This window comes from Haliotis rufescens, unplaced genomic scaffold (genome assembly GCF_023055435.1).
Source record: "Haliotis rufescens isolate VD_foot unplaced genomic scaffold, xgHalRufe1.0.p SCAF_86, whole genome shotgun sequence".
In the NCBI taxonomy this organism is placed as follows: Eukaryota; Metazoa; Mollusca; class Gastropoda; order Lepetellida; family Haliotidae; genus Haliotis; species Haliotis rufescens.
In genome coordinates, this window is record NW_025964379.1 from 931,224 (window position 1) to 1,003,312 (window position 72,089).

General features: G+C 39.1%; 1 pseudogene; it reads left to right on the forward strand.

The window, feature by feature from the left end:
• The first annotated feature begins 13,575 nt into the window (after positions 1–13,575).
• LOC125377280 lies at positions 13,576–40,291 on the forward strand (annotated as a pseudogene).
• Positions 40,292–72,089: the final 31,798 nt, after the last annotated feature.

Consider the following 72,089-nt stretch of genomic DNA (forward strand, 5'->3'; position numbering starts at 1 on the left):
AACCTGTAGCAGTGTGTTTTAACTTAATATCTTCTGAAGGAAATGTATGCTTTTTTTTTCATTTCGATTTTACAAGAAGGACCTAAATGATAAATGTCTTTGAGGTTTACCACTTCGTTGAATCCCACGAATGCAGGTATGGTGCTGATAAACCTAGAAATAGAATCATAAGGAATCTGGTATTCGAACCAACGGTCACAGGTTTCTAGCATACTAAACAGAAACAGTTAAGCACAACAAGGTGAGGTGAAATGGGCTTTAACGTCGCGTCCAAGATTATTGCACTTATATAGCGACTTAAGCACAACAAATTACAGTAGCTTTTGCGACTTGGCCAATTTGGTTTGGTTCTTGGGATCAAGGGCCCAAATCATGCCACTGAGTGAATAGGAGTCTGTCCAAACTGACAAGTCACACACACGCACACACGCACGCACGCACGCACGCACGCACGCACGCACGCACGCACGCACGCACGCACGCACGCACGCGTTTTTCTTGAGAAACATATAGCTTTAATAATTGGGTCCCCTCTGCAGGGCGTTCGTTATGTCAAAAACAGAAAACCAGCAGTACAATATTGGTCCGGATCGCACAAAGGATGATATGTCATTCTGTATTCTGCTTTTCCTGGGATACACTAAACTGACCGTACGATTCCTACTATATCATAAGCATGCGTTTGTGAATCAAATAGTGATAATAACAGGCGTTCGCAATAAGGTGAGTCTATCCTGCCCAACCGGTGACACTCGTCACAAACACATGCAAAGACAAGTCGATTGTTCACCTGAAAAAACCCACGGCAACATATGGTACAGTCAAATTAGGGAATTGCATTGGACATCATTTTTGTCACTCATGCGTCAAATTTTTAAATGTCTTCCACATTTCAACCCAAAAAACTGTTTGAAAGCTTACTGAGGCCTTGAATCTTGCAACCTTTATTGTAAACTTTCATATATTATCGAGGCATTGAAAAAGTGGAATTCACAAAATTAAAATGTTAAAAGTAGTACTTCTATAGCTCAACCTAAAACAAAAATATTTCAAAATGTTATTATATCTCAACATTATTTCACTTATGGAAAGCGTGAAATTAATATTCTACCATTAATTTGGAATTTAATCGATTCTGATTAGTCAGTTTTGAAGACAACAGAGAGCTTGGAATTTTGGCGCTGTTCTATATACGACTGTGACGTCATATATTTTGCGTCACAATGAGCGATATGACGTCATAATGGTGACGCGCGATGTACAGCGAAAGCCTTGCAAAGCTTGCTTTGTTTTCTTAAGGGATGCCCAACTCATGTTAGCTTACCAAGTTGCCGTGCTTATATGCTTTCAATGCCTGTCATATGTTCGAGTGAAGTATTACGGTGTAAACAAACTGCTTGAGTATATACAGCGCCATATTTTGTTCGGTGATTCCGTAATTCAGATCGATAACCCACTCAAAACACTGGACTCAACCCATGCCGCTTCACTCAGTATTTTTGTTAACACCAAAGAGTTCGCGTTTTATTTAGTCATGGTTCGGTTGCGCGTTCGGTTCCAAATTCAATTTAGGGGGGTTAAATCTACAGGTGACCTAGCTTTACATTGAAAACACAGTATGTTTATCTCCTAATTATTCACAGTAGACGAAGATATAGATGTAGCAATCAGAATAATGATTTATTCAGGTTAATTTGTCGACAATATTTCTTGCTCTTGCGGTTCCCCATGCGAAAATACTTTTCACTATTTCCTCGAATGTAATAATTATGCTTTAATAAGACTTAATCTTTGTTCATCGGTATTATGAACAAAGGGGCTCAGCCCAAATTAGAAACCATTCTAAGTGGTAACAATAATATTTTCGAGGAATAAAATAATTCAATTTTCAAATATGTGTGCTTGTGTACATGTGTGTAATACTTTATATATGTACGTCCCTTGTACCTAATCCATTTGAATTATTCGCAATAAAATTTGTTTAAATCAAATCAAACTATAACTGGCAGCAAGTGCCGAACCTATAACGTTCACTTAATATCAGCGTGAGAATGACCGTATGTATATTCTTCAATTAATGAATCTGTTTATACTCAATACGGACCAGATTTTAAATTAAGCATTACAGACAATCCTTGCACCTCCCCGTGAATCGGTTTCTCTGAAAACCACCAACGGCGGTACAAGAGTTTGTATATACAACGTATAATATTCAGTTTAGATCAAGATGGTAACATGCCTTAATAAGTGATGTAGACACTTTAACGTAATAATGTGTTCAAATGTACAATGATTCTGGACAGCTGTTTCAAAAAGGATATAGTTTAGGTGATAACGTCTTACGCAGTTTACATTTAGTTGGCCAGGTATAACAATTCATTGGAATATAAAGAAGTCGTTGTTGGAGAAGAGCTTTACACCCAAAAAGATTGTGAAACTCGTCTCCAACAGCCGATGAATTTCACAGTGTACAGACACGGTCTTCTCTCAGTTACCCCCGCCATCGGCCGTTTTCAATGGGTAATTGATGATTCGATGTAAGTAATTGTGAAATTGGCAAGTAGATAGTGTTGGGAAGCAATAGAAAAGTTTAGAATTTTGGTAATTCTTCAGACCAGTTGCTATTTTAAAAAATATATTGCATGCTCCCTCTCATTTTCAAAACTCCATATATCGGAAGAGTAAACAAGGATTGGCACTACCATCACGGCAAACCCCTTTAATAAACAATCTTAAGGTAGGTTAACATTTTGTGCTCCTTTATTAGGCAGTACATTCCTTTTGTCGCGTTTGCTGTCAGTGATTTCATAAAAAACACAAATTTTCTATTCCTGTGAAGATTTATACATAAATATGTATAATTATCGACAATTTCCAGTGTCTTTCCTTCAAACTAAAATATTGATTTGGTTGATTTTGCTGGGCCCCCCCCCCCCCCCCCCCCCTCCAAAGATTATTATTTTTGTTTTTCAGATATTTACATTTAGCTTCCATTTTAAGCAATATCGATTCAAGGAATCTCATGATTTGTGCAATCCAATCCAGATGGGGCATCGCTCAAAAGGGACTGTGTCGACTGCTTAGAGTAATACTTAAACTTGAAGCCACACTATGGTGTCATTCCCTGATATACAATCAAATAAAATCCATTCGCATCCTTGTTTTGTTAAATACGGTTCAAGATCATTTAAAAATATTGAAAACAGGAGTGGCAATAGATTTTCGAACTGTCTGACACCCGATTGACAAGAGAAATACTCCTATTCTACATAATTTGATTGTACCATTGATTTAAAATTACAGTACACATTTTCAACTTAAGTCTGAAATTGGTCCTCAATACCAATGTTTTGCATTTTAGACCACAGTCCTACTCTCCAGACAGTATCTAATGCTTTTGTAAAATCTTTGTACGCACAAGTTTTTTGGGGGGTACTTTCCCGCTTGTGCTGGAGTTAGGATATTATCAGCATCTAGAAATATGTTAATCGTTCATTTAGGATACAGGTAAAGAGTTTTCCGAAACAGCTTTATATCGTAATAGGTCGATACGATGGGTCAAATTGATCGCCCTAACGGGATCGGGTGGTCAGGCTCGCTGACCTGGATGATGCATGTCATCGATCCCAATTGTGTGAATTGATGCTCGTGTTGTCAATCACTGGATTGTTCGGTCCAGACTCCATCATTTACAGACCGCCGTCATATAGCTGGAATATTGCTGAGTGCGGCGTTAAACAACAAACAAACAAACAAAACATTTCAGAGGATAAGATTGAAAATTCGGAAGATAGTGGGGCAAGTACCCCAATGACATCTATGATATGATCATTCTCGATAAAATCTTGCCCGGAACCCTTATTTCTTATAAGTTTCTTTGCAGCTTTTATAATTGCTTCAGTTGTTACGTCATCGTTTAAGATTTTACAATCATATAGTAATGTTGCAGTTGCACATTCTTCTAATTCTGAATCATCGAATTTGTTTTCATTTATTTTTTTATACAAAAATAAAGAAGGAATTAATATCAGGAGCTTTCGAATTTGTTTCTTTCTTACATTTAGTTAGGATCTTCCAAAATTCTTTTGGTGAGTGGTAAAGGTTTTGACGAAAAGTCCAGTTTAAACTGTAATATACGTAATTTCTTTTCCATACATGTCTTGTAAGCCTTTGCTTCTTGGTGATATGCCAATTCATTAAATTCTGTTCTTGAATTTTTCAGACGCCGTTTTGCTTTTTTAAATATGTTACGGGATCGTCTGCATTCTATTCCGACCCGAGTCACGTATTACTTGTCATAACGGGGCTTTTGCCATCAAGGGCGGTGATACCTGCCCCGATTGGCAGAAATACTAATCTACTGCTCAAGTATCTTGTAATCCGACACACATACACTGCTCATTAGTTCCGTTGAATGTATGTAGGGACATTGGGGTTAATGGGTAAATGTATAAATATATAATTTTGTCTACAAGGGTCTGTGACAATTCATTTTTGTTAAATGTGTTATACCCGTTATGCTGTTAGTTGTTCAGTATTTTTAAGGAAAGCCCTAAATTTAAAAAAAAGTGTCTACTGCGCTTTACATGAGACATTTTACATTTACATGTTACCAAAGTGAGTGAGTGAGTTAGTTGGGTTTAACGTCGCTTTTAACAGCATTCCAGTTATATCACGGCGTGTCAGCTTAATGTGGGAGGAAAGCCGGAAGTGATGATGGTCTCAGACGAGCCAACGAGCACGGGTATGGTGCTGACAAATCTAGAAACATAATCGGGGCGAACCGGGATTCGTGCCCAATGGACGCAACTGTGCACAGCAAATCGCGTTGCCTTAGACAACTGGGCCACCCGCGCCCCCCTTTATACAAGACTCAATAAGAAGAGGGATGACTTTTACTTCCCAATAGTCAATTTTCACTTAAGGTCGAGCAATATTCCAGCAACTCCAGCCTTTGGCGTTTAATTTCACTATTTTTGAGGAACAAACAAACATGCTCTGTCCACGAAGGCAAACAGTCATACAACTCTCACTCAAAATTTGTAATGTTTTAATGTCTTTGCCCGAAAGTTGACTCTGCATATTTGATAAATGCTGCTGAGCTCATGAATTCGGGGACTTTGTCTAAGTAAATATAAAATGTCCATGCCAGGGACCCCTCTCATTTATCTGCTGAAACAGAAACCAATGGGTGTAAACGGCCAAATAGTTGTACAAATTATGTGAATGGATAAATGAAAGTCAATGAGGACACAAGGAGTTTGCGAAGAGAGAAGGTTTGTTTTTTTTTATCTTCGAAATAGACACAGTCGATCTAATCAATCTGATTCTAGATTTAACACTGTTGATACAGTCGGCAATATAGGCACGATGTTAGCTAACTTTCATTTCATGATACTCCAGACGACGGTTTTTTCATGTGCCTGGTTAAAAGGCATAGAAGCATAAACGTCAGGACGTCAGCTAGACTTCTTTAAAAGTAAAATAATACAAGACATATATTTCAAACATGATAGAAGCAAGTCGTTGGTGTGACTTAGCTAAATACATCTAGATTTGCTTCACTATGTCATAGTGTTGAATACAGGTTTTCTTTCATCGTTTTGTTTCAGGATCTGAATGACAGAGTGTTCAGGTCTGGTCAGCTGATACTGCTTAATGCCAACACAGTTTTATTAACATAAGGGGTATTCTTGATGTGTGTTACCAATAACCGGGTATAAGTGATATTTCTTTACTGAAGAGGTCGTGAATATTTGGAATATATTCATGTGCTTTACTTCAGTGTGTACATTCAAACAAGTGGCATTTGTGACTGCCACATTGTCTACTTTCTCACAGTGTTTAAGCGTAACTTTATCAGTACATCTGCAATACACCGTGCGGAATACAATGCAGTATACTGTTACACTACCATATGACTATACAGTATGCATGTGCAGTTAGCTTTAACCTCTTTTGACACACAAAAGCAAAATGTCAATGAATTAAAGAAGAAGTTTGATAACATCTTTTTTGCGCAATAATTCTTACTATAAAATGTCGACGTTAAATCGGAGTTCAACCGTCGCTTAGAAAGCATCCAATACTCATATACGTTCGAAAGCAACGGCGCCGTGTTTGCAGTCTGAGTCAGGTTAATAAGAAATCAGCTTAGAACTGTATTTCGTTTAGTCCATGATGTGTCAGCTCAAGCTTGGAGGGAACTTCAAAGCGATACAGGTCCAGGTATTTACCACTTTGGTAAAACCCAAGAAAACAGGTGTGGTGCTGACAAACCTAGAAAACCTAGAAATCTGATCAGGGCGAATCTGGGATGTTAACAAACAGCCATAGGTTTCTGGCATACGCCAGGGACGCAACTATGCATAGCGAAATGCGAATTGGCAACATCCCGTGCAGATATTCCCTACCCTTAGGCTAACCCTACCCCACCCAAACCCTCATATGCCCGTCTGTTCCAAGCACGTTACATTATGTAATATTTTATATTACAGATTTTAAAGACAACTGGACCACAACTAAGAATCTAGGATCCGACAAAATAATAGCGTTGACTTATAGCCCTTCATTTGCTAATGAGCTGTACTGTTTGAGTGAGAAGGGGTCTCACTTCCTCATTGCGCTTTTCATGCTCAAAGGAAATTCCCTGGAGAAAAAGGTCAGATGGGATAATGTCCATCTTCCCTTTAAAAACATAGCTGATTTATGGACATCAATAGACACAGGACCTTGTCTGACAAGTGATAATAGGTCCTGCATATATGCATTCAGAAAAAGGCAGTGGTTAAATGAACTTGTGATGCATTTGCGTTCTTACCGGGAAGTCAAGAGTCCACGTAACCTGGAGTTGGAAAAGGAAGGGGACATAACACAGTATGTACAACTATGTTCTTGTTTATTGTAGCTGTTGTCGACTCAAGTACACAAGTATACACCCATGTCTGTTAATGTTCCATTATCAGGTGATGGGGTCGGTGTTGAAGCCTGTGGTTAAAGCGTTCGCTCATCACGCTGAAGACCTAGGTTCGAATCCCCACATGGGAATAATGTGTGAAGCCCAATTCCGTGACTCCCGCCATGATATAGCTGGAATATTGCTGAAAGCGGTGTAAAACCATACTCACTCACTCATCAGATGATGCCGCTTATTTCCCCGTTGTCAAGTGATGTTTTCCAATGTTTCGGCAGATAATCTAAACTTGCTTTTCTCTTACATTGACAATTTTTATTCACTTATTGCTTCTTCATCGTGTGATATTACTTACTGCCCCTTTCATGACTCGTGCTTGCAAACTGTACGGTAATCTGTATAGAAACGTCGCATCATAAGAGAAAAGAGAAGATATAATCTATAAAATATCTCGTCTTTACAGTCGTAAGACAACCCTGGTACAGACCGCACCCTCCCTTTTCATTGGAGCGTAAATGTCGTATATGTCCTCTAGTGTAGGATCATGGTCATGTGAAATATAAGATTACCAATAAGTACAAATAACGATGTTGAGACCCGTGAAGATCCGGGTTAGAATCGTTCTTCAGCAACTCAAGCTTGCCGTAAAAGGCGACCATGCTTGTCGTTAGAGGCGACTAACGGGATCGGATGGTCAGTATCGCTTGGTTGACTTGGTTGATGCATATCATCGATCCAAATTGCGTGGATCGATGCTCATGATATTAATCACTGGATTGTCTCGTCCAGACTCGATTATTTACAGACCGCCGTCATATTGCTGGCATATCCTTTGGTAAAGTACTGACAGCACAAGGCACACAATCCCTTGAGTGGATGAACTAAGAATAACTAGTCACCAATAATAAAGCATGAATGACCATCAATACCAATAAAATGGTCGAGAAGGTAGCTGATACAAAAGAACATTACATGTATTGGACAGTAGGCACTACATATAAGATCAAGGGAACATTTCCATGGACACTACAATTGTAGCGCTAAAACGTGTACAGTATATCTGGGGTGTTTAAAAAGCAGATATTGACAGTGAAGATCACATCCTGAGTACGTCAAGAAAGCAGCAACTGCCAGTGGAATTACTATCCCGATTGCATAAGAAATGCAGTTAGTTACCGCAAGTGGACATCAGCTTAGGAAAGCAACAACTTAAAGTGTTCATGACATTCCCATCAGTGTTCCCAAACATTTAGTAACACATTTATCACTATAAAAAAAATACACTGTGAGATGAACTCATACTGGTTGCAACATCAACTACGATTATCTTTATTGATGACATATTTACAGACTGTGTTTCTACCTAGAAACTTTACACTGAATTATCATTTATTGTGCGTTCTCTTGACTCTGGAAGACAAAGATACAAACAAAATCAACAACTGGCAGTTAAGTTGGAAGGTGTAAAAGGCTGTGCTTGAGAGAAAGTTATTGTTCTCATGTACTCCAAAACATTCTTACCATTATAGAAATCACTTATCTACATAAGGCATGTATGTCTAATTTGAATACTACACACAGACCACTCACCCAGTCGCTCACTCACTCACTCACATGCTTATATATGTGTATATATATGTATATACACTTTTTCTTTACAGAAGTCTTCCCACCGCTTTGGTTGTATATATGTTTGCCAGCCGTGGGAAGTTCGGAATGGTGATATACGGCCATAATATTATGGGTTCAAGAGTAGAACAGTACCTCATTCAGACCGGAGAAGGGGCATTTACGTTGAAGGAATCTGGAACTGTAAGCCAACTGTGGATGGCTCGGCACATTAAATGGAATAATGATGCTTCATTTGCCATTGCCACGGATAGTGGTGGTACAATACATTTTATCAGGCGTTTTGATGATAAGGAGCAAGTAGAATTCTCAGTCCAGGTGAAATGGTATGGGAATCTATTACCTGTATGGACCAAGACATCAATTTTGGTTCTTGAAACAGATAGGTTCAATCTGTTGCACATTCGTAAATTTTAATGAATTTGGTAGAACGACTGTAGCTGACATCTTTTGCAGTTCTTTCTTTGAAATAAAGTAAGTGTGTGAGTGAAAACGTAACGTCTCATCGGCAATATTTCGTCAATATCGTGACGAGAACAATTTATACATGAATAATAAATACATTCAAACAATATAGAAACCTGTAAGGAAAGGACATGAAACAACTATAGTATCACAGGTTATTATCTAGCATATAACCATAAAAAAATATACATGACAATACATAACCAAGACATACAACACTATGGACCATGGGGACTTACACTACCTCTGCTTCCTGCATGGTACCCAAGCAGGATTTACACCATCCCTTGAGTCACTGGTGATTATTAATAAGTTTCAGCCAGAGATGAAAAGAAACAAATATTCGCAGATCAAAACACTGGAAGACATAAAATTACTTTGAATGATGTGGCTTTCATATCCTCCTTGAAAGGACAATAATTGACGCTACTTCAACCCCAATCAAGGGCATAGCCACTACCAATCTCAGTTAATAATCATGTACTACCCATTTGATAAAATCCACATGTATCAATTTAATTCAATTTCTTTATAAAATAAAAATCTGAAGTAGCACCTACTTGATTTAAATCCTTAATGGATGAAACTTTGAAAATGTATCCCTTGTGATGGAAAATCAATACGTTCAAGCAGTACATGCTTGACCATGATTCTTTCTTCAATAGGGATACAAAATGGAGGATCCTCACCTTTAAAACAACACCCATGAGTATATATGTTATGGCCAATACAACATAGTCAGAAAATGACCTCTTCTAAGAAGATATAGCAGGTATTTCGTTTAATTGTTTTATCCTATATTGTGTAACATGTCGAATGTAGCATTAATTCATAGGTTTGTAATCACTGTATGGGGTAACAAGTGGTGTCACAGTGGAGAGCTGCAGCACAAGCTATTGTGTTACCTTTTCTGCCCACAGGACTAGGCAACCTACAAAACACAATGTTGGACCAGTTAAAATATCATGTAAAGTTCTAAACTATCTGAAATAATTAGATGAGACGAAGATAAAATTTTCAGTGCCTGGGGACAAGATAGAGTATCAGAAATGATGAGAAAATGTTTAGACGCAGACTGTCGTTGAAGGTATACAAAGGTTGTGAGGACAGTGTTAGCTATAATATTTCATTTGCGTCAGCTTTTTTTTAACTCAATGAGAGAAAGGTTTACTTCAGGCCTGACTAATTGCCAAGGAGTAGACAGAGGCCAGAATGGAGACATTACATCAAAGTCAATATCAGCATCGGCAACATGAGGCTTGATCCAAATCCCACGTTGGATGATACAAGCTTTGGATTGTTTTGAATCAGGCTGATCAGCCTCATACAAACTATCAACAGAAGATGTTCTAAAAGTTCCAAGACAGAGCCTCAGTCCTTGATGGTCTATGCTATCTAATGAAGTCTTTGAAAGGCATTTAAGAGTAGTGCACATAAGGAAGAGAATTTATGGATGTCAACAATTTATTATGAGGAACATTACGTTTCGGAGAAAATGCTTACACCTTCATCAGGTGAATAAATGTTATGAGCCAGAGAACATGTATATGTACCTGAAAGAACAACAAAAGTAATAAGATAACAAAGGTTGAAACTTAACATGGGAAGCAAACAGATAATAGGCAGCTGATAAGTGATTAGCAAGAGACAAATGGAAGCCACCACTTAACAGTAAATTGTGCTGAAAGTTGATTCAAATGGAAAATTGGAAGGCAGGCCTAATTGGTAATAGACAATGGGCAAACGGGAGGCCGGGGGTAATTAGCTATGATTGGTAATAGAGTGGAGACAGCGATGGACAAATCGAAGCCAACTAGATAATTGGCACTGATCATGAACAAAGCAATAAATCCCAAATTGACATTTTAAAGTTCTCTTCTTTACTATAGAAGCTCCGCCATATACAATTGAACCATAGTCTAGTTAAATTTGTCTGAATAACTCCCCACTGAGAATTAGCAATACCTTTTTAGTAGATCAAGAGCGGTCAAACAGTCCGTTTTAATGTATTTAATCAGAGGTAAAAAGGACCGTGCAATCCAAAATCATAAAGATCTCTTAAAATGTCATGCTTCCAAGCTGATCATAAGCTTTTCCGAAATACGATGATACAATTAAATACACTTTATTGCCTGTTTGCAATTATCGCTAAATCATTGTATTTGGGCTTTGAATGTTAAACTTTGTATGAACACGTTTGCCTAGAGTCCTATGCCAGAAGCAGTTATTTGGGAGACATATATAACTACACATGCCGTATTTACTGGAGTATATAAACCCTTTATCCTTTGTGTTTGCATACTAGAGAACCTGAGTGAGTTGCTGAACTTCAAGATCAACATGTTTCTTCTGTAAAGCAATTTACTGTCAAGAAACAGGATGGTACGATTAAACCCAACAATACCTACCCGTTTACTTTTGCATTATCATCTGTGCCAACATAATTAAAAGCTAGTTATTTTAATACCGAAGTGGAGGTGTACATCCCCTCTCCACTTCAATGATATACATGTCAATATTTTGCACATGGATCCGAATCCTGCCGTTACTCTTCTCGCTGCCATCGCAGTTGTTCAACCAGCTGTTGATGTTGATGTACATGTTGACTTGCCAAAGCAACAGCAAAAAATTAATTCGCAAACAAACATCCAAGATCTCCTCACCTGTAGAAGTACCCTTAACTGCTGAGGTTCATAACTCCTTTAAACCTCTTGAGATGGAGATGACTCAATCATCAGAACTCAAGAATAGGAGTCAGTCCTCCTCTCATACACGTGAAAGGTCCAACACAGAGCCTCCATGAGGCAGTCTCCAAATTTAATTCAGTGGAATTACAGAGGACTTAGGAACAATTTTAATTAAGTACAGTTATTAGCACAAGTTTATAAAAAATCAGAATTTAGTTTGCAAGAAACGTACTGATAAATTTGAAATGCGTCAGAACAATTCTTATCATTCCTTTTCACCACCAGGTGATAAAACCACTGGCGGTGCTTCAATTATGGTGAGGCAGGGCATTATTTAAAGCCCAGTTCCTCTTAACTGCCATCTTCAGTCTGTTGCTCTCCGTCTTACTCTACAAATAACCTTCAAAATGTTTTCCTTATACATTTCTCCATCTTCAAATCGTCAGCAGTCCGATCTTCAGGATTTATTTGACCAGCTCTCTAAGCCCTGTATCATCATGGGCGATCTTTATTGACATAACCCTCTTTGGGGAAGTTCCGATACTAATAATATAGGGAAATTTCTTGAAGATTTTATTTCAAATAATAATTTATGCATGTAACTCCCAATGATACTCTACGGTCAACACGATGGCATTACTCCAATGCCGATTGGCCTTTATTTCAGACAATGTACTGACAAATTGAAACCAAACCTTTTTATGGATGTTCCGGACCCAATTCAAATTTTCTCTGACAAACTGAAGCACATAGCTGATAAAACTATTCCTAAGTCCTCTGTGAAAGCACTTATTTCGGAAACCGTGGTTTAATAACGAATGCAAACAGGCTAGGAAGCGCAGAAGGCAGCTAATTTTTCTAATTAATTAATTCTGCAAAGCCTCGACGAACTTTTAAACACAATAAACGTCAGTCTTGGAAGAATTATGTTTCCAAAATAAATTCACGCACGCCTATGTCAAACATATGGAACATGATTTAAAAAATCAAAGGTAAAGGTTCCAGAACTAGTATTCATCATCTCAAAGATGACAATAATTTATTGACAGAAAAATCTGATATTGTAAATATTTTGGGCAAAAGTTTAGTTAAACATACTTCTTCGTCAGCTCTTCTTCCGTTATAAAGATAATTAATCCGCCGCACTGAATTGGACTCTGGTTCCATTGTGTATGCTGGTGCTTGAAGGAGTAATTTAAAAAGGCTAGATTCAATCCACCATCAATGACTAAGACTGTGCATTGGTGTTTTTAGAACTTCTCCTGTTGACAGCCTCTATGTTCATGCTGGTGAACCTTCTTTGAAACAACGCCGTATTAAATTGTCTCTTTAGTATATCACTCAATTATGCTCCGATCCTTCTCATCCTGCCTATGACTCCGTTTTTCATCTCATATATGAAGAACTGTTTCAGAGGAAACAAAAGCAAGTTCCCCCACTTGGAATTCGGGTCAAATCAAATATTATTGCTTCTAATATAAATCTGACACAAATCAACTAGTATTTCAACAGGAATATGTAAAATTAAGAAATAAATACGACACTCACCGTTCAATCTATACAGATGAATCCAAGGACAGTGGCAAAATAGCTTGTGCCATTGGATCAAAGCATTTACCATCTAGAAAACCAGACAATAGCTCTATTTTCACTGCTAAAGCCAATGCTATCCTTACAGCTTTGGTATACATTCGACTGTCTACACGTAAAAAAATTTTCATCTTTTCTGATTCTCTATCTTGTTTTCAGGCACTGAAAAATGTATATTCTAATCATCTAATTATCTTAAATATTTTAGAACTTTATAATGATCTTTCTAGTGGCCAATACGACATCGTCTTTTGTTGATTGCCTAGTCATGTGGGCTTAAAAGGTAACACAATGGCTGATGCTTCAGCAAATGCTGAACTCAACAAATCTGGGACACCACTTCTCATCCCAAACAGTGATTACAACACTGTGATCAGATATAACATCCGAGATCTGATGCAAAAAAGTGGGACATCCAAGTAGGTATTACAAAATAAACAAAACACCAGCTACATCCTCGTCGGCTGTCAGTCCAGATCAGAAGAGGTCATTTTCTGACTATGTCGTTTTGGCCATAGCAGATATAACCATGGGTATTATTTTAAAGGTGTGGATCCACCATTTTGTATCCCTTGTGCAGAAAGAATCACGGTCAAGCATGTCCTGCTTGACTGTGTTGATGTTTCCATCACAAGGGGTAAATATTTCAATGTTTCATCACTAAAGGATCTTTTTAACAATATTAGCTCTCATTTAATTAGGGGGCGCGGGGGCCCAGTCGTCAAAGGCACCCCAATTCGCTGTGCAGAGTTGCGTCCCTTTGACACACCAGAAAGCTGTGATTGTGGGTTCGAATCCCGGTTCACCCCGATTATGTTTCTAGGTTTGTCAGCACCATACTCGTGGGTTTCATCGAAGTGGTAAAGGTTTAAGACCTGCATCAGTTTCGGCTTTCCTCCCACATAGAGCTGACTCGCCCTGTTATAACTGGAATACTATTAAAGCGGTGTTAAACCCAACACACTCACTTACTCATTTAATTTTGTTTTGTTTTTGAAGAGATATAAGTTATGAATAAATGTTTATGTAAATAAGTGTTTCTTATAAATTGGTAGTGTATAAATATTAACTGAGATTGTTTATGGCTGTGCCCTGAGAGGGTATTGTAAGACCATGTCTTTCAAAGTATGTTATTCCTACCTTAATTTTAATTGCAGCATATTTGTAATTTTAATTGATGGCTAGAATTGCATATCATAGCCAGCAGCTGAAGGGATGGTGTAAATCCTGCTGGGGAACCGTGCATGAAGCAGAAGTATTGAAAGTCTCCACGGTCCCTAGCAGGGTGTAACTTTGGTTAGTGGCCATCTGTAGCTTTTATTATTGTGTTGTTTAATGATAGCTTATTCTTTTACATGTTGCATGTTACATGTTTTACAAACTTGTTTTACCTCAAAACTAGGCAAATCTGTCTAGTTATTGTACTGTCCTTCGGAGACAGTTTTTTTTTATTCTAAATATATTTGTTGTCAATGTTTAGCTTAATCTCGACACCGATCTGACGTTAAATCCTAATTCACTCACTCACTCACATCCCCACTCACTCACTCACTCACTTACTCACTCACTCACAGAGGACTTAGGGATGATTTTAAAACCTATGTGTTTCCGTTGTTCTGATACCACCTTAATAGGGTCTGAAATATAGCTAAAAGTATCAGGTTTCAGTGTTTCAAAACAACGGCTCTTATATCATTCCACCTTGTTGAAGGCTGCTCATCAGTTAGAATTGCTTTAAGTACTGCGGAGAAATGGTAACGTCCACGCAGGTCATCATGGTCGGACCAGTCAAATGCTTTTAGTAAATTAGCATCTTTAAGTGACAGATCCAATGCTGAATAGGTTCCTGCTGCAGGATGTAAATACGTGTTTGAGACATAATTTATTGTCAGTTATAACCTTTGTTGACCGTGTCTTTAGCTTTAGTATCAACACTTCCCCGTAGAGGTTAATGTCCGTTTAGGTCACCCATGATGACACGGGTTTTATGGAGTTGGTTAAATATAGACTGAAGATCAGATTGCTGAAGAGGAGAAGATGGTGGAATATACACACACTGTAAAGTGTGAAGGCAATATGAAATATCAGTTGGACTGCAAGGGCTTGAAGATTGGTGGTAAGAGGTATAAACACTGAATTATGTCATGTCTCACAAGACAGAAGAACCTCCAGCGGCTTTTGCTTCTGGAGGTGAGAAGAGCCTATACAAATTATATTTCCTGATGTCTCATTTGTCTTGAATTTTTCACATATGTTTCCTGCAAACACATTGCTGATGGTTGAAAATCTTGAACTAAAGTTGTAAATCGTTAATATTATTCCTAGGTGCGAAGTCCACAATTCCATTGAATTATGTTTGACGATTGAGTCATAGAGGCTAACCAGGTGATCGCTCACGTACATGTGAGGACTCCTGGTCGATGGGTTACATCCATGTCCAGACTATCAAAGGATTAGTGGATAAGTACCTCTGAAGATGAGGATTTCCTGGTTGTCTGTTTGCCAAACAGTTTTTTTTCCGTTCTTTTCTGGTCAGAGAATTAATGACAGATTCAATAGTTGCTGGCTCTACAGCTTCTGGCTCTTTAGTAACAGACAGGCTCTACAGCATCACGTTCACCACTCATAGGTTCAGAGTGGCTTATAGTTTGATTTTGAAGACTTTTTTGGATTATGCTGACAGGTTGATCTGATGTGACCCACGTCAATTCTGTCTAAATGGAAATGAATGGTGGTGGTGGGTTGAAGTAGCTGAGACAACAGCAGCATAGGTTCTGGTTAGTGGAGTTGGTGGAGACTGAGTTTCAATTAGCTTCTTAGCCTCGTTAAACGAGATTTTCATGTTTGAGCTTCAGGAGTCTGTATTGTTTTTGCCACACTGGACATAACCCACGTGAAGCCAATGTTGCTCTTTGCAGTTTGAACATTTGATTTCGGTTGTGCATTCGGTGTTGTCATGGCCGTCACCAAAGACCACAGACTAATCACATAATTTAGAGACATGTCCAAACCTTTGGCACTTCAAACACCAGAGTGGATTGGGGACATACAACTCCACTCCTATGTTAAGATAACCAGGTTTTATTGACTTAGGAATGGACGAAAGTGTAATGCTGAGCAGATAAGTGTTTGACGGGATGATGTCACCATCTCAAGTTTTCATAGGAAAATGTTTAACTGCTGGTACTCCTTCAATTTTTAATTCAACTTTAATTTGTTGCTCTGACATGTCGGACAGGCAACAATGACTCAAGGTAAAAAGTTCAAGGTTTTGTGCATGACACAGGAACCTCAATATTTTCCACTGTAGTTCATGACTAAAGAGTGAGAGATTGTCGTCTCACTATGACGACATGTCACATTTTCACTTCTCCAATAATTCCAGAAAATGCTTTGGAGATGGCGATTGGATTAAGCTTTATATTTTGTTTATCAGCTGCCTCGATCTCAACAAATCGGGCTCAGGAATACAATCCACGAGAATTGTTCATTTTGATCCGTTTCAACCACGTCAAGATGTCTTCGTTTTGAACCAGAGTATTGTTGGGTCATGGTGAACAAATGTGATTTATCGCCCCTGGTCCCTACCAACCACGTCAAGATGTCTTTTTTTTAAACCAAAGTATTCTTTGGTCATGGTGAACAAAAGTGATTTATCACCACTGGTCCCTACCAACCACGTCAAGATGTCTTTGTTTTGAACCAGAGTATTGTTGGGTCATGGTGAACAAAAGTGATTTATCACCACTGGTCCCTACCAACCACGTCAAGATGTCTTTGTTCTGAACCAGAGTATTGTTGGGTCATGGTGAACAAAAGTGATTTATCAACCCTGGTCCCCACCAACCACGTCAAGATGTCTTTGTTTTGAACCAGAGTATTGTTGGGTCATGGTGAACAAAAGTGATTTATCACCCTTGGTCCCTACCAACCATGGAATACAACAAAGAACGGTGTTTTGGTGCACCGGATATCCAAGATGCAATCACTGGACATACAGGGGTGTTATACTCCAGCAAATAGGACACAAATAACAATATTTGTATGATAAATAAAATGCCAGGATGGCAGGGGCTATTGGAAATTGGATACACACTGACTTTTGGAGGTCAGCATCACCAGACTGGCCCATGAGCAACCGCCTTCTGGCATACGACTCGAGGCAGTTGTTACACAAATAATTTGAGAATTCAAACATGTTATATACATTGCCAAGACCAAGCAATAAATGCATGTAAATTACGAGTGTAGTGTGGTAAGCAAAGGAACCAGTGCCCTCAACTACCAGGCTACCGTCCTCCACCGACAAAGGGACGCAACCCACTGCAAACAGGTTTCCCAATTTGGTCGCCTCTTATCACCAGCAATGGGGTGATGGGGACACTTTCTACCCCGGGTCCAAACGGGAAGCTCCACTGTCAACATCCGGATCTTCAGCAACTCAAACAGGTGGTAAGAGGTGGTATCTAGATCCGGGACTACTCTTATAGCCACTGCAAACTAGAGGCATGTGCAATTGTAGAAAGTGGTCTGCTCATATAATACTGTTAGTTGTTTGGTTTGTTGTTTAACGCCACACTCAGCAATATTCCAGCTATATGACGGCGGTCTGTTAATAATCGAGTCTGGACCGACAATCCAGTGATTAATATCATGAGCATCGATCCACGCAATTGGGATGCATTAACCAAGTCAGCGGGCCTGACCACCCGATCCCGTTAGTCGCCTCTTACGACAAGCATAGTCGCCTTTTACGGCAAGCATGAGTTGCTAAAGACCTATTCTGCCCCGGATCTTCACGGGTATTAAGACCAGCAGACCTGGCAGTATTATTGTCAGCAAGAATATATACATGTAAACCTGTGAGAACTGTGCAGTTGGAGATGAGATTTGAGAGTTGAAGATCTTGTTGTGAAACGTCCTGCACCTGCGTTGACTTTATCGAAGTATTCGGTAGAGTACCAACTTCCACTCAGGATATAATGGCCCAAGCAAGAACAGAAAGCGGTAGTTCAGTTCAACGCGAGTTTCTTTTTCGTCTTGGTCAATGTTCAGTCGTGTCAAATTCTTTTTTAGAATAATGACAGTGTTAACAGTGCCGTTTCAAGATACTGTCCAAATTTTAGCCTTTGACATTCGTTCCTGCTGTGCATATTTGCGGTAGAAACAATCATTAGTGTAGCGATTTGTTTTATTATAAAAGACCACTTTGTCATTTAACGCATTACAACAGTGTTTGATAATAACTATGATCTTGTACCATTTGTGTATCGAACAAAAATGTGAATAAATGTTCTTTGCGATTCGTTGGGCATTCAATTGAGCCTGGTCGTATATCTTTCTCCTTGTCATCTCCTCCTCTTCAACACTAACCTCCCAGACCTCAACTGACATTATTTACCCACGGTTTCACTGTCATATTCACCTTGCCTTGTATATTGTATATATTCCTTCTTCACAGTATCCACACGCAATTAAACAACCCATGCATTGACGTACCATACACCACACCCGCACATCCACCATAAATTACCCCGTGTCAGTTCCCCCGGTTGAAAGTGCATCGTTACCTCAATCAGATTCTTAGTGTACAGCCAGCATGATATGAAATACATGTCTAGTAGTTGTAGTTGTGGGTTCTAGACACAGCCTCAATCTTATCAAAGGTATACCCCTTAAATGTTCATTCAACCTAGATAAGCAATATTTGGATCACATCTGTCTTGAGGACTCGTAAGTATGTGTATAAGTTATGTGAATGAGAACGAAAGAAAGTTATAGGAATGTTCTCATGTATGAAGATATGTTGTCCGTTTGTTTTGTAAAGTTTTCATGTCAAACATTCATGATATCGATATGGCCATGCTCTTTTACTATAATGGTATTGCGTGTAATGCATGGCAAAGATATGTATTGTATTTATGATGGCGATGGAAGTTATGATTGAACTAAACCGATATAAGATATGTTGGAAGTATATCAGAAGAGGAGGGTGAGGGGGGCGTAAGGTAAAAGAATGAAGTTTGGGAACAAAGGAGATACATTTAGCTGTTATCAAATTACACATTTTGTCTTTATAATGTTTTCCTGATTGTGACACTGTTCCACATTGATCTGCAGCACTTTTTGCTTAATCTAAATATATATCTAATGTGTTTGTAATATTTTTAGATGCAACATGCACAACGTTATATGTAACCACTAGTTATTGTGTGATTCCTTATTTCTAATGTTTGCGGTATAAAAATCTTAATTTCCCTTGTATTTTGAGTTACATTTTCTGCCGTAACAATAAAACCACTCGGGCCTTGGGTGCATGTAACACTTCTTCTTAAAGGATCAACGCTGCACATTATCAGGATGGTCATATTAATTACGTTCATTAATATACTAATCTGCTACATCAAATTAAAGAGTTTTGAGAAATATACTCGATAGCCGCAGAGGTAAGAGAATCACTCGGATATAAGAGCAGAATCTAACATACACTCTGAGACACACCCGACCGTCGGTGCCCCGACTTAAACTTCAAAGACCAGAGTTGCTGTCCGGCTATGCCTACAAAGAACAAGTTACACACCAGGTGGTTTGATCTGAAGCCTGTTTTAACTACATAGATTGGCGTCTTTGCAATTTATATCCCGGTAGAATATAATACCCTCTGTATTTAGATCTGGTGTATCTGTGTATTAGAACTGAGAATTGTTCTTTATTGCTGCTTGATTATTTTATATTGACATGTTGGACTGACTCAGGCTGTGTGAATCTAGACGATGATTGCTTACACTAATCCTTAAGACTTGTTATAGGATTTGTCTCTGGGTATTTTCAGTTGTATGATCTAAGTCACCTTAATTGTGTATTAACCAAATACAATCTGAGGATGTTATAACCAAACACCTTAACCTTCATATAAACAAATCGCATGGTATTTGAAACACTGTTAACATATATGTATGGTAGTCCTAAATTTGTGATTACATATATGTTTGTATGTCAAGGTTATATATTTTTAAAATGATTAAACATGTATAATAATGCATGCCAACTACCAACTACCATCTGAGATGAAATTGAATCTTCTACACGAAAATTGCTTTTAGTTAGGTCATCAACGTTGTATGTCAAATATATGCATGCAATAAAGGCTCGAAGTGTGGAAGGTCTCGACAATGTGTATCTTGTATATATGACTATTTAAACATGTAAGTACTGGACAACCAACAGACAAAAGAACCATCTCATTACTGTCAGAGGCCAGTCGAAGACATAGCCGTGCAGTGATTGAGAGAAAGACAGGTGTCAATTGTAGATGAACAAGTACAGGTCAACCAACAGACAAATGAACCACCTCGTTACTGTCAGAGGCCAGTCGAAGACATAGCCGTGCAGTGATTGAGAGAAAGACAGGTGTCAATTGTAGATGAACAAGTACAAGACAACCAACAGAAAAAAAAGACAATCTCGTTACGTCAGAGGCCAGTCGTGCAGTGATTGAGAGAAAGACAGGTGTCAATTGTAGATGAACAAGTACAGGACAACCAGCAGGCTCCCTGGATGTGGATGATGGATTCCACCTGTATCTGTCCCTTGATCACGGATAGATACATTGGCATGTTGGGGATGCAATATCATCCTCTGTCCTACGAGTTCAGGTAGTTGTGGAAGGGCCAGCCATCCTGAGTGGAATGTGTGTTCATAGTTATTGCCATGGGAAATGTTGATGTTCCGTTATTGTATGTGTTAATAAGGAATCGCAGGAGACAGGAGAGTGGCAGCTAATGTTTATTTTTACACCAGTTCGTTTTATACTTCAATTTATATGCATAATCACAGTGTAGTCTTGGGTAAGTGGACACAAGGGTGAACGACTAATTGTACAGGATTATTTTAGAAATTGTGCTTTATGTATTTGCTTGTCTCCCACAGCTGTATAACTGTATGTGAATTCTCTCTGTGAATGGTATTGTACGTAATTTCTGAAAAAGAAAGGTCCACATTAACTAAGTATGGAACAAACAAATTCTAAACAAACGCCCATCCATAAAAAAATATTTCTCTGCGATCAGACAATGTTTTCTCAACAATTTATTTATTGCCGTACTTATACTGATTGTCCATTGTACTTCATACACAATCCTTGTTAAAGACGAGAAGACACGTCTATTGTCAAGACCGGGTGGTATATCACATGAAGTATACAGTATGTCGCGTGAGGTTTGCGACTGGGTTTTCGATCCTGGGTAGAGGCTCGCATGACCCTCCCCGGTTTCCACTTCATCATTCACTGATTGGATTTTTGGCCGTTGCCTTTTAGGGGGATGCTGGAGTCGCATATTACGTCATGCAGTAGCCTTATAAGGTGAAGGTTAAGACTGGCCACTGCACTAGATGCATAGGGGTTGTGGACGTGGTACTAAGTGGTCTGGTCATATAAGCATATTAAGAATATGGTCAGGACGCTTAGGGTGTTTATGCATATACATTTAAGCCCGCCAGAGTTGGCAGATGGAGTTGAGATGTTGAGAGCTGAACATCTTCTTGTGACGAATAAATGTTGTGGACCTTTATGCGGACTTGTGTTGTTGCTATCGAAGTGTCCTGTAGAATGCCAACTTCTACTCCCGACATGTTCTTGTGAGTTTCATCAAAGAGGTACACATTATCACATAACTGCATCTTTTTTAGCTTTCCTCACAAAGTAAGATGCCACGCAATGACGTAAATGAAATACTGTTCCTAAAAGTGTTAAAGCCAACACAATCAACTTCTGTCATAAAATAGGGGGCACAAGTGGCCTAGTCGTCTAAGGCGCCGCAATTCGCTGTGCAGAGTTACGACACTTGGGCACGCCAGAAACCTATGATTGTGGGTTCCAATCCCGGTTCGCCCCGATTATGTTTATGGTTTGTCAGCACCATACCCGTGCTCATGGGTTTCACCAATGTGGTGAACCCCCATTCCCTATACTACTACCCTTTACCAACATATACGATCTTCAGCAACCCATACTTGTCGTAAAAGGCGATCATGCTTGTCGTAAAAGGCGACTAACGGGATCGGGTGGTCAGGCTCGCTGACTTTGTTGATACATGTCATCGATCCCATTTGCGTGGGACCCGTGAAGATTCCGGGATAGAATAGGTCTTCAGCAACCCATGCTTGCCGTTAAAGGTGACTATGCTTGTCGTAAAAGGCGACTAACGGGATCGGGTGGTCAGGTTCGCTGACTTGGTTGAAGCATGTCATCGATCCCAATTGCGTGGATCGATGCTCATGATATTAATCACTGGATTGTCTGGTCCAGACTTGATTATTTACAGACCGCCGTCATATAGCTGGAATATTGCTGAGTGCGGCGTTAAACAACAAACCAACCAACCAACCAACCGTATGCCTTCTCGTCGGAGACATCGTTGACAACTTGGGCCAAGGTGGTCTGGCATTGTCATCTTGCATTTCAACATTTCTGCAGATAATTCTAGCAAATGAAACGAGCAAAATTTCATCAACACAGTCAGATGTCCATTCACAGTTACGAAACTAGTTCGTCTACCGTTTGTGATACCGTCCCACACCATGTCGACGCTGCTACGTCCGCAACAACTCTTTCTGCCGTCTGGAATGGAAGGCACAACCTTGATTCGTCGTTAAACTTGCTGTAACGCCAATGGTCCCCAGCCCGTTCCTTGTGCTGCCCACCCGGATCTTTGCCGCCTGCGGTAAGCTGTAAGGGTCACGCCCTTCACAGGACGCCTTGCTTTCAGGCGGGCTGCACGGAGCCAGTTTTTAGCGATAGTTGTTGAAATTCACCTTGCTGTTACCGCATGGAATATTCCATTGATAACAGGAGCAGATGTGAATCTCTTGTCTGGTTCAATTAATTAAATGAGACGATCTGGTCTAGGTGTCGTTTTTAGGCCTGTCCACCCATTGGAACTCCATCCATTGCACCCCCACATTCGAGAAATTATACTGTTGATTTGGAATTTTCACACACACACGCACGCACGCACGCACGCACGCACGCACGCACGCACGCACACACGCACGCCCACACACACACACACACGCACGCACACACACTCATTCACATAGATACATAGACACACACATACAGTGACACAGATTCACACAATCACACAATCATACGTCGGTAAACAAGTGCAATATTCTTCCATAGAGATATAGCCAGCCAGTGGCATCGACTCACAAACTCAACTACAAAGTTCATAACGTATCATTCATAATACCTTTCTACATGAAACACACGGCTCTGTACCGGTCTGTGTGGTGACAGCGAACAGATCGTCACCGTGGGAAAGGTGGGGGACACAACGAGCTCACACACACTGCCCATTGAATCTATTTATGGCTGAATATCAATACCCGCCTTATTCAATGGCGTTTACAATATCAATGGTGGTTACAGTGGGACAATGGTGGTTACAGTTGACAATGGTGGTTACAGTGGACAATGATGGTTACAGTGGACAATGGTGGTTACAGTGCGAAATGGTGGTTACAGTGGGGCAGCGGTGGTTACAATGGGACAATGGTGGTTACAGTGGCATAATGTCGGTTACAGTGGGACAATGGTGGTTACAATGGGACAATGATGGTTACAGTGGACAATGGTGGTTACAGTGGGACAATGGTGGTTACAGTGGACAATGATGGTTACAGTGGACAATGGTGGATACAGTGGGACAATTGTGGTTACAGTGGGGCAACGGTGGTTACAGTGGGACAATGGTGGTTACAATGGGACAATGGTGGTTACAATGGGACAATGGTGGTTACAGTGGCATAATATCGGTTACAATCGGATTATGATGATTACAATGGAACAATGGTGGTTACAATGGGACAATTGTAGTTACAGTGGGGCAACGGTGGTTACAGTGGACAATAGTGGTGACAGTGGGACAATGGTGGTTACAATGGGACAATGATGGTTACAGTGGACAATGGTGGTTACAGTGGGACAATGGTGGTTACAGTGGGACAATGGTGGTTACAGTGGGACAATGGTGGTTACAGTGGGACAATGGTGGTTAGGTGGACAATTGTGGTTACAGTGGACAATGATGGTTACAGTGGACAATGGTGGTTATAGTGGGACAATGGTGGTTACAATGGGACAATGGTGGTTCGTGGCATAATGTCGGTTACAATGGGACTATGATGATTACAATGGGACTTTGATGGTTACAATGGGACAATGGTGGTTACAGTGGACAATGGTGGTTTCAGTGAACAATGGTAGTTACAGTGGACAATGGTGGTTACAGCGGACCAATGACGGTTACAATGGGATAATGTGGGTTACAGTGGGCCAATGATGGTAACAATGGGATAATGGTGGTTTACAGTTGACAATGGTGGTTACAATGGGACAATGGTGGTTACAGTGGACATTGGTGGTTACAATGGGATAATATCAGTTACAATGGGACTATGATGATTACAATGGGACAATGGTGGTTACAATGGGATAATGGTGGTTACAGTTGACAATGGTGGTTACAGTGGACAATGGTGGTTATAGTGGGACAATGGTGGTTACAATGGGACAATGGTGGTTCGTGGCATAATGTCGGTTACAATGGGACTATGATGATTACAATGGGACTTTGATGGTTACAATGGGACAATGGTGGTTACAGTGGACAATGGTGGTTTCAGTGAACAATGGTAGTTACAGTGGACAATGGTGGTTACAGCGGACCAATGACGGTTACAATGGGATAATGTGGGTTACAGTGGGCCAATGATGGTTACAATGGGATAATGGTGGTTTACAGTTGACAATGGTGGTTACAATGGGACAATGGTGGTTACAGTGGACATTGGTGGTTACAATGGGATAATGTCAGTTACAATGGGACTATGATGATTACAGTGGGACAATGGTGGTTACAATGGGATAATGGTGGTTACAGTTGACAATGGTGGTTACAATGGGACAATGGAGGTTACAGTGGACAATGGTGGTTACAATGGACAATGCATTTCAAGTCCACGTAAGGACCATATACAGGCTCCAGCAACGGTACCAGACCACCAATACTACAGATGATCGACCACGTAGTGGAAGACCAAGGGTCACCACCCGACGTCAGCATCGTCAGATTATGCGACAGCATCTTCAAGATTGCTTTGTTACTGCTGCGGAAACTGCTCGACAGACCATGGGGACACACCAGCGACACATTAGTTCGGATACCGTGCGTCGACAATTGACGAGCAGACACCTCCACTGTCACAGGCCACACCTGACACCACGTCATTGCCGGGACGGTCTTCAGTGGGCAACACAGCACCAGCAATGGCGCCACCAGCAGTGGAGAAGAGTCCTCTTCTCAGACGAGAGCCGTTACAGTATCTCAACAGCAGATGGTAGAGAGAGAGTCTGGCGACGCGTTATTCAGATGCATGTGTTGTTGAGAGAGACTCGTGGGATGGTCCGAGCATCATGGTTTGGGGTGGAATTGGTCTTGCTCTGTGGGTCGGCCCTGTGGTCTTCCAGAACATCGGTCCAGGGAGAGGCAATGGTGTCACAGCAGCTCGGCACAATGCTCAAGTCAAGTCAACGATGACTGACAACACTGAGAAAAAAGTCAAGTGAATTCTACTTACTTTATTTATAACAATAATTAAAATGAGGTTAGTATAAAATCTAATTTATTACCGTGTCTGGTAGATGCTTGTCGTCGTATCCCAATTGCGCAGATAGATGCTCATGATGTCAATCACTGGATTGTCTGGTCCAGACCCGATTATTTACAGACTGCCGTCACATAGCTGGAATATTGGCTGGAGTGTGGCGTAAACAACAAACAAACAAACAATTATCCGGACAATGGGCTAAACTAGACTTGGAGGTGAGTTACAACAGATCGGTTCAGAATGACTCGTTTCTGAACGAATACGTGTCATGGTAGTGTCTGTTTGATTGCCAAACACATCACTTCTGTAGTGATTTGAAACGCAGCTGTAACAGCTGCAGTATATGAGGCTGCTATTGATCTGTGGAGCTCAGCGTCTGAAGCCAAGCTGTTCGATATTTAACACACCTGCTACAAAATATCAAAATCTCAGATGATGATACTGCCTACAATATACAACATTTTATATATATATATTTTTGTTGTTTTTTAAGTGTGGGACGCCCTTTATTTCCTTATCCCCCCCCCCTCCCCCCCCCCCCCCCCCCCCCCCCCCCCCCCACACACACACACGCCAACACACGTCCGGCCCACCCCTACATCTTCACCCTCACAACCACAGATAATCAAGTTTACTTATATAGATGTCTAAACTTTTATACATACCTGGTACCTATCGCGTCATACATACCCGGTACCTGTTGTGACAAACATACCCGATGCCTGTTGTGTCATACATACCTGGTACCAATTGTGTCATATATGCCCGGTACATATTTTGTCATACATACCTGGCACCTATTGTGTCATATATACTCGGCACCTATTGTGTCATATATACCCGTTACCTATTGTGTCATATATACCCGGCACCTATTGTGTTATATATACCCAGTACCTATTGTGTCATACATACCTGGCACCTATTGTGTCATATATACCTGGCACCTATTGTGTCATATATAACCAGTACCTATTGTGTCATATATACCCGGCACCTATTGAGTCATATATACCCGTTACCTATTGTGTCATACATACCCGACACCTATTGTGTCATATATACCCGTTACCTATTGTGTCATATATACCCGGTACCTACTGTGTTACGTTGGGGGTTTCAGATAAGTATGTAGTCAGCACAAAGCTGCCGTCACCATATTACTTCTCGAATGTCCAATACACACAACAGTCTCGCTGTCATATATACCAAGCTTGCAATAACAATATATTTATCCAAAATGTTTCTACCTTATTGAATTTACAGCTGTTCAGAGTCAATGCTTCTGGCATTGTTATATTGCATCTTGAATAAACTGATCTACTCTGCTGCTGTAGTTTCAGTGCCAGGTGTGTAAGGTGAGCTTTTGAGTGAGCTTGCTTTGTTGTTGGTTGATTTCCTAATTTCCAAATTAAGTGAGTATAGTTTTACGCCGCTGTTTGCAATATTGCAGCAATGTTATTGGGTGGTAATGACAAGTTTTCCGCCCCAATGAAAAGAACTTAATTGTCAGCTAAAACAACTGAAACAAATATAGCCAATACAGCCAATGCAATTCTATAATGTTTGGCAAGTCTAGATTACTGAAGTATCTGGGCTCCTTTTAATATATTTTAAAACTATAATTTAACCAAATTTTTTTATAAAATATGTTCATTTCAGAGACTCGATGTTAGACTAGTGTTATCCCTAATATAATATTTGTTCATAAAATAAGTTGTTTACATCATACAATGAAATTTGGAAAAACACATTATTTAGATGCTGGTGATTAAATGAGGTATCTTCTCCGTGTTCCAGATACCGGACAGTACTCTACTGGTGATGGACAACACAAATCCCCGCATCCTGGACAAATGTAGAAGGGAGATAACTCTGTGTCTACTCCGACTGCTGACAGTTATTGTTGGGATTCTTACAGTGTTGATTCTGTTGGACATCCTGCTGACGCAGAAGTACGCCTTGGATATATTCGCCATGGAAGTAGACAACAGTCCTGCTCTCCAAGATGTCCGACCACCGTTAATGTTTCCCACCTTGAGGATAGTCAGAGCTTATATCTGGAATAAGTTATAATTCGCCTGGTTGACATGTGAAACCTGGAACATAACTCATTTCCACACCCGTGAATCAGGTCTGGGTGACAGGTGAAATGTGGAATTTATAACTCATTTCCACACCTGTGAATCACAGCTGCGTGACAGGTGAAATGTGAGATATATAACTCATTTCCACACCTGTGAATCACGTCTGGGTGACAGGTGAAATGTGGAATACATAACTCATTTCAACACCTGTGAATCACGTCTGGGTGACAGGTGAAATGTGGAATACATAACTCATTTCAACACCTGTGAATCACGTCTGGGTGGCAGGTGAAATGTGGAATACATAACTTATTTCCACACACGTGAAACACGTCTGGGTGACAGGTGAAATGTGGGATATATAACTCATTTCAACACCTGTGAAACACGTCTGGGTGACAGGTGAAATGTGGAATACATAACACATTTCCACACACGTAGATCACGTCTGGGTGACAGGTGAAACATGGAATACATAACACATTTCCACACCTGTGGATCACGTCTAGGTGACAGGTGAAACATGGAATACATAACACATTTCCACGCACGTGGAGCACGTCTGGGTGACAGGTGAAACATGAAATACATAACACATTTCTACACACGTGGATCACGTCTGGGTGACAGGTGAAACATGGAATACATAACACATTTCCACACACATGGATCACGTCTGGTTGACAGTTGAAACATGGAATACATAACACATTTCCGCGCACGTGGAGCACGTCTGGGTGACAGGTGAAACATGGAATACATAACACATTTCCACGCACGTGGATCACGTCTGGGTGACAGGTGAAACATGGAATACATAACACATTTCCACGCACGTGGATCACGTCTGGGTGACAGGTGAAACATGGAATACATAACACATTTCCACACACGTGGATCACGTCTGGGTGACAGGTGAAACATGGAATACATAAAACATTTCCACACCTGTGAATCACGTCTGGGTGACAGGTGAAACATGGAATACATAACACATTTCCACACACGTGGATCACGTCTGGGTGACAGGTGAAACATGGAATACATAACACATTTCCACATACGTGGATCACGTCTGGGTGACAGGTGAAACAGGGAATACATAAAACATTTCCACACCTGTGAATCACGTCTGGGTGACAGGTGAAACATGGAATACATAACACATTTCCACACCTGTGAATCACGTCTGGGTGACAGGTGAAACATGGAATACATAACACTTTTCTACACACGTGGAGCACGTCTGGGAAACAGGTGAAACATGGAATACATAACACATTTCCACACCTGTGGATCACGTCTGGGTGACAGGCGAAACATGGAATACATAACACCTTTCCACACCTGTGAATCAAGGCTGGGTGACAGGTGAAACATGGAATACATAACACATTTCCACACCCGTGGATCACGTCTGGGTGACAGGTGAAACATGGAATACATAACACATTTCCACACACGTGGATCACGTCTGGGTGACAGGTGAAACATGGAATACATAACACATTTCCACACCTGTGAATCACGTCTGGGTGACAGGTGAAACATGGAATACATAACACATTTCCACACCTGTGGATCACGTCTGGGTGACAGGTGAAACATGGAATACATAACACATTTCCACACACGTGGATCACGTCTGGGTGACAGGTGAAACATGGAATACATAACACATTTCCACACCTGTGAATCACGTCTGGGTGACAGGTGAAACAAGGAATACATAACACATTTCCACACACGTGGAGCACGTCTGGGTGACAGGTGAAACATGGAATACATAACACATTTCCACACCTGTGAATCACGTCTGGGTGACAGGTGAAACATGGAATACATAACACATTTCCACGCACGTGGATCACGTCTGGGTGACAGGTGAAACATGGAATACATAACACATTTCCACACCTGTGAATCAAGGCTGGGTGACAGGTGAATCATGGAATACATAACACATTTCTACACCTGTGAATCACGTCTGGGTAACAGGTGAAACATGGAATACATAACACATTTCCACACACGTGGATCACGTCTGGGTGACAGGTGAAACATGGAATACATAACACATTTCCACACCTGTGAATCACGTCTGGGTGACAGGTGAAACATGGAATACATAACACTTTTCTACACACGTGGAGCACGTCTGGGAAACAGGTGAAACATGTAATACATAACACATTTCCACACCTGTGAATCACGTCTGGGTTACAGGTGAAACATGGAATACATAACACATTTCCACACCTGTGGATCACGTCTGGGTGACAGGTGAAACATGGAATACATAACACTTTTCTACACCCGTGGAGCACGTCTGGGAAACAGGTGAAACATGGAATACATAACACATTTCCACACACGTGGAGCACGTCTGGGTGACAGGTGAAACATGGAATACATAACACATTTCCACACCTGTGAATCACGGCTGGGTGACAAGTGAAACATGGAATACATAACACTTTTCTACACACGTGGAGCACGTCTGGGAAACAGGTGAAACATGGAATACATAACACATTTCCACACACGTGGAGCACGTCTGGGTGACAGGTGAAACATGGAATACATAACACATTTCCACACCTGTGAATCAAGGCTCGGTGACAGGTGAAACATGGAATACATAACACTTTTCTACACACGTGGAGCACGTCTGCGTGACAGGCGAAACGTTGGAAATATAATTCATTTCCACACCCGTGAATCACGTCTAGGTGGCAAGTGAAACATTGACTTTTGAGCCTGTGGTTTTTATTTCAGTTACAGATACACGTGTGTTCATGATTCCTGCACACGTAGTGTTAATACGGAGGCGCTGGCAAGGTGTGGATGCTGCTGATGACGTAGTTGTTGCTGTTGGTGCCGTTATGAATACTAGATGTGGTTGACGTGATGGCGTGTGTGTGTGTGTGTGTGTGTGTACCACCACCAGTCCAGTGGGTAAAATAAGTTTAATCTCGTGTTCAAGATTGTTCCACTTATAAGGCGACGTACATGCACGTGTGTGTGGCTGTTGTACTAGTCTGATTGGTACTAGTCTGATTAGTACTAGTCCGAATAGTACCTAGACTAATGCCGATTTTATAATGCTAACCCACTGAGCTGCCATGTCACAGCTTAACTTGAATACCCCTCTCAGATACAGTATACTGACTCCGAACCGAACAGTACTTGATTTAGCCCCTTAATGCCGAGCGCCAAGAGTGAGTGAGTGAGTTGGGGTTTACTCTGCTTTTAGCAATATTCCAGCAATATCACGGCGGGTGACACCTGAAATGGGCTTCACACATTGTACCCATGTCGGGAATCGAACCCGGGTCTTCGGCGTGGCGTGCGAACGCTTTAACCACTAGGCTACCCGATCGCCCCCCGAGCGTCAGGAAGGGCAGCAACAAATACCATTTTTAACGTCTTTTGGTATGACGGGCCGCTCTCCGGGCGGACGCTCTACCACTAGACCACAGAGGCGGTCCACTAGTCCAATGAACTGCACTCCCCTAGCGGCCGTACTCCCAACAACATTGGTTTCTTCTTATATTAATAACATGGCTTACGGAAGCGCCGTACACCTCTTGAAAGTGGAAAAACATATTTCCATTTTTAAGCTCTTTCTTATTAACGCCGACAACGATAGTTACCCATAACAAATTGTTTCCATGCCAGAAACAAAATACCCGTAATTGTTTCACCGGCTCTGTGCTTTATTCCGATAGTACAACATGTGTCAACATTCCTGTCACATGTCAAGAAATAGGAAATTTCCCATCCTACTGACCCGTAATGCATACAAAAGAAAGAAAAAAATAATTGAGTGTCTATTTATATTTTGGTTTACATTTGGACCGCTCGTGGAAGGTTTGGAATGAAAATTCAGTGTACCCACTACTCAGCCCCGGGCGACATGCACGATCAACTTCAGCGTCAGATCAATGCGATACACTGTGGGTACCAGACTCAGCACTACATGAAGCGTCATAAAATATCACTGGTATACCGGCGTGTGCTGTTCCTTTTGTGTTCGGACCCCCCCTCCCCATCTACACCCAAAGCCTAACCCACCCACACCCCTTCCCACCCCACCCCCCTACCCTTCCACAACCCACACCCTCCCAACACCGCATACAACCAATCACCTCGAACATACTTGCTCAAGACGTTTGTCGAATGTTTCATGATGTTATATTTTATTTTTGTTAAAAAAATATTTGTTCGGATTGATGATAATTTGTTTTTGCATATTTTGTGGAATGGTTGTCAACCACTGAGTATATTGGTGACTCAATACCTGGTAAATAAAATGAATTCCTTGGATACTTGTCATGGTTGTCCAACGGTTGTCCAAACACTGAGGGGAAAAAGAAAGTATACCGAGTTGGTTTTTTTGTGTACCTGAACATTGAAAGAACGGTTGTTCACGTTGGCTGTCTCCATTTAACCATCACTCATTCCTGAGACAGTAACAATCTGTGGTTGGATATTTTTTGGAAACATTTATTGGTTCAACGAAGATGGGTAAACAATGAATTTGATCCCACGCGACCCCTACCATGTTTGAAATTTTGTAAATTTGTGCCGAAAAGGGTAAATTTATTTGGTTGATAGGCATTACTCAGAAGTTGATAATATTACAGTATTAAATAAGTTTTTATAAATAAATTGTGTCTACTTTGTCAGCATATTTATTGATTTTAAAGATAACACGTCAAACATACCCATCAACAGGTGTGTGTTAGGCGACTTTCTTTTAAAATGTTTAAAAGTTTTAAATCAAATTATGTTTTACAAAATATAACAACATAGAGGTTTCGTTTGAGTGCTGACTTAGCGAATGTACCGTTCATGTTTTGGATATAATATCAAACACATGATAACATCAACTGAGATGTGTAGTTTCTTTACCCCCTCAGTTTAGATATAAATGGATCATGTGTATGTGCATCTTTTCTATGGCTCTGTGTTTGAATGTGCGTTTGTGAGAGCGTTAAGTTTGTTCGTGTGTTTTCGTGAGTCCTGATCAATTTGTACATGTTTACATGTGTGTTTATTAATAAGTTCACAGCCTTGCACGTGTTTTACTGTGTGATGTCAGTTTGCGCGTATGTATGTGAAGTGAGTTTACTCCAAAGTGCATTTTTCGCGTTTGCACGTGTGTTTGTACACGTTTATTCGTGAGTTTATAAGTGTTTTAGAGGTGTATGTTTACATGTGTGTTAGTGTATGTTTACATGTGTGTTTGTAAGTGTATGTTTACATGTGTGTAAGTGTATGTTTACATGTGTTTGTAAATGTATGTTTACATGTGTGTAAGTGTATGTTTACATGTGTGTTTGTAAGTGTATGTTTACATGTGTGTTTGTAAGTGTATGTTTACATGTGTGTTAGTGTATGTTTACATGTGTGTTTGTAAGTGTATGTTTACATGTGTGTTTGTAAGTGTATGTTTACATGTGTGTTTGTAAGTGTATGTTTACATGTGTGTAAGTGTATGTTTACATGTGTGTTAGTGTATGTTTACATGTGTGTTTGTGTATGTTTACATGTGTGTTTGTAAGTGTATGTTTACATGTATGTAAGTGTATGTTAACATGTGTGTAAGTGTATGTTTACATGTGTGTTAGTGTATGTTTACATGTGTGTTAGTGTATGTTTACATGTGTGTTTGTAAGTGTATGTTTACATGTGTGTAAGTGTATGTTTACATGTGTGCTTGAAAGTGTATGTTTACATGTGTGTTAGTGTATGTTTACATGTGTGTAAGTGTATGTTTACATGTGTGTAAGTGTATGTTTACATGAGTGTTAGTGTATGTTTACATGTGTGTTTGTGTATGTTTACATGTGTGCTTGTAAGTGTATGTTTAAATGTGTGTAAGTGTATGTTTACATGTGTTTGTAAGTGTATGTTTACATGTGTGTAAGTGTATGTTTAAATGTGTTTTAGTGTATGTTTACATCTGTGTTTGTGAGTGTATGTTTACATGTGTGTAAGTGTATGTTTACATGTGTTATTGTATGTTTACATGTGTGTTTGTAAGTGTATGTTTACATGTGTGTTAGTGTATGTTTACATGTGTGTTAGTGTATGTTTACATGTGTGTTTCTAAGTGTATGTTTACATGTATGTAAGTGTAAGTTAACATGTGTGTAAGTGTATGTTTACATGTGTGTAAGTGTATGTTTACATGTGTGTTAGTGTATGTTTACATGTGTGTTTGTAAGTGTATGTTTACATGTGTGTAAGTGTATGTTTACATGTGTGTTAGTGTATGTTTACATGTGTGTTTGTAAGTGTATGTTTACATGTGTTTGTAAGTGTATGTTTACATGTGTGTTTGTAAGTGTATGTTTACATGTGTGTAAGTGTATGTTTACATGTGTGCTTGTAAGTGTATGTTTACATGTGTAAGTGTATGTTTACATGTGTGTAAGTGTATGTTTACATGTGTGTTAGTGTATGTTTACATGTGTGTTTGTGTATGTTTACATGTGTGTTTGTAAGTGTATGTTTACATGTGTGTTTGTAAGTGTATGTTTACATGTGTGTAAGTGTATGTTTACATGTGTGTTTGTAAGTGTATGTTTACATGTGTGTAAGTGTATGTTTACATGTGTGTTTGTAAGTGTATGTTTACATGTGTGTAAGTGTATGTTTACATGTGTGCTTGTAAGTGTATGTTTACATGTGTGTAAGTGTATGTTTACATGTGTGTAAGTGTATGTTTACATGTGTGCTTGTAAGTGTATGTTTACATGTGTGTTTGTGTATGTTTACATGTGTGTTTGTAAGTGTATGTTTACATGTGTGTTTGTAAGTGTATGTTTACATGTGTGTAAGTGTATGTTTACATGTGTGTTTGTAAGCGTATGTTTACATGTGTGTTTGTGTATGTTTACATGTGTGTTTGTAAGTGTATGTTTACATGTTTGTAAGTGTATGTTTACATGTATGATTGAAAGTGTATTTTAACACTACGCCGTAATGAAATGTCCGTACATCCATTCAGCATAACATCACGCAAATCTTACAAAACGAAATATGTATCGACATTGTAACATGAACGTTGATTAAAATCGATATGTAGGAGGAACTAATTTACTGAGCGCAGGAAACAACAAAACTGTCGTTAGCAATACGTCTCCTCGTGCTCACCTTCGAAAAGATGCATGATATGGGGTGCCGCGAAACCGATCAATGGTTTCGAGGTACTCCAATAATGATGGTTCATTTTACGAAAGGGGTGGTCACATGTTCAAGCCCATTTCTCAGAAAATAAACAAAACAACAGGAAATATCACAAATTCAATTCTTTATCACAGTTCCTTATCTTACTTGTAATTTGTAGTTTTGCGTATTTATAAAATACAAATAATCAAAATTAGAAAAGATGTACATACTGTTTGGCCCCTGTAAAAGATCTTGTCAACTCGCCTGAAACTGAGGTGGTGACAAGAGAGGTCAAACATGTGCGAAATTTTAGACATGCAGCTTAGCTGGGATGGATAAAGTTGTTTAACCTGGAAGTTATTCACGGGAGCAGTGGACAGTGGCAGGATATTTGTAACTTGGACAGGTACCAAATTACGTTCGTTAGCGAGCTGCTGCTGTCCCTGAAGAATGTTCGAATAATGTCGTTTTTGAGCCGAGCTCGAGTCAATGGAATACGACTTCAGCGATTGATCGGTGTTGTGGCCGGTAATTTTGCAAATCTCGCGATTTTCAATACCTGCGTTTGACAACAAAGTGACGGCAGTTGCCCGAAGACAATGGTTTGTATACACTTTGAGACCAGCGTTGGTAGAAATTTCTTTCATCATGTTGCCAATGACATTTACACCAACTGGCCTCATGGTGTACCATTCGGTGTCGTCGACGTGGACTCGTCTCTTGGGAGCCTGGTAAAAAGCACCATTGTTGAGATTGAGGAGAGACACGTATTTTTTCAATGAAAGTACAGGACAGAATTGGTCCGATGTTGCATAAATGCGTTTGTTGGGCCCATTTGAGTCTTTGAGGTCCCCCCTGTGATTTTTAGTGACTTCGGAGTGTGTCATATAAACTCGAACCTCTGTTCATCAGTGGATACACGAAAGGAAGATGCAGTTGATTCCCTTTGATTTTCTTTACCATGACGAGCGAAACCGAGTGTAAGGTCGAACCACACTTTATGAAGCAGGCCGGAAGGAGTTTCCGTATCCAAACTTTCACGAATTATTTTTAAATCATTCTCGGGGATAGCAGCATGATGTGTTGTCTGGTCAAGGCCATCGCGCTTAAGTTTTTTTTATCATGGACAGAAAAACATTGTTTGCAGTGTGAAATTCCCGGTCTTGGATAATGTTTATGCAACCTAACAAAACTCGATTTTGAGTAAAGATCTCCCTCAGCATTTCTGACTTCGGTATAAAAGAACCTCAGGCTCTCATTCAGTTGAAAACTCTTCCAACTTGGGCTCAAAAAACTCGGAAACCAAGCCATTATGGAAGTGAAAAGATTGCCTTGTTCAGGGTACAAATTAATGTGACAGTAAGTGGGATCGAGTAATTTGTTATTATTACGGCGTTGTGTTTAAATGAAATTTCCGTATATCCATTTAGCATAACATATCTCAATTCTTACAAAACGAAATATGTAATTTATGTTAAAATTTTGGTCAATCTCGTTATATTATTACCAATTTTTGCGATGACACGTTCACGCTTTATATTGCTATCATTGCAATGGTGTAAGGGAGGTACCTCTCGCTGATGTTGATCGAATCTGCGTAGGAGTTTTTGGTATGTGTTTATGTATTCTTTTATGTTTCAATGGCTTACGTCGAAATATTTTAACTCCCCAGGAGGTATTACGCCCAAAAGATTTGGAGAGGTTCCCATCCACGATGTCCTGTACTGCATTTGCATCAAGGGACGCGAAGCGGTCACTGGACGCTTGAACTTTGGGCTTTACGGAAATGCTGGCTGTATTTCCTAGTTCAGGGGCCATCTCAGAACGGTTTTCAGCTTCAACAGCTGTTGTGAGTAATAATAATAACAAATGAGGTGGGTGTATGGAAGTCATAACTATTATAGAGTTGCAATAAATGTTTTTTACTCTGTTAAAAAAATGATTTTGTTTTGTTTTTTCCTTTGGCCAAGCCCAAGAAAATTACATCAATTAAGATTATGATTGTGTAATTAATGGAAAAAGGTAAATTTCATTTACCTTCAAATTCTTGAATTATCTCAGAAAATGTCTCGTCGTCGAATTCACTCAATATTTCATCGAAATCTCCGATGTGGAAGTCAGGGTAAATATCCATCTGTTCCTCCATGTTGATGATTTCAAAAATAGTTCCATTAATTAATGTATACATACACGGTGATGAGACCCAAAAAAATCAGTGATGTTATGCTCATTCGACAACACTTTTTCACCGATCAGATCAGGGAAAATACCTACTTTTATGTTACAATGATGAGATAAGCATGATCAGTAGAAAAAAATATATTTGAACAGGTAAATATGACATGAATTATATGTATATACTCCAAACTTAACCATCTTCACAGTTCCATCACAAATCATAATATTACTAGAGTTTAAAACTAGACATGTAATCCTCAACATACAATAACAAAGGTATTTTTTAACATGTTAAAATGTAGGAATTATTCTCATGAATATGGCAAGTCACAATATTAATATACTTAAAATAGTAGTTAAGTATAAATATATTTCATGCTTGTTTTCTTGTTAACATATGCTCCAAGTACACAATTTATACTGTTTCATTTCAGCTTGAATTCATATGCAGGAGTATTGGAGACCCAAGTTTGAATTTTGGAGGATTGCTGGTTGTGTGTGTTGGGGATTTCTTTCAAATTCCCCCATATGCCAATGACTTGTACCAAGATCCTGGCCAACATCCATTCACAAGTGATTTATGGATTGAAACAATAACACACAAGGCAAGACTGACAAATGTTATGCGTCAAACAAATGTGAAGCTTGTTAAAGCCATTAATGAACAAGAGCATGGGTGCCCCAGTGTGGAAACTGACACATTGATATATTCAGTGTCTCGACCATTACCAGAGGGTGCTGCTCCTGTTTTCCCGTATGCTCGGAACTTTGAAGTCGACTGTCACAATGCTTCAGAGTTGGCAAAAGTGCCCGGAGAAAGCACATGCTATCAAGCAAATGACTCTGGAGAAAGGAAAAAAATTGGACAAACTCCTTGCAAAGAGAGTGCTTGCTCTGAAAATGAATTGTCCAGTAATACTGTTGAGAAACCTGTCACAAGAGTTAGTCAATGGTGAGCTTGGAACAGTTGTAGCATTAGATTCGGATGGGCCAACTTCCAATTTGGAAAAAAAAGTGATCAAACTGCACAAAGTGTCTTTTACTGTCTATGATCCAGTGGAGTGTGTAGTCATTTGTGAGAGACACCAGTTTCCCATCAACCTAGCCTATGCTATGACAATACACAAATCTCAAGGACAGGCACTTCTTCGAGTAACCATTGTCTGCAGAAACGTCTTTCAACCAAATCAGCTTGGAGTTGCTGTAGGTAGATCTGTGGATATTGAAGGTCTTTGTGTCCATGATTATCAGCCATCCTGCTGCAAGAAACACAAGAGAGAAGTGCCACACTACTGCGAGCAACCTGGACAGGCACCATCATCGGATCTCTCATGCTGCAAGAAGGTAACTCAAAATTTATCATGATATTTCAACTTTTGAATTTATCGATATCATTATCAAACATTATCATGATTATTGAATAAATCAATTCTTAATACCTATAAATTGAACTCATGAATTATTGTATTAATATTATAATAACCATCATGACATTATTTGACAAGTTTTCACAAATTCCTGGTGTTTCCAACAATGATGAGTTAATAAAGATGAATATCTACAATATGTAGAAAACATAATGTCCTTCATGTATATTGAATATGTTTTATTCAGGTCATCATGGCTATATATACAATTACCAAGTATCTAAGGAAGTTATATCGTAAAATGATTGTAATTTTAACTCGATTTCCTGAATACATACCACATGTTTATATATGTACTATATCTTACAGGTGTATTAGCAGGTTGATTTTGGTGATGACTTTGTCCGTGTTGACGAGGAGAATGATCCTGATTTCTCTGGCAATTCAGACTTTAGTGATGCAGAATTTGAGACTATTGATGAATTAGAACAAAGTGCATATGCAGTAAGTCACTATGTCCACAATCCTGATATTTGTGAATCATTACAGTTCAATCATCCTTTTTGTTCTCTTTCTCAGTTTCTGAATCCTATTGTTACTTATCCAAAGTCACAATGCATTAATTATCATATGATCATTCATTTTGTTTACGGACGTGAGGAGGGATCGGTTTTATTTTCTACTTTAATTATTCATTTTGGGTAAAAACTAATTATATATGCGATTTTAAATTGGTAAAGTGCAGAGAATTGAGTTAGGATGATAATCATCAATTTATGTTGGTGTCAATATCTTGTGTCAATAAGTTATTTTTGGTGTAACATATAATGCTCTCTTACAGGATGTCTATGTTCCTGATGTCAGTGATGCACATAAGTATCAGTTAGAAGATGTGAAGAATGTATGTATGTCTCACACCACAACAACAGTCTATGAACTCCGACAAAGATGTCCTCATGGCAGAACTGCAGAGAACAGTGTTCTTCTAAAATGAGCAGTACCAGAAAGTACATGACTTGAAGAAAAATGCTCTAAGAAAATCAGACACAAAGAAAAACACAGTGGATTGGAACAAATTCTTCAAAACTTACCATGAGTATCTTAGATCAGTTGACTACACTACTGCATACATTGCCCTTTATGCTCCAAAACCAGCCAATACACTGATGTGTGGAAGCCTGGTAACTGAGGTGAGGAAATCTGTTGTTACTGAAACAGATGAAGATCAGTCACAAGAACAGGAAAACTATACATCCCCTGTGATACCTTCTTCTGCCAATGGCAACATAAGGTATGTTGGAGGTCGTTCGATTGCAAAATTGAAATACCATTACATGAAACTGGTTCGTAGTAATCTCGACTCAGTGTGCACTATACTTCATCACTCTGCAAAGGTAAACGTTACCCTGCTGCAATCCATTGTGGTTTCTCAAGCTGATCTCATTGATGCCAGGTTTATGATTTACACAGTTCTTACTTCTACTCAATGTGCTTCAGATGGAAGGAGAAGGCTTCCACTGATCACCAACTGTCCGTAGACTCTGGGGCTACGTGTGTAAATGGACAGCGACAACTTTATCATGTCACTGTCCCATTTCCTGGCATGTATGTCAGATGCACCTGAGTTAAGTAACTGTGACTTAAACACATTCATTTGTCCATCACTTAGATAAGGAGCTTTTCCCTTAATGGATGTTAGGAGCTCCTCAGGTGTGAAGGGATCTGAAGTACTTGGCCCTTCGACATGGTCCAAATGGTCCAGTACAGACACAGTTTCGTCTGCAGAAGTATGGCTAATTGTGGCTTCAGTGGGGCTACACCAAAGCAAAGATCTACAGTTATGAAATGTTCCTGTTGACTTTAAACAATTCAAAGATAATACTTTTAAACAGTTAGCAGAGTATGCAGTGGGTTCCTTCTCAAAATTTTGCTGAAGAACAATATTTTCTTTCTCATCTGATATTCTGTTATGAGATATGCCCTGACAGTATCTTGTCATATTCAGTGTTGAAAAGAATGATTTAAGGGATATTGAGTCGTAATGTATAGACTGAATCCCAAAAGTGCCTTTTATTACTGTACCACTGACGGAAAGATGTACATGTCCATCAGTAGAAAATCGCACTTGTAAATATATCATGTTCCCATTACAGGATAATCCTGTCTGCCTTCCAACAGTTATAGAGTCTTTAGTTTGCTGCAGTACAAAATAGTCTTTGGGAATGTTATCAGATATTGCAGCAAATTCAATGTTTTGTGTCTGTTCAGATCTCACATTGATGCTACGGTAAACCGATATGTTTATTGTCCAATCACCAGGTTTTCGGTGCCTGGTCGTGGTGATATTTGGAAAAGCATTTTTTATACATTTTCCGACAAACACTTTTGATCTGTGACCAAAGTTGTCACAAAATTTCTGGAAAATCTCTTCAACTGGTATAGTACTTTTGCTATCTTCAACATATAACCTGTAAAAATGTTTCAAGAACTTTACATAACTGAAAATTGAATTATTGTAACACTGCAATATAGCTGCCATTGGTAAAAATTCAGAATTTCATATTGTTATTATTAAGGCACATCATGAGATTTGGGTGTGTTTGTGATATTCATATGATCATGTAATGTTGTTAATTACTTATTATTCTCAAATAGATTGATTACTTTTGCATTAATGAAAAATATTAACATGAAATGTTCACTTTATTCATTTTCAATCAGCATGACCAGTATTCATAATGTAATCAGGCACAGGCAATATGCATGAAAATGTGCCTATTATATTAATATAGTGATGTATTGTTTAAAATTCACCAGCTAATAATAGATTAGCTTTAGATGACAAGTATATTATAAAATGAAAAACATATTCATAATAAATATTTACCATTTGAAGAAATTGTCTGATGTGATTTTTTAGATGCTGCTGTCACTCCAGATAACTGTCTTCAAATTTAGCGCTGATTTCTTTAATTAGAGCGCTGCGTATTTTCAGCCAGTCAGGTGGCTCGCTCGATAAAGCCTGCGTTTGAAATCTACTTCCGCTCGGGTTTGGTAACATTTTCGATATTTCGGTAAGTAAGGGACATTAATCGAATGTAGATGACTTGTACATGTGTAGAAATGTGTTATCGATCAATCTACGGCCAGAAATGCGCTTGTCAATAAGCGTATAATAAAAAAATCGCCTTGGATATCGAATGTAAACAAACCGACAAGATGGCGAGTGACGCTCGTTTTCTCTACTTACATATAGGGGGTATATAATTTTCTTTACTGAATAATAACGAGTTCCTGTGTTACAACCTCAGACGTGAATTCGAATGGTCAGTCCACGACGACTTCTGTGGAAGTGACCATTTTCCAACTATTCTTCAAACAATAGCTCCTACTGATGTTCCTTCGTCATCAAGATGGAATTTCACAAAAGCTAACTGGTCTTTGTTTGAGTTACTCTGTGCGAACAAATTAAATCCTGATCATTTTGTTGATTTTCCTGATTCAATAAAAGTGTTCTCTGATGAACTAAACAAAATAGCTGATGAATGTATCCCCAAGTCCTCTGCAAATCCACACATTCGTAAACCATGGTTTAGTGATGCCTGCAAACAAGCTAGAAAGGCACGGAAGAAAGCTGAACATTATATCCGTCGCCATCTTTTGGTGCATAATTTAAATAAATTCAAAATTCTAAATGCTAAAGCACGGTGTACATTTAAGCAAAATAAACGTATGTCTTGTCAAGATTACCTTTCAAAAATTAATTCGCGAACGCCTATGTCCAAGGTATGGAACATGATAAAAAAAAAATCAAATTTAAGGGAACTAAATCTGGCATTCACCATCTTAAAAACGAGAATGAATTATTAACTTGTAAATCTGATATTGCGAATAAACTGGGTGAAACTTGCTAAAAATTCTTCCTCATTAAACTATCTACCTTAATTCCAAAAACACCAAAAGCAGCAGGAAAAGAAAACTCTTAATTTTAATTCAGATAATGGGGAAGATTACAATGAAATATTTTCTATTCATGAACTACATACTGCCCTGAGACAAGCACACAATACTGCTACAGGAGCTGATACATTACATTATCAACTCCTGAACCACTAACCAGAACTAGTTTGCAATCACTGTTGGATATTTTTTTATGAAATTTGGACGTCCGGACGATTTCCTCCTTCTTGGCGTGAAGCAATTGTTGTCCCAATACCTAAACCAGGACGTGATCACACCGTTCCATCAAATTATCGACCAATTTCATTGGCAAGCTGCGTTTGCAAAACCATGGAGCGCATGATAAATAATCGACTAGTTTGGTACTTAGAAACCAATAATCCTATTACAAATATACAATGTGGTTTCCGTTAGAACCGGAGTACTATCGATCATTTAGTACGTTTAGAATCATTCGTAAAAAATGCCATAATAAACAAACATGCAGTGTCAATCTTTTTTTATCTAGAAAAAGCATACGACACTGCATGGAAACATGGTATTTTACAAGATTTACATGAATTTGGTTTGCGAGGCCGTTTGCCTCATTTTATATCTAATTTTTTAACTGACAGACAATTTCAAATCCGCGTGGGTACTACCCTGTCTGATCATTATAATCCGGATCAGGGAGTCCCACAGGGCAGTATTTTGTCTGTCACATTATTCAGCATAAAGATCAATAGTTTATCGAAAGTTTTCAATGATTCCATTGATGGATCACTTTTTGTGGATGATTTTAATATTTCCTGTTGTGGTAAAAACATGAATACTATTGAAAGGCAACTATAGTTATGTTTAAATAAAATTCATAAATGGTCACTCGTAAATGGTTTTAAGTTTTCTAAATCAAAACGAATTGCATTCATATTTGTAGAAAATATAAGCCACATAAGGACCCCAATTTAGTTTTAATGGAACCCCTATCAAAATAGTAAAAGAAGCCAAGTTCCTTGGTATTATATTTGACCATCATGTCAAATGTCTGTAGCCACTTGATCTCTTAAAAGTCGTTTCAAATACGAAGTGGGGAGGGGATCAGAAAACCCTCCTCCAACTGTACTGAGCGCTCATCCGCTCTATATTGGATTATGGCGCCATCATATATGGTGGAGCTTGCAAATGCAATTTAAAAAAACTGGATGCTGTTCATCATCAGGGCCTGAGACTTTGCCTCGGAGTTTTTAGTACTTCTCTAATACAGAGTCTGCATGTGGAGGCTGATGAGCCGTCGCTTACGCAACGCCGCATTAAATTGTCTTTACAGTACATTTCTAAATTACATTCTTCAAAATCCAATCCAGCGTACAACTGTGTTTGTAATCCACTTTATGAAGAACTTTACAATAGACAATCATCACTTATTCCACCTCTAGGAATAAGAATACAATATTATATTTCTGCTGCTAAAATAAATCTTGAAAATATAACCCCCACTCATCTTTTCTCTTCTCTGCCATGGCAGTTAGTACAGCCAGAGGTGGACCTAACCTTAACAAAACTAAAGAAATCTCACACAAATCAACTAATCTATCAACAGCAATATAATGAATTACGAAGCAAATATGACACTTATAAATCTATATTTACAGATGGATCCAAGGATGGTGACACTGTTGCAAGCGCCACTGTCATTGGGTCCAGGACTATCTCATCCAGATTACCTGATTTTCACAGTGGAAGCAAATGCTATTTTAACAGCACTTAAATATATCAACATAAACCAAACTAAACATAAACAGTACATAATTTGTTCAGATTCTCTTTCCTGCCTTCATGATATTAAAAACTTGTCATGCACACGTCCACTTTTAATTGAAATTGTTGAATTGTTTAATAATCTTGCTAGTGGCCAATGCGACATCGTTTTCTGTTGGTTACCCAGCCATGTTGGGATTATAGGTAACACAATGGCCGATGCTGCTGCAAAAACAGCACTCAACAAATCTGTGACACCACTTCTGATCCCGTACACTGATTATAAACCTGTTATATGATCTTACATTAAAGATCTTATACAAAAGAAGTGAGACACCCAAGAAGGTATCATTAAATTACATGAAATAAAACCAAATATTGGTTACACCTACTTGGGCTGACAGTCCAGATTTGAAGAGGTCATAATACGACGATGTTGTATTGGCCATAGCAGGTATTCTCATGTATATATATTAAAAGGTGAGGATCCTCCATTCTGCATCCCTTGTGATGAACGAATCACGGTCAAGCATGTCCTGTTTGACTGCATTGATTTTTCCATCACAAGGGATACGTATTTCAATATTACATCCATAAAAGATCTTTTTATTCAAATCAGTACTCATTTCATCATCTTTTTTTTAAAGAAATAGAGTGATAGATAAATTTTGATTGTAATATGTGTAGTATAAAGTAAGTGATTTTTAATTTGGTGGAATGAATTCATAACTGAGATTGTTAGTGGCTGTATATTGACAGGGGGTTGAAGCATCGTAAAACAATTGTCCCCCGGGGAAGGTACGTAAATCCGGTATCATTCAAGGTATCTTTTCATTTCAATGTGATTTTAATCGAAGTATTTTTGTTGATTTTAACTGTTTGGCTAATCTTTCTGATCATCGCCAGTGGCCAGAGGGATGGTGTAAATCCTGCTTGGGTACCATGTAGGTAGCAGAAGTACCGTAAGTCCCCATGGTCCCTAGTATGGTGGCCTAACTTTGTTTGCTGACGATCTACAGCCCGTTTTTATATTGTATCGTCTGTTATAATCTGACCATTTTATTGTTCTAGAACTAGTTTTACAATTATAATCTGTGATATATTACTAGTTGTACTGTCCTTCGACGACAGGTTTTTATATATTATATAAATTCATAACTTGCTCAAGTCACGATATGGCTGAAATAGTGCCGATGTGACTTTGAATATTAACTCACTCACTCACTCATGCAGTAGTTGTGTAAGGTAAAGAGTAAGAGCATCCTGGAATATGGTCTGCATGCTTCGAATGTATAAACTGTTATATGGCAGTGTATTTATTGTTGAGCAATTATTGTAACTGTGTCACATTGTTTCTGTTCAGGATCGGAAGAAGCTCATTGCATTGTATTTGGTTGGTTGTTGGTTGGTTGTTTTACGCCGCATTCAGCAATATTCCAGCTATATGACGACGGTCTGTAAATAATCGAGTCTGGACCAGACAATACAGTGATTGGTATCATGAGCATCGATCAACGCAATTGGGATCGATGACATGCTTCAACCAGGTCAGCGAGTCTGACCACCCGATTCCGTTAGTGTATTTGGACAATGATAAGTCGTCAGGAATGTGTAATCGGCGAGGCTCGTCTATCATTGTATAGAGCCTTACATCACTAGAATGTTTTGGAAGCTAGTTAGGTATGTTAAAGAACTAAACGACTCGTGGTCGTTGTTTATCGTACTATAAAACACTGCAGGGAGACTAAACCATGAAAGGCGCAGCCCCGAGTGGTTTATTCTCCCTGCAGTGTTACATCGTACGATAAAACAACGACCATGGGTCGTTTATTTCTTATATGAGATATCAACATTATGTACAGCCTCTTTAAGAATGTTACTAAAAAGAACATGCTTTTAAAATATTTACCCGTATTTAAATAATGATGCCTCCCTGAATAAAATCCGACGCCGGAATCTCGGACAAGTCCATTTTTAGAATAGCGTTTCCTGCATATTCTCACAATTTTCACGTCAATTATCTGTACCTTTTCTCCCAATACCGATTGTCACATCTCTCTCAATTTTGAAAGCGTTCGTTCGCCCATTGCGTTCATCTACATCTTTGGGGAACAACTCACTTAACACTTCCCTCTCAAAAATAACGTTGTCCAATTTACGTCATCATGTTGCGAGAGCATGTTCGAATCTCCAGATATGAAGTCATGATATCGTGAAATAAAACACACTTCGTTCGCCATTTTTCTTTGCGATTTATCGCCAAGCTATCTTGTATCAATGGGATGAGAGCACGCCTTTCGTATCTCTCTCACACATTTCATTACATCAAGTCTAGTCGTGTGAAGATCATTCATTACACCTGATTCCCAGCCTAGGCACAGACCGCCTCCCTGGTCTAGTGGAAGAGCGTCCGCCCGGAGAGCGGAAGGTCCGGGGTTCGATCCCCGGCCGCGTCATACCAAAAGACGTTAAAAGATGGTACTTGTTGTTACCCTGTCTGGCGCTCGGCATTAAGGGGCTAAACCAAGGACTGGTCGGCTCGGAGTCAGTATCCTGTGTCTGAGTGGGGTATTCGTGTTAAACTGCGGCATGGTATCTCAGTGGGCTAACACTATAAATCGGCATCAGTCCGGACTAGTACAAGCAGCCACACACACACACACGTGCATGCACGTCGCTATATAAGTGCAATAATCTTGGACGCGAAGTTAAACCCAATTTCACCTCACCTCACCTCACCTCACCTCACCTAGGAACATCTCGGAAGCTTGACGACTGTCGCCGTTGATACTGCCCACTGCCATCATAATATATTCTGTCATTGAATATTGTACTAAAACTCTTGAGTGTGGTGCCATTGTAATTGTTGAGCAGTAATTTGTATTGACTTGTAAGCCTAGTTAATTTTGTAATACTTTTGTTGATTGAATACCACTTGTTGGTTGTTTATTGGTTTCACACTTAAGTTCTTTTACGTACATATTTCTGGGTTTATATATTGTTTCAATTTGGGAATCGACACGCAACAATATAAGCCTGCGAGTGTTAGGCAGATGGAGATGAAAGTTGCGAGCTGAACGTCTTCTTGTGAATAATATTTGTTGTAGACCCTGTGCGGGCTTGTGTTGTCGTTATCCCGTTGAGCACCAACGTCTGCTCGGGACATATTGTTGTAAGTTTCCTTTAAGAGGTAAATATTATCACATATCAGCATCTTTATGGGCGTTCCTTGCAAATTAAGCTGGTGTGCTTTGATGTACCTGAAATACTGTCCACAGCCATGTTAAACCCAACTCACTCGAGCTCAGCAACTGTCGTATTCACTGAGGCAGTGCTCCGTTTTATTTGAGCTGTCCTACTTTTTTGTATCGGCTGATGTTACACCTGTGGTTGTCCGGTATAAAAGTGCCGAGTAATACACGCTTGGGAGAAGCACGTGTGTTGTGACGTATGTGGAATGTTGAGGTGACGGCTAATGACTGCGCATGAGTATGCCGCAATACGCTGGAAGTACAACAGTAACATTAATTAACACACATTAATTAGTGTTTTCCCACTCAATCGCCACATTGTATCCCACTACGGCCATACTTGATCACCTTGAGTGGACCAGAATCTGATTGTACCAATGATAAAGATTCCGACTACAGCATACGTAACTGTTTCTGAAATGGTGACAATACCAGGTGTTCGAGAAAAAGTGAGCATATTCCGCTAGCCGTCGGTACCCGTTACAAACACGTGTGTGAAGAACCGCCGTAGAATAGGTCTTCAGCAACCCATGCTTGCCGTAAAAGGCGACTGTGCTTGTCGTAAGAGACGACTAATCGGATCGGGCTGTCAGGCTCGCTGACTTGGTTGATGCATGTCATCGTATCCCAAATGCGTGGATTGATGCTCATCATGTCAATCACTGGATTGTCTGGTCCATACCCGAGTATTTACAGACCGCCGTCAGAGTGCGGCGTTAAACAACAAACCAAATGAACAAAAAGTATCTCACTACGGCCATGCTGAGCAGGGAGTTTGCCTTGAGTGGACCAGAATCCGATTCTACCAACGATAAGGATTCCGACTACAGCATAAGTAACTGTTTCTGAAATGGTGACACTACCAGGTGTTCGAGTAAAGGTTGAGCATATTCCCCAACGCCGGTGGCACCCATTACATACACGAATCATGTCTTTAAATGGATGGACATATAATAGAAGCCAAGCGAAATCAAGGAATTACATTGGGCTTCTTCTTGGTCCCTGATGTGTTTACAAAATGTCCTCTGTGTCCCACCATACACCATTCGAAAGCTTCACTAAGTGTTTCGGAAGCACCACACACAATATTGACATATGTTTCAGTTTGTTTTTTTGTAAATCCACAGTGTTCATAATTTACTTGATTTCTTTCAAAATAATGATGGCGGAAAATCTACACTAAATAAGAAATTATTTATTGGTTGGTGGCTCTCATACTTTCCCACGTCTATAATTTATCTTCTTGTTCATGTACACCGAAATGATCTTTCGTTATACGCTATTCTCACGACTGTACGTTTTAGAATCTAGAGGTTAACTGCTGCAAGCTTTATCTTTCAGGTTTAAATGCTTGATGGACCATTGGTGTGGCGCAGTGTTTCCTATTTGCTTATGTTTTTTAAATGTACATTCTTAAAATAAGTAGGGAATCAAGAAACTAAATGTTATTTGCAAGTGTAGTTAAATAAAGATAAGTGTCCTTTACAAGGACGTTTATGTCTGTGAAGTGTACCATCAAAACGAAAGTAGCAAAATCGTTTGTATATGCATAAGATGTATCTGCCAAAAGCAGATTCGATTTTTCGATTCCGACCATATCATGTGTTTTTGACTCACTATCAAATAGTGATGTCACCAGGTGTTCTCGATAAGGTGAGTTTATCCTGTCCCGCCGTCGGCACCATTCACACACACATGCAAAGGCTAGTATATTGTTAACTTGACTAAACAACACGGGACCATATGGTGTTAGTCAAAATAATAAATTGCATCGGACATCAGTCTTATCACTGATGCGTCTCATTTTCAATTGCCCTCCACGTGTCTCCATTAAAACTTTTTGATAGGTTTACTGGGGTCTTGTACCGTGTAACCTTGATCAAACATTATGCCACTCTTTGAAGTCTTGGTAGAAAGAGCATGCTGGATCATCTCAAAAGTTGTGAAATGTAGACACCAAAGGCTGCAGCTGCAGAAATATTGCTCGACATAAATGGAACCGATCCTATTGTTTGCATGTGTCTCACGCAGTAGAGCAAAGGCTGTCATTCCTGATTTTGACACGTTTTGTACCGACAGACCAGTATACCCGAGCACATGTCAAGTTTGTAATATTTGTAAAAATCATCCACACTAAGATCAATTGTGATTGTTGGCTTCACACAATCTAAAACAATAAAATGACAATCCAATAATTTTGACATACAATTTTGTGATATGTTAAATTTCTATCCCAAACTTCCTATACGTGTCGACGTGCAAATTGAAACAATAAGTTAAACCAGAAATCAAAACGTAAATAAAATCAGTGTCAAGCCAACAGACAGCAAGGAAATAGTATACAACAATTAACAATTGTATCATCTTATTATGGGCTAGGTTTACAAATCAACACAAACTTCTGCAGAGCAATTACCGTAGTAGTCCACACCAGAGTGTAAGTACAAAATATAATGGCAGTACAATTACAATTGAACTGTAAGTGAGTGAGTATGGTTTTACACCGCTTTTAGCAATATCCCAGCAATATCATAGCGGGGGACACCAGAAATGGGCTTCACACATTATACCAATTGAACCATAATGTATAATAGCAGTGGTGATAATATTCACATAGCAGCAACAGTGGCTAAGTTACAAAGATTGACCAACGCTGAACATCCAGGGTGAAAACAATTATTTTCACACAAAAGCTGGTCTTGGTGTGATGTGAGATATAGTGTGAGATGAGAAAGACATGTGGCTGCACACCTATATAGTCTAAATACCTTCTACAAATTCCCATACCAATCTGGTCTATAGTTGTTCTAGATGAGTTTTACAGATCATGCTGGATTAATCTGTAGCTGGTCTAGAAGATTTGAGACTTTAAAAGCATCTAAATAAAGTGACTTCCACACCACTGCTTACATTAGATGCTACTACATTCCTGACAACTAACCATTGTGGAATCTGCAACACATTTAGCGTCTACGGGCAATTGGCATGCAGGAAACTGGTAGAAGTCAGTATGCAGTGGCCAATACGTTCAATGTTCCACACTCTTTGACTACGGGACAGTTACCAACAAACCCAAAATGTTGACGATTGACCCCGGTCAAGGCAAGAGTACAGGATCGACTGATCCGAAATCAGGCTCTATGATATCTAGTCAAACGGCGAATAGAATTGCTGCAATCTTTCATCCGGCAACTGGAGTACGAGTAACGGGTCAGAGACGATAAGTGTTACATTTCTAGGGCAATAATAAATCATAAGGGTTTCATTTTACGTGCATGTTAGTGATAAAAATTGCAATCATATATAGGTATAGTATATACAGGTATAGTGCACCACACAACCCAGTTGTGAGTTCCACTAGTTCCACAGCTAAATGGATAAGGTGGTCAGGCTTGGTGACTTGGTTGGTTTTGTGACATGGTGCACAATCAAAGTGGGACGTTGCTTATATATGACAAACGATTTGTGAATTTATGCAGATATAGAAGGGCAGTTGATATCAACATCTTTGTCTGAGAACGACTATGCAATTGTATGCAAATGAGACACTTGCGATAGATGTTATATTAGACTGTGCTGTTTGTGTTTATTATTTGCAGATCAAAATAGATAATGCAGCAAAGAGGGTATTGGTGATCCAGACTGGTTAGGCGCATTATCAGCTCAGGGGCCTTCTCCCTCTACACAGCAAACCCGGGTACTCCTCCAATGTCAGTCAACAGATTGGGAGGTACCAACCCTAAGGCACCGAGGACAAGGGGGAGTCGGACAACTTGGTACTTGGGATGAAAGCCTGACATTGCCATGTTTGTCCTGAATATTGATAATCACATTAGTGCCAAAAGGGAAAGAAAATTCAATGATATAAATGATTTTGTTGGATTTATCAAAAAGGACAAGAGCAGGTTTGTTGGCCAGGATAGGTCTGATGCAGTGGTATCCACTGACAATGTGTTGGACATTCTCAACGTAAATTCATTACATAATCTACATTTCATATTTACATTTTGATGCAAAATCACACATTAACGGTTCCGAGTGGGGGCTGACAGATCCTGAGCAGCAAACTGAAAGCCTTTTGTTTCACATTTCAAGACAGTCGACTTCATCCAAGTGAAGGACCCTGCTTGGTTGCTGATTTGATCAACACACTGCACACAAACCCGATGCAGTGGACGTTCAGATATCCTGACAATGTATTGGACAATCTCATTAAATTAATTGCCTAATCTACATTTCATATTTACATTTTGATGCAAAATCACACATTAACGGTTTCGGGTGGGGTCACTAATAATCTTATGCAGGGCCGGTTTTATCGTTTTGTGTTGTTCCAATGATTCTCTCAACACACGTGATTAGTCTTGTGACGTGTGGCACCAGTTGGACAGGATACGCTTACCTTAACACCTGGTATCATCAATATTTGTTATTGATACAGAAGCACATGCTTGTGTTTGTTTCTTTGTTGTTTAACGCCGCACTCAGCAATATTCCAGCTATATGACGGTGGTCTGTAAATAATAGAGTCTGAACCAAACAATCCAGTGATTGCTATCATGCTCATCGATCCACGCAATTGGGATCGATGACATGCATCAACCAAGTCAGCGAGCCTGACCACCCGATCCCGTTTGTCGCCTCTTACGACAAGCATATTCGCCTTTTACGGCAATTATGGGTTGCTGAAGACCTTTTCTACCCCGGATCTTCACGGTGTCAAGTGAGCATATTTGACTACCATAATTAAAAATTCAAGACTTCTATCAGGGTAGGAGATAGGAGAGTGGAGATATTAGATGCGAGAGACTAACAGAATGAAATATAGTTGGTTGGTTTGTTGTTCAACGCCGCACTCAGCAATATTCCAGCTATGTGACTCCTCTTAATATGAGCATAGTCGCCTTTTACAGCATGCATGGGTTGCTGAAGAACCTATTCTACCCCGGATCTTCAGGGGTCTAGGAATATAGAACAGTTGTAAAGAATATTTGACACAATCGATCGATTTGACCACCCGATCACGTTAGTCGCATTTTACGACAAGCATAGTCACTTTTTACAGCAAGCATTGGTTGCTGAAGACCTATTCTACCCCGGAATCTTCGAAATTTGTTGTGCATGTGGTTCTAAAGTTTCTTTCAAGCTTACTTGTATACATTACTTTTTGTAAAGGAGATATATTTGTTGCATGATTTATCCGGCATGATTTATCCATCATAATTGTGATTAAAGATATTTAATGACGCGAGACAAATAGAATTGATATTTCACAGTGATAATATTTACAAAAATGAGATCTTTATAGTCAAAACTACTGTGAATTCATTTAAGGAATATACAATTTCAAGTACTTTACTTTCAGGCTCTATTTTAGCGATGTTTTTGCTCTATCGTTGCTTTATCGTTGTATTGACTGAACACTAATGATCTACTTGACCTTGCAGTGATGTGATAGAGTCTGGAATAACTTGAATACTGACTGTCTGCGTTCCGTGGGCAAAGGCATGATCGGGGACAGTCGAGAAGAGTGTTTTTTCTTAACGCTGTTTAGCAGTATGGTTCGTAAAAGCCCGTGATAACATTCCTGAATTGTACATCCAATACACAGACGTGTATTTTCGAGAAGGTTAAGGAAGCAAAACAATTTACATTGTACTAGTAGCAGTGTTGGTATAAAAAAAATCCAAGCTGTTAAGAATGATATGCCACGTGTTTTGGACTTGTCTTACCTTGCCGTGGGTCGTCATGTACAGGGCAGATGCTCTCAAGGATATGACTGTATTCAGGAAATGTGGACAGGAAGAGCTATGTGACGCCCCTCTTGCTGAACTGGCGCCATACGGAAGTTCACTGTGCTTCACTAAATGTTTGCAGCTTGCTAGTTGTAGTCATGTAGGATTCAATTCCAAGACGCTGGTTTGCAGGAACTGCATGGCATCAAGTAATGTGGCAGCTGGTAAACCAAAGACGTCAGAGAGTGATGAAGACTGGATGTGTCGGAAGAAAGTAACATTGGTAAGGCCAATCATTTGTCACTTTTAAACTTAGACAAACCGCAGGGTGTTTTAGATATTATTATCTGAACCCCAAACTGGAGGGCATCTGGCCTACTGGTAGTAGCCGTGCCCCCCAAAAACCTATGGTCCCCCCCCCCCCGATTATGTTTCCAGAGTTTGTCAGCATCACAGCCATTCTCGTGGGTTTATTTCATTGGATTGAGGTTAACTTCATTTTTAGTAACATCATTGTTGTGCTGGTGGATCCCGTCAGAATGACGAGCGAACACCTGACTGGTCAAGTTACACCCCTAATTGCTAGATTGTTTTTACTGAATTTTATTATTTAATGGTATTGGTGTTTACTGAATATTGTATTGTTCGGTTTTATTTAATCAATGTCAGCATATCTGACGAATATGCATAACAACAATTGGTTAATATATTTTCCTTCACATAAACTTTCGATGCTCCAAAGAACTAATAGGGAGTAGGCGCCACAGTCCCCCAAGACATCCTTAGATTAATGTTTATAGGTGAGGTGGAATGGGGTTTAACGTTGCGTCCAAGATTATTGCACTTATATAGAGACATGCATGCACGTGTATGTGTGTGTGTGTGGCTGCTTGTACTAGTCCGGACTGATGCCGATTTATAGTGCTAGACCAGTCCTTGTTTTAGCCCCTTAATGCCGAGCGCCGGACAGTGTGACAACAAGTACCATCTTTTAACAGCTTTTGTTATGACGCGGCTGGGGACCTTCCGCTCTCCGGGCGGACGCTCTACCATTAGACCACGGAGGCGGTCTAATGTTTATAGATCAAAGACACATTTGGACATGGGGGAAACCAGTACCTTATTGAAAATGTATTCACACTTTCTAAATTGTAGATTTAGTAATTTAAAGAGATCTCGAGTTCGTGTCCCCTGAAACAACACAATATATATATCTCACGTGATCGTTTACATGTTAGCTCAGATTTGGCTAAATATTTTCAAGAACACTTTTCTGAATGAGTATTTTCACAAATTGAAGCTGCTGCAGTTTCGGTGACATTTGGATACAACAAAAGGCTCATATTTTTTTAAAAAGCAGTCTCTGTGTTATCACACTATTTCTTTGGTTCACATCGAAGTAAAACAAACTGCGGTTTCTTGAAAATACATCTTATTCAGAGAACAAAAATAAGATTAAGGACTTCATTTTCCCATTTTTCTCCTTTTATGTCATCTGTTTGTGTCATAGAGATGGTTTTTGTTTGGTTTGTTGTTTAACGACGCACTCAGCAATATTCCAGCTATATGACGGCGGTCTGGAAATAATCGAGTGTGGCCCACACAATCAAGTGATACACATCATGAGCATCGATCCACGCAATTGGAATCGATGACTTGCATCCAACCAAGTCAGCGAGCCTTGACCACCCGATCCCGTGATGTCGCCTTTTACGACAAGCATAGTCGCCTTTTACGGCAAGCATAGTCGCTTTTTACGGCAAGCATAGTCGCTTTTTACGGAAGCATAGTCCCTTTTTACGGCAAGCACGGATTGCTGAAGACCTATTCTACCCCGGATCTTCACGGGTCAATATAGTATTGACATAAATTTCCCCGTTAGTTTGCCTTTTGCATCAAAATGAAGCTATTTCGTCGAATAGTCAAGAAAGTTGGGTTTTTTTTAGCGTTGAAGTTTTGTATGTCACGAATGTAGGAGACGCCCCCTGCTTGCACCACTTTTAGCATTGCCCCCACATGTATCTGACACTGGATTTAATAACTATGTTGCTACAAGCGGACTATGGTTGTTACATCCAATACAATGGTCAATGCAAGTAAATAACCAGGCAGGATTATCCATTGAAACATATTGTTCTTTCATTTCACAGGCTCCTTGTTCCGAGTGTCAGCCAGGAAGCACATGTGTAAAGTCTCGAAGTGGTGAAACAAAGTGTGTCCATTATGGTGAGTGCATAATATGAATTAATCTACACGTAACAATCGTCTACATATGTTTCGTGCTAATGTTTTACAAAAGGTATACTTTACTGAGCCTGAACATTTCCTGATGGGGTACAAAATCAGAAGATATATCACAATTAAATATGGTATGGATAGTTCTTCACTTAAATACAATTAACTGTAAAATGTAATATTTTAGGAATAAATCAATGTATTATACGAGCTTTTGGCGAGCATAATTTCATGTTATTTATTCGTAATATACGATATTTACTGTGCAAAAACACAGACTCGATTATTTACAGATCGCCGTCATAAAGCTGGAATATTGCTATGTGCGGCGTAAAACAACAAACCAACCAACTATTGTGACATTCTTGAAATAATCGACGTTTATGATAGGTTTATTATTACTCAATACAGTTAACTTCGGTTGGTGACCCGTGAAGATTCCGGGGTAGAATAGGTCTTCAGCAACCCATACTTGCCGTAAAAGGTGACTATGCTTGGAATCGATGACATGCATCAACCAAGTCAGCGAGCCTGACCACCCGATCCCGTTAGTCGCTTTTTACGAAAGCACAGTCGCCTTTTACATTGCAGAATGTAGCGTTAAACAACAAACATAAGTCCATGTTCCTTACCAGTAAGCTCTCTGTATCAACTATACTACATTTTCAAACAATTACCTGACACTGATGATTAATGTTAAAATGATAAAACTTGTTCTGTACTCCGCAGTACTGTTTTAAATCGGTACTCGAATTTTCTTTGCAGACCTACAAGAACATTTAGAGGGGAAAGGTAGAATGTCGACGCAACAACGAAATGCTAAATTATTGAAGATGACAAAACAAGGTAATTTGTTTCACTTTTTCGAGAGCAGATGGTTTTCGAGAGCATAAAACAAGAGTGAAAATACTCTGGTGACTAAGGACATTTAAGTGTTGTGAAAAGTTTCACGTTTGAATGCTGCAAACTCCAAAGATAAGAAAGCCCTTGAAGTAATTAGGATGCAGCTGTCTCTCTGAGAAAGAATTTGGAAGCAATGCTAGGTACAAAGTTAACGTCCAAAAAGACTCTGACACTGCAAACACGGAACTGTCATTTTTTTGTCTGTACATTCGCATGGGAGAGAAAAAGAATGAAAATTAATGAAAATACGTTCGATGTTTTGAAAAATAAAAATTTGCTCAACCTTTTATAAATGTTAATGACTAATCACATGGCCTTGCTCCCCCGATGCACATAATACCCTCAGCTTCATTTAGGATACTATCGATCTTTAACTGTAGTAGTTGTATTTCTGGCTGTGGGACATGCCTTACTCTTATATCTCTGTGATCCGCCCTGCGATGTGCTGCTAGATTTGCTATAAGGGCGTTGTGGGATATGTAACAAGTCAGTTCCATTTATAAACGCGCCAGGAAGTCTCTAGAAACCTTGTTACCAAGTTCATTGATATTAATGAAAGATAATTTATTCTTCAGTAACAAGGTATGGAAATGTACACTAATTATGTTCCAATTTCAATTCCTTCGGGTAATGTATGACACACATTTGGCAAACTGTATGGACTCGGATCATTATTATAAGTTAGAACATTTCAGACTCTTACCTCGGCATGTATGTGAACACCTTATCCCTTCCCCACACTTCTAAAATGTATGAAAGCAAAACCTGTGGCAGTGTGTTTTAACTTAATATCTTCTGAAGGAAATGTATGCTTTTTTTTTCATTTCGATTTTACAAGAAGGACCTAAATGATAAATGTCTTTGAGGTTTACCACTTCGTTGAATCCCACGAATGCAGGTATGGTGCTGATAAACCTAGAAATAGAATCATAAGGAATCTGTGATTCGAACCAACGGTCACAGGTTTCTAGCATACTAAACAGAAACAGTTAAGCACAACAAGGTGAGGTGAAATGGGCTTTAACGTCGCGTCCAAGATTATTGCACTTATATAGCGACTTAAGCACAACAAATTACAGTAGGTTTTGCGACTTGGCCAATTTGGTTTGGTTCTTGGGATCAAGGGCCCAAATCATGCCACTGAGTGAATAGGAGTCTGTCCAAACTGACAAGTCACACACACGCACACACGCACGCACGCACGCACGCACGCGTTTTTCTTGAGAAACATATAGCTTTAATAATTGGGTCCCCTCTGCAGGGCGTTCGTAATGTCAAAAACAGAAAACCAGCAGTACAATATTGGTCCGGATCGCACACAGGATGATATGTCATTCTGTATTCTGCTTTTCCTGGGATACACTAAACTGACCGTACGATTCCTACTATATCATAAGCATGCGTTTGTGAATCAAATAGTGATAATAACAGGCGTTCGCAATAAGGTGAGTCTATCCTGCCCAACCGGTGACACTCGTCACAAACACATACAAAGACAGTCGATTGTTCACCTGAAAAAAACCACGGCAACATATGGTACAGTCAAATTAGGGAATTGCATTGGACATCATTTTTGTCACTCATGCGTCAAATTTTTAAATGTCTTCCACATGTCAACCCAAAAAACTGTTTGAAAGCTTACTGAGGCCTTGAATCTTGCAACCTTTATTGTAAACTTTCATATATTATCGAGGCATTGAAAAAGTGGAATTCACAAAATTAAAATGTTAAAAGTAGTACTTCTATAGCTGAACCTAAAACAAAAATATTTCAAAATGCTATTATATCTCAACATTATTTCACTTATGGAAAGCGTGAAATTAATATTCTACCATTAATTTGGAATTTAATCGATTCTGATTAGTCAGTTTTGAAGACAACAGAGAGCTTGGAATTTTGGCGCTGTTCTATATACGACTGTGACGTCATATATTTTGCGTCACAATGAGCGATATGACGTCATAATGGTGACGCGCGATGTACAGCGAAAGCCTTGCAAAGCTTGCTTTGTTTTCTTAAGGGATGCCCAACTCATGTTAGCTTACCAAGTTGCCGTGCTTATATGCTTTCAATGCCTGTCATATGTTCGAGTGAAGTATTACGGTGTAAACAAACTGCTTGAGTATATACAGCGCCATATTTTGTTCGGTGATTCCGTAATTCAGATCGATAACCCACTCAAAACACTGGACTCAACCCATGCCGCTTCACTCAGTATATTTGTTAACACCAAAGAGTTCGCGTTTTATTTAGTCATGGTTCGGTTGCGCGTTCGGTTCCAAATTCAATTTAGGGGGGTTAAATCTACAGGTGACCTAGCTTTACATTGAAAACACAGTATGTTTATCTCCTAATTATTCACAGTAGACGAAGATATAGATGTAGCAATCAGAATAATGATTTATTCAGGTTAATTTGTCGACAATATTTCTTGCTCTTGCGGTTCCCCATGCGAAAATACTTTTCACTATTTCCTCGAATGTAATAATTATGCTTTAATAAGACTTAATCTTTGTTCATCGGTATTATGAACAAAGGGGCTCAGCCCAAATTAGAAACCATTCTAAGTGGTAACAATAATATTTTCGAGGAATAAAATAATTCAATTTTCAAATATGTGTGCTTGTGTACATGTGTGTAATACTTTATATATGTACGTCCCTTGTACCTAATCCATTTGAATTATTCGCAATAAAATTTGTTTAAATCAAATCAAACTATAACTGGCAGCAAGTGCCGAACCTATAACGTTCACTTAATATCAGCGTGAGAATGACCGTAGGTATATTCTTCAATTAATGAATCTGTTTATACTCAATACGGACCAGATTTTAAATTAAAGCATTACAGACAATCCTTGCACCTCCCCGTGAAGCGGTTTCTCTGAAAACCACCAACGGCGGTACAAGAGTTTGTATATACAACGTATAATATTCAGTTTAGATCAAGATGGTAACATGCCTTAATAAGTGATGTAGACACTTTAACGTAATAATGTGTTCAAATGTACAATGATTCTGGACAGCTGTTTCAAAAAGGATATAGTTTAGGTGATAACGTCTTACGCAGTTTACATTTAGTTGGCCAGGTATAACAATTCATTGGAATATAAAGAAGTCGTTGTTGGAGAAGAGCTTTACACCCAAAAAGATTGTGAAACTCGTCTCCAACAGCCGATGAATTTCACAGTGTACAGACACGGTCTTCTCTCAGTAACCCCCGCCATCGGCCGTTTTCAATGGGTAATTGATGATTCGATGTAAGTAATTGTGAAATTGGCAAGTAGATAGTGTTGGGAAGCAATAGAAAAGTTTAGAATTTTGGTAATTCTTCAGACCAGTTGCTATTTTAAAAAATATATTGCATGCTCCCTCTCATTTTCAAAACTCCATATATCGGAAGAGTAAACAAGGATTGGCACTACCATCACGGCAAACCCCTTTAATAAACAATCTTATGGTAGGTTAACATTTCATGCTCCTTTATTAGGCAGTACATTCCTTTTGTCGCGTTTGCTGTCAGTGATTTCATAAAAAACACAAATTTTCTATTCCTGTGAAGATTTATACACAAATATGTATAATTATCGACAATTTCCAGTGTCTTTCCTTCAAACTAAAATATTGATTTGGTTGATTTTGCTGGGCCCCCCCCCCTCCAAAGATTATTATTTTTGTTTTTCAGATATTTACATTTAGCTTCCATTTTAAGCAATATCGATTCAAGGAATCTCATGATTTGTGCAATCCAATCCAAGTGGGGCATCGCTCAAAAGGGACTGTGTCGACTGCTTAGAGTAATACTTAAACTTGAAGCCACACTGTGGTGTCATTCCCTGATATACAATCAAATAAAATCCATTCGCATCCTTGTTTTGTTAAATACGGTTCAAGATCATTTAAAAATATTGAAAACAGGAGTGGCAATAGATTTTCGAACTGTCTGACACCCGATTGACAAGAGAAATACTCCTATTCTACATAATTTGATTGTACCATTGATTTAAAATTACAGTACACATTTTCAACTTAAGTCTGAAATTGGTCCTCAATACCAATGTTTTGCATTTTAGACCACAGTCCTACTCTCCAGACAGTTTTTTTAGGGGTAGTTTCCCGCTTGTGCTGGAGTTAGGATATTATCAGCATCTAGAAATTGGTTAATCGTTCATTTAGGATACAGGTAAAAAGTTTTCCGAAACAGCTTTATATCGTAATAGGTCGATACGATGGGTCAAATTGATCGCCCTAACGGGATCGGGTGGTCAGGCTCGCTGACCTGGATGATGCATGTCATCGATCCCAATTGTGTGAATTGATGCTCGTGTTGTCAATCACTGGATTGTTCGGTCCAGACTCCATCATTTACAGACCGCCGTCATATAGCTGGAATATTGCTGAGTGCGGCGTTAAACAACAAACAAACAAACAAAACATTTCAGAGGATAAGATTGAAAATTCGGAAGATAGTGGGGCAAGTACCCCAATGACATCTATAATATGATCATTCTCGATAAAATCTTGCCCGGAACCCTTATTTCTTATAAGTTTCTTTGCAGCTTTTATAATTGCTTCAGTTGTTACGTCATCGTTTAAGATTTTACAATCATATAGTAATGTTGCAGTTGCACATTCTTCTAATTCTGAATCATCGAATTTGTTTTCATTTATTTTTTTATACAAAAATAAAGAAGGAATTAATATCAGGAGCTTTCGAATTTGTTTCTTTCTTACATTTAGTTAGGATCTTCCAAAATTCTTTTGGTGAGTGGTAAAGGTTTTGACGAAAAGTCCAGTTTAAACTGTAATATACGTAATTTCTTTTCCTTACATGTCTTGTAAGCCTTTGCTTCTTGGTGATATGCCAATTTATTAAATTCTGTTCTTGAATTTTTAAGATGCCGTTTTGCTTTTTTAAATATGTTACGGGATCGTCGGCATTCTACCCGAGTCACGTATTACTTGTCATAACGGGGCTTTTGCCATCAAGGGCGGTGATACCTGCCCCGATTGGCAGAAATACTAATCTACTGCTCAAGTATCTTGTAATCCGACAAACATACACTGCTCATTAGTTCCGTTGAATGTATGTAGGGACATGGGGGTTGATGGGTAAATGTATAAATATATAATTTTGTCTACAAGGGTCTGTGACAATTCATTTTTGGTAAATGTGTTTTACCCGTTATGCTGTTAGTTGTTCAGTATTTTTAAGGAAAGCCCTAAATTTAAAAAAAAGTGTCTACTGCGCTTTACATGAGACATTTTACATTTACATGTTACCAAAGTGAGTGAGTGAGTGAGTTAGTTGGGTTTAACGTCGCTTTTAACAGTATTCCAGTTATATCACGGCGTGTCAGCTTAATGTGGGAGGAAAGCCGGAAGTGATGATGGTCTCAGACGTTTACCACTTCGGTGAAACCAACGAGCATGGGTATGGTGCTGACAAACCTAGAAACATAATCGGGGCGAACCGGGATTCGTGCCCAATGGACGCAACTGTGCACAGCAAATCGCGGTGCCTTAGACGACTGGGCCACCCGCGCCCCCCTTTATACAAGACTCAATAAGTAGAGGGATGACTTTTACTTCCCAATAGTCAACTTTCACTTAAGGTCGAGCAATATTCCAGCACCTCCAGCCTTTGGCGTTTAATTTCACTATTTTTGAGGAACAAAAAAACATGCTCTGTCCACGAAGGCAAACAGTCATACAACTCTCACTCAAAATTTGTAATGTTTTAATGTCTTTGCCCGAAAGTTGACTCAGCATATTTGATAAATGCTGCTGAGCTCATGAATTCGGGGACTTTGTCTGAGTAAATATAAAATGTCCATGCCAGGGACCCCTCTCATTTATCTGCTGAAACAGAAACCAATGGGTGTAAACGGCCAATAGTTGTACACATTATGTGAATGGATAAATGAAAGTCAATGAGGACACAAGGAGTTTGCGAAGAGAGAAGGTTTGTTTTTTTTATCTTCGAAATAGACACAGCCGATCTAATCAATCTGATTCTAGATTTAACACTGTTGATACAGTCGGCAATATAGGCACGATGTTAGCTAACTTTCATTTCATGATACTCCAGACGACGTTTTTTTCATATGCCTGGTTAAAAGGCATAGAAGCATAAACGTCAGGACGTCAGCTAGACTTCTTTAAAAGTAAAATAATACAAGACATATATTTCAAACATGATAGAAGCAAGTCGTTGGTGTGACTCAGCTAAATACATCTAGATTCGCTTCACCTTGTCATAGTGTTGAATACAGGTTTTCTTTCATCGTTTTGTTTCAGGATCTGAATGACAGAGTGTTCAGGTCTGGTCAGCTGATACTGCTTAATGTCAACACAGTTTTATTAACATAAGGGGTATTCTTGATGTGTGTTACCAATAACCGGGTATAAGTGATATTTCTTTACTGAAGAGGTCGTGAATATTTGGAATATATTCATGTGCTTTACTTCAGTGTGTACATTCAAACAAGTGGCATTTGTGACTGCCACATTGTCTACTTTCTCACAGTGTTTAAGCGTAACTTTATCAGTACATCTGCAATACACCGTGCGGAATACAATGCAGTATACTGTTACACTACCATATGACTAGACAGTATGCATGTGCAGTTAGCTTTAACCTCTTTTGACACACAAAAGCAAAATGTCAATGAATTAAAGAAGAAGTTTGATAACATCTTTTTTGCGCAAGAATTCTTACTATAAAATGTCGACGTTTATTCGGAGTTCAACCGTCGCTTAGAAAGCATCCAATACTCATATACGTTCGAAAGCAACGGCGCCGTGTTTGCAGTGTGAGTCAGGTTAATAAGAAATCAGCTTAGAACTGTATTTCGTTTAGTCCACGATGTGTCAGCTCAAGCTTGGAGGGAACTTCAAAGCGATACAGGTCCAGGTATTTACCACTTTAGTAAAACCCAAGAAAACAGGTGTGGCGCTGACAAACCTAGAAAACCTAGAAATCTGATCAGGGCGAATCTGGGATGTTAACAAACAGCCATAGGTTTCTGCATAGCGAAATGGGAATTCCCAACATCACGTACAACTATTCCCTACCCTTACGTCAGGGATGCTAACAGCCGTAGGTTTCTGGCATACGTCAGGGACGCAACTCTGCAGAGCGAAATGGGAATTCGCAACATCCCGTGCAGCTATTCCCTACCCTTAGGCTAACCCTACCCCACCCAAACCCTCATATGCCCGTCTGTTCCAAGCACGTTACATTATGTAATATTTTATATTACAGATTTTATAGAAAACTGGACCACAACTAAGATTCTAGGATCCGACAAAATAATAGCGTTGACTTATAGCCCTTCATTTGCTAATGAGCTGTACTGTTTGAGTGGGAAGGGGTCTCACTTCCTCATTGCGCTTTTCATGCTCAAAGGAAATTCCCTCGAGAAAAAGGTCAGATGGGATAATGTCCGTCTTCCCTGTAAAAGCATAGCTGATTTATGGAAATCAATAGACACAGGACCTTGTCTGACAAGTGATAATATGTCCTGCATATATGCATTCAGAAAAAGGCAGTGGTTAAATGAAGTTGTGATGCATTTGCGTTCTTACCGGGAAGTCAAGAGTCCACGTAACCTGGAGTTGGAAAAGGAAGGGGACATAACACAGTATGTACAACTATCTTCTTGTTTATTGTAGCTGTTGTCGACTCAAGTACACAAGTATACACCCATGTCTGTTAATGTTCCATTATCATGTGATGGGGTCGGTGTTGAAGCCTGTGGTTAAAGCGTTCGCTCATCACGCTGAAGACCTAGGTTCGAATCCCCACATGGGAATAATGTGTGAAGCCCAATTCCGCGACTCCCGCCATGATATAGCTGGAGTATTGCTGAAAGCGGTGTAAAACCATACTCACTCACTCATCAGATGATGCCGCTTATTTCCCCGTCGTCAGGTGATGTTTTCCAATGTTTCGGCAAGAGAAAAGAGAAGATATAATCTATGAAATATATCGTCTTTACAGTCGTAAGACAACCCTGGTACAGACCGCACCCTCCCTTTTCATTGGAGCGTAAATGTCGTATATGTCCTCTAGTGTAGGATCATGGTCATGTGAAATATTAGATTACCAATAAGTACAAATAACGATGTTGAGACCCGTGAAGATCCGGGTTAGAATCGTTCTTCAGCAACTCAAGCTTGCCGTAAAAGGCGACCATGCTTGTCGTAAGAGGCGACTAACGGGATCGGTTGGTCAGTTTCGCTTGGTTGACTTGGTTGATACATATTATTATTGATCCAAATTGCGTGGATCGATGCTCATGATATTAATCACTGGATTGTCTCGTCCAGACTCGATTATTTACAGACCGCCGTCATATTGCTGGCATATCCTTTGGTAAAGCACTGACAGCACAAGGCACACAATCCCTTGAGTGGATGAACTAAGAATAACTAGTCACCAATAATAAAGCATGAATGACCATCAATACCAATAAAATGGTCGAGAAGGTAGCTAATACAAAAGAACATTACAGGTATTGGACAGTAGGCACTACATATAAGATCAAGGGAACATTTCCATGGACACTACAATTGTAGCGCTAAAACGTGTACAGTACATCTGGGGTGTTTAAAAAGCAGATATTGACAGTGAAGATCACATCCTGAGTACCTCAAGAAAGCAGCAACTGCCAGTGGAATTACTATCCCGATTGCATAAGAAATGCAGTTAGTTACCGCAAGTGGACATCAGCTTAGGAAAGCAACAACTTAAAGTGTTCATGACATTCCCATCAGTGTTCCCAATCATTTAGTAACACATTTATCACTATAAAAAAAATACACTGTGAGATGAACTCATACTGGTTGCAACATCAACTACGATTATCTTTATTGATGACATATTTACAGACTGTGTTTCTACCTAGAAACTTTACACTGAATTATCATTTATTGTGCGTTCTCTTGACTCTGGAAGACAAAGATACAAACAAAATCAACAACTGGCAGTTAAGTTGGAAGGTGTAAAAGGCTGTGCTTGAGAGAAAGTTATTGTTCTCATGTACTCCAAAACATTCTTACCCTTATAGAAATCACTTATCTACATAAGGCATGTATGTCTAATTTGAATACTACACACAGACCACTCACCCAGTCGCTCACTCACTCACTCACATGCTTATATATGTATATATATATGTATATACACTTTTTCTTTACAGAAGTCTTCCCACCGCTTTGGTTGTATATATGTTTTCCAGCCGTGGGAAGTTCGGAATGGTGATATACGGCCATAATATTATGGGTTCAAGAGTAGAACAGTACCTCATTCAGACCGGAGAAGGGGCATTTACGTTGAAGGAATCTGGAACTGTAAGCCAACTGTGGATGGGTCGGCACATTAAATGGAATAATGATGCTTCATTTGCCATTGCCACGGATAAAAGTGGTACAATACATTTTATCAGGCGTTTTGATGATAAGGAGCAAGTAGAATTCTCAGTCCAGGTGAAATGGTATGGGAATCTATTACCTGTATGGACCAAGACATCAATTTTGGTTCTTGAAACAGATAGGTTCAATCTGTTGCACATTCGTAAATTTTAATGAATTTGGTAGAACGACTGTAGCTGACATCTTTTGCAGTTCTTTCTTTGAAATAAAGTAAGTGTGTGAGTGAAAACGTAACGTCTCATCGGCAATATTTCGTCAATATCGTGACGAGAACAATTTATACATGAATAATAAATACATTCAAACAATATAGAAACCTGTAAGGAAAGGACATGAAAACAACTATAGTATCACAGATTATTATCTAGCATATAACCATAAAAAAATATACATGACAATACATAACCAAGACATACAACACTATGGACCATGGGGACTTACACTACCTCTGCTTCCTGCATGGTACCCAAGCAGGATTTACACCATCCCTTGAGTCACTGGTGATTATTAATAAGTTTCAGCCAGAGATGAAAAGAAACAAATATTCGCAGATCAAAACACTGGAAGACATAAAATTACTTTGAATGACGTGGCTTTCATATCCTCCTTGAAAGGACAATAATTGACACTGCTTCAACCCCAATCAAGGGCATAGCCACTACCAATCTCAGTTAAAAAATCAATGTACTACCCATTTGATAAAATCCACATGTATCAATTTAATTCAATTTCTTTATAAAATAAAAATCTGAAGTAGCACCTACTTGATTTAAATCCTTAATGGATGAAACTTTGAAAATGTATCCCTTGTGATGGAAAATCAATACGTTCAAGCAATACATGCTTGACCATGATTCTTTCTTCAATAGGGATACAAAATGGAGGATCCTCACCTTTAAAACAACACCCATGAGTATATATGTTATGGCCAATACAACATAGTCAGAAAATGACCTCTTCTAAGAAGATATAGCAGGTATTTCGTTTAATTGTTTTATCTTATATTGTGTAACATGTCGAATGTAGCATTAATTCATAGGTTTGTAATCACTGTATGGGGTAACAAGTGGTGTCACAGTGGAGAGCTGCAGCACAAGCTATTGTGTTACCTTTTCTGCCCACAGGACTAGGCAACCAACAAAACACAATGTTGGACCAGTTAAAATATCATGTAAAGTTCTAAACTATCTGAAATAATTAGATGAGACGAAGATAAAATTTTCAGTGCCTGGGAACAAGATAGAGTATCAGAAATGATGAGAAAATGTTCAGACGCAGACTGTCGTTGAAGGTATACAAAGGTTGTGAGGACAGTGTTAGCTATAATATTTCATTTGCGTCAGCTTTTTTTAACTCAATGAGAGAAAGGTTTACTTCAGGCCTGACTAATTGCCAAGGAGTAGACAGAGGCCAGAATGGAGACATTACATCAAAGTCAATATCAGCATCGGCAACATGAGGCTTGATCCAAATCCCACGTTGGATGATACAAGCTTTGGATTGTTTTGAAACAGGCTGATCAGCCTCATACAAACTATCAACAGAAGATGTTCTAAAAGTTCCAAGACAGAGCCTCAGTCCTTGATGGTCTATGCTATCTAATGAAGTCTTTGAAAGGCATTTAAGAGTAGTGCACATAAGGAAGAGAATTTATGGATGTCAACAATATATTATGAGGAACATTACGTTTCGGAGAATATGCTTACACCTTCATCAGGTGAATAAATGTTATGAGGCAGAGAACATGTATATGTACCTGAAAGAACAACAAAAGTAATAACATAACAAAGGTGGAAACTTAACATGGGAAGCAAACAGATAATAGGCAGCTGATAAGTGATTAGCAAGAGACAAATGGAAGCCACCACTTAACAGTAAATTGTGCTGAAAGTTGATTCAAATGGAAAATTGGAAGGTAGGCCTAATTGGTAATAGACAATGGGCAAACGGGAGGCCGGGGGTAATTAGCTATGATTGGTAATAGAGTGGAGACAGCGATGGACAAATGGAAGCCAACTAGATAATTGGCACTGATCATGAACAAAGCAATAAATCCCAAATTGACATTTTAAAATTCTCTTCTTTACTATAGAAGCTCCGCCATATACAATTGAACCATAGTCTAGTTAAATTTGTCTGAATAACTCCCCACTGAGAATTAGCAACACCTTTTTAGTAGATCAAGAGCGGTCAAACAGTCCGTTTTAATGTATTTAATCAGAGGTAAAAAGGACCGTGCAATCCAAAATCATAAAGATCTCTATAAAATGTCATGCTTCCAAGCTGATCATAAGCTTTTCCGAAATACGATGATACAATTAAATACACTTTATTGCCTGTTTGCAATTATCGCTAAATCATTGTATTTGGGCTTTGAATGTTAAACTTTGTATGAACACGTTTGCCTAGAGTCCTATGCCAGAAGCAGTTATTTGGGAGACATATATAACTACACATGCCGTATTTACTGGAGTAAATAAACCCTTTATCCTTTGTGTTTGCATACTAGAGAACCTGAATGAGTTGCTGAACTTCAAGATCAACATGTTTCTTCTGTAAAGCAATTTACTGTCAAGAAACAGGATGGTACGATTAAACCCAACAATACCTACCCGTTTACTTTTGCATTATCATCTGTGCCAACATAATTAAAAGCTAGTTATTTTAATACCGAAGTGGAGGTGTACATCCCCTCTCCACTTCAATGTTGATGTACATGTTGACTTGCCAAAGCAACAGCAAAAAATTAATTCGCAAACAAACATCCAAGATCTCCTCACCTGTAGAAGTACCCTTAACTGCTGAGGTTCATAACTCCTTTAAACCTCTTGAGATGGAGATGACTCAATCATCAGAACTCAAGAATAGGAGTCAGTCCTCCTCTCATACACGTGAAAGGTCAAACACAGAGCCTCCATGAGGCAATCTCCAAATTTAATTCAGTGGAATTACAGAGGACTTAGGAACAATTTTAATTAAGTACAGTTATTAGCACAAGATTCTAAAAAATCAGAATTTAGTTTGCAAGAAGCGTACTGATAAATTTGAAATGCGTCAGAACAATTCTTATCATTCTTTTTCACAACCAGGTGATAAAACCACTGGCGGTGCTTCAATTATGGTGAGGCAGGGCATTATTCAAAGCCCTGTTCCTCTTAACTGCCATCTTCAGTCTGTTGCTCTCCGTCTTACTCTACAAATAACCTTCAAAATGTTTTCCTTATACATTTCTCCATCTTCAAATCGTCAGCAGTCCGATCTTCAGGATTTATTTGACCAGCTCTCTAAGCCCTGTATCATCATGGGCGATCTTTATTGACATAACCCTCTTTGGGGAAGTTCCGATACTAATAATATAGGGAAATTTCTTGAAGATTTTATTTCAAATAATAATTTATGCATATTCAACGATGGCTCGAACACATATTTGCATCCTGCAACTGGAACGTACTCTGCTTCAGATCTGTCAATCACAGATTCAAACATATATAATGAATTTGAATGGTCGGTCCATTTTCCAAAAGTACTTACAGCTGTAAATCCCAATGATACTCTACGGTCAACACGATGGCATTACTCCACTGTCGATTGGCCTTTATTTCAGACAATGTACTGACAAATTGAAACCAAACCTTTTTATGGATGTTCCGGACCCAATTCAAATTTTCTCTGACAAACTGAAGCACATAGCTGATAAAACTATTCCTAAGTCCTCTGTGAAAGCACTTATTTCGGAAACCGTGGTTTAATAACGAATGCAAACAGGCTAGGAAGCGCAGAAGGCAGCTAATTTTTCTAATTAATTAATTCTGCAAAGCCTCGACGAACTTTTAAACACAATAAACGTCAGTCTTGGAAGAATTATGTTTCCAATATAAATTCACGCACGCCTATGTCAAACATATGGAACATGATTAAAAAAATCAAAGGGAAAGGTTCCAGAACTAGTATTCATCATCAAAGATGACAATAATTTATTGACAGAAAAATCTGATATTGTAAATATTTTGGGCAAAAGTTTAGTTAAACATACTTCTTCGTCAGCTCTTCTTCCGTTATAAAGATAATTAATCCGCCGCACTGAAATTGGACTCTGGTTCCATTGTGTATGCTGGTGCTTGAAGGAGTAATTTAAAAGGCTAGATTCAATCCACCATCAATCACTAAGACTGTGCATTGGTGTTTTTAGAACTTCTCCTGTTGACAGCCTCTATGTTCATGCTGGTGAACCTTCTTTGAAACAACGCCGTATTAAATTGTCTCTTTAGTATATTACTCAATTATGCTCCGATCCTTCTCATCCTGCCTATGACTCCGTTTTTCATCTCATATATGAAGAACTGTTTCAGAGGAAACAAATGCAAGTTCCCCCACTTGGAATTCGGGTCAAATCAAATATTATTGCTTCTAATATAAATCTGACACAAATCAACTAGTATTTCAACAGGAATATGTAAAATTAAGAAATAAATACGACACTCACCGTTCAATCTATACAGATGAATCCAAGGACAGTGGCAAAATAGCTTGTGCCATTGGATCAAAGCATTTACCATCTAGAATACCAGACAATAGCTCTATTTTCACTGCTAAAGCCAATGCTATCCTTACAGCTTTGGTATACATTCGACTGTCTACACGTAAAAAAATTTTCATCTTTTCTGATTCTCTATCTTGTTTTCAGGCACTGAAAAATGTATATTCTAATCATGTAATTATCTTAAATATTTTAGAATTTTATAATGATCTTTCTAGTGGCCAATATGACATCGTCTTTTGTTGATTGCCTAGTCATGTGGGCTTAAAAGGTAACACAATGGCTGATGCTTCAGCAAATGCTGAACTCAACAAATCTGGGACACCACTTCTCATCCCAAACAGTGATTACAACACTGTGATCAGATATAACATCCGAGATCTGATGCAAAAAAGTGGGACATCCAAGTAGGTATTACAAAATAAACAAAACACCAGCTACATCCTCGTCGGCTGTCAGTCCAGATCAGAAGAGGTCATTTTCTGACATGTCGTTTTGGCCATAGCAGATATAACCATGGGTATTATTTTAAAGGTGTGGATCCACCATTTTGTATCCCTTGTGCAGAAAGAATCATGGTCAAGCATGTTCTGCTTGATTGTGTTGATGTTTCCTTCACAAGGGGTAAATATTTCAATGTTTCATCACTAAAGGATTTTTTTAACAATATTAGCTCTCATTAGGGGGCGCGGGGGCCCAGTCGTCAAAGGCACCCCAATTCGCTGTGCAGAGTTGCGTCCCTTTGACACACCAGAAAGCTGTGATTGTGGGTTCGAATCCCGGTTCACCCCGATTATGTTTCTAGGTTTGTCAGCACCATACTCGTGGGTTTCATCGAAGTGGTAAAGGTTTAAGACCTGCATCAGTTTCGGCTTTCCTCCCACATAAAGCTGACTCGCCCTGTTATAACTGGAATACTATTAAAGCGGTGTTAAACCCAACACACTCACTTACTCATTTAATTTTTTTTTTTTTTTGAAGAGATATAAGTTATTAATAAATGTTTATGTAAATAAGTGTTTCTTATAAATTGGTAGTGTATAAATATTAACTGAGATTGTTTATGGCTGTGCCCTGAGAGGGTATTGTAAGACCATGTCTTTCAAAGTATGTTATTCCTACCTTAATTTTAATTGCAGCATATTTGTAATTTTAATTGATGGCTAGAATTGCATATCATAGCCAGCAGCTGAAGGGATGGCGTAAATCCTGCTGGGGAACCGTGCATGAAGCAGAAGTATTGAAAGTCTCCACGGACCCTAGCAGGGTGTAACTTTGGTTAGTGGCCATCTGTAGCTTTTATTATTGTGTTGTTTAATGATAGCTTATTCTTTTACATGTTGCATGTTACATGTTTTACAAACTTGTTTTACCTCAAAACTAGGCAAATCTGTCTAGTTATTGTACTGTCCTTCGGAGACAGTTTTTTTTTATTCTAAATATATTTGTTGTCAATGTTTAGCTTAATCTCGACACCGATCTGACGTTAAATCCTAATTCACTCACTCATTCACATCCCCACTC